General features: G+C 45.4%; 1 protein-coding gene across 2 annotated transcripts; it reads left to right on the forward strand.

Annotated features, from left to right (window-relative positions):
• Positions 1-7,454: 7,454 nt before the first annotated feature.
• Positions 7,455-55,523, forward strand: RNF220 (ring finger protein 220). 2 transcript variants are annotated; one of them, XM_009083092.1, is made up of 9 exons: positions 7,455-7,571; positions 8,560-8,692; positions 24,533-24,629; positions 25,635-25,721; positions 27,363-27,418; positions 29,124-29,202; positions 44,271-44,379; positions 45,485-45,559; positions 54,923-55,523. In XM_009083092.1, the coding sequence occupies exons 1-9, from the start codon at positions 7,464-7,466 to the stop codon at positions 54,992-54,994; spliced, it is 816 nt and encodes a 271-aa protein (XP_009081340.1). In that variant the 5' UTR covers positions 7,455-7,463; the 3' UTR covers positions 54,995-55,523. The 2 variants fall into 2 exon arrangements, with proteins under 2 accessions (XP_009081340.1, XP_009081341.1); XM_009083093.1 differs by having other exon boundaries at positions 7,455-7,493.
• Positions 55,524-58,795: the final 3,272 nt, after the last annotated feature.

Below are 58,795 nucleotides of genomic sequence, written 5' to 3' on the forward strand. Positions count from 1 at the left end.
CCGGGACCAGCCGCCAGCCTCGGCGGGGAGGTGTGGGTGAAGCCCTCCACGTTCTCCTCGGGGAAGCGATTCCCAGCGCCAGGATCCCACCAGCCGGGATAAAACAGGCCCCGAATCCCGTGTTTCCAGCCGGGGTCTCGGCTGCTGAGCTTTCACAGCTCACATGGCTGAATCTCGCAGTAAACTTTTAAACCAGCAGTCTGAGCATCACCTGACGTCATTGTTTGTTTTGTATGGGGTGGTTTTTTCTCTCAAACCCAGAGATGCTGCTGCATTGCTTTTATTCTTGTATCTCTGGGTGTTCTAACAGCAAGTAAACAAGCATTTCCAGTGGAAAGTGTCTTGGTATTTAAAGAAAAACAATCCAGAGGTCACTTTGTTTCAGAAAGAGGAATCCCATCTTTGTGCTTCTAAACTGGGAAAGAAAGCTGGAAGTAAACTTTTTTTTAAGAGCTGAAGAAGTTGAAACTTTCTCGAAGTTCAGAGACGTCAGAATTTTGCATTTAAACAGTAAAAATTTTCTGTCATCTGGTTTTGTATCACTTGTAGTTACTCCAGTATGTGCCGTTTGGTCAAAATTTGGTTGTTCAGGCTCTCAGGAGGTGTGTTCATCTTGAGCTTCCTGATTTGATGGTGAAAGGTAACACCAGCGATGTTGTGCTGATGGAGTTTATGTAGAAGATATGCTTCAACATTAAACTAGCAAAAGACATTAGAATGTACTGATAGCAAAAATTTGCTTGAATTTAAAGTCCTCCTTGTTTAGCTTAGTCTTAAACAAATAGAAGCTACTGACCCAAAGCTTTTATAAGTTGGATGTAACTGAGTTCAGAGCTGGCTTGGGGATTTTTAAATATCAAAGCAGAAGGCCAAAAAACTGTGAACTCTTGAAAGTCTGTTAAGTCATACAACAAAGAGGTGAGTTGCCTTGCATCAGTTACAAGGTGTACTCACATCTGCACTCTGGGGTGAGTGCAGTGAGCTGCCAGTGTTGGCAGGTAGGCACTTTCCTGACACAGAGACTTCAGATGGCTCAGATACACTGTGGTGCTGCTCTGTGGTGACTTGTTTTGTGTGACAGAGGTCTCTGGAGTCAAGGATGTCAAACTGTTCCTTTATCCTTTTTGGATAGCTGGGGCTAAGCTCCCACCTTCCACTTTTTTTCAGGTCAGCAATGTGTAGTTACCTTATTTTAAATATTTTTTAAGAGTCTGAGCCAGACTTGTGAAATTCTTGGTGTTGTGGAGTCCTTCAGTGTGAATGGAAGCTCTGGATAACAGTGTGCTCTGCTGAACTGGCTCAGTAGTGCTTTATGCTTTTGGCTCTGACCCGAAGCAGGGCTGCACTACAATCTGTGTAGGCTGTGATCTAGGAATTCCTCTTGGCCCCTGTTGTTGGATGTGTTACAAACCTGGGCTCATCTAAAGGGACACTGCTAGTTTTGTGCAGTGTTTGCATTGGTTTTGCTGGACCTTTTACTCTTTTTTTATGTACCTTTTCAAGTAGAGTGAACAGAACTAACAGCCATATTCCAAATGAGGACATTGGGTTGTCTTATTTAATGCCCCTATAATGCTGATATTTCTTGTCCATTCTCTTGTACACCCTGACAGTCCTAGGTCCAGATATGAGGGAGCTGGATGCAAAAATTTAGCTGAAGTGCTCTGAGTCCCCGAGAAGATCAGGCTAGACCAGATCTGGTTCCTCCTGGCCGTAGTTTTTTATGACTGTTGACTGCTGTTCCCAGAGCATAACTGCAGTGTTGTCTGGTTCAGTTCTGTGCTGTCAGATCAGTATCCAGTGGGGGTGGTTGAGTAGGTTATACTGCTCCTTTCTCTCCACTTTATATTTGTACCTCTGATCTTGCTTTCTTGTTTCCTCTGTTGCATTTGTTTGCATGAAGTAATGTTGTATTTGTAAGCTTTGGTGCATTATTTTTAAAGAGTTACTTAAGCAGTGTTGCTCCAGATGGAGAACACTTGAGAGCTTTAGGAAAAAAAATGCTTATTTCTCTGTATCTTGTGTTTTAATGAGCTTCTAAGCAATCACACAATTTTATCACTTACTCTGTGAGAGTGGTTTCCTTATCCTGTTAAGTTTATATGGACAGAAGTTTGTATGACTTGTCCAAAGGTAACAGGCTTTTTGTTTCATAGTCATTTTGACACACTGCAGAAACTTAGGAAGTAGCGAATACAATCTGTCTGTCAGAGAAAAATCTATTTGGTTTGGTTTTATTATGTTTTAGTGTACTTTTCAGTATTGTTGTAGCCAGTTTATCTTGGTATCTCTGTCAAGCTTTTGCCAGCTGAGTTCTAAAAGCACTTCTGGAAACTCCTCTCATAATAAGGGGCCCACAGTGTTTGCTCATCTCCTGCATAGTCCTTGATCTTGGCTGCCCAGGCCATTTGTGCCTGAGTGTTGTTCAGACCTTGATGTGTTCCATCCTGGTGTGGTCACTTGGGAATGCACAAAAGGAGCTAAGGGAAGAGAAGGTAGAGAGGGAGATGGCTTCTGTGAGCTGCTGTTGGCCTGGCTGCAGCATGATTAGGTCCTGATAGGTCCCTGGTTCACAGGTACCTGACTGGTCAGAGTTTTAATTTTGTGAATCAAAGCTGTGAGTTAATTTGAGCTGTGAGTAAGGCGAATGCATTTTCAAGTGTAGGAGCAGGAGATTAATGTTCTCTCTGTTAGGCTCTTGGTTGAGTGTTTGTATGTGAACTTCCCTGTCAGCCTCAGTGAGTTAATCCCACACCTCTCACCTGTGCTAAGCTCACTTTCCAGAGGTTGTGTCCTTGTGAACCCAGGAGTATGAGGTGCTGATTCTTGATGAACCCATGGGGTAAAGAAGGCATTTCTTTCATTGCCTTACTTCTGGTGTTTCCAAAATGGAAACTTTAAGCCACCCTGCAAATTGGTGCTTATGGAGTTCAGCAGTGCAGGGCAGGTTAGGTGGTCATTCAAAATTAGAGCCACAAAGTTATGGGTTAATATGTTAGAACATGGATTCAGCAGCTTAAGTATGTGCCATCCTCAGAGAATAGTGTTAGATGTGAAGGTTCTGAAAGTCTTCTCTGTGGAAGTTTGGCCTTACAACTCTGAAAGCCCCACCAAGACCCTTCTGTGCATCTGGCCCTTAATGTTCCCTCCCGGGCAGATGAGCAGCAAATTGTACACAAGGTCTGAAACAGATTCCTTCTTGTCCATCTGTTTCTTCAGATGGATTTTTGTGCTCTGCTATTGCTGCCTCTGTTACCTTGGATCAGGTGCTCTGGATAAGTTGATCATCCATGGAAGCCTTTTATGATAGGCCTGACAAAAATAGGTATAACCACTCTTCAGGACTTTTCTAGTGGATTTGCAGAGTGCAGGTGCTAGCTCTTGTGTTTGAATATCTTTGGTTCAAGTTTAGGGCTGTTTGTAAAGTTGTCATTCTCATGTGAGTTGTGAAATAGGTCTTTACAGAGTTCCTTTTGCACCTGCCTAAGAAGCTGATTCCCATTTTGGGGGTGACCCTAAGCCTGTCTCTGAACAGACCTCCATGGAGGGAGTCACTGTGCAGTTTGTTGTTGAACCACGTCGTGTGCTTTTGTAGCTGATGGGTGGGGGAGGAGTAAAGCTGGATGATTTTCACTGGAAAGGAGACAAAAATGTTTCCACTTAATTTGATTGGCCTGCCATTGCAGGAGCTGCTAATGATGTCTGCATGGGACTCGAGGGACCACTCAAACTGGTGGAGGGAATCATAAGAGATATTGCTAGTAACTTAATCATCTCCTTTGTTGGTGCAGTAGAGGTTGGTGCAGTGTCCACTGCTAGATGCTGTGTAGGAGCACTTCTAAGATAATTAGTGCCCTGTCCTGAAGGTGAATTTTTGCTTGGGGAGGGGAGTGAAAACTGAAATCCATTAGCTCTTCTCACAGGAGGTTTTGCTGGGCTAGACAGTAACATGATCTTTTAGGCATTATTACGGCTTAGCCTTGGTAGGGAGAACCCACTGTGAGAAAAGATGCTCAATCTCTTCTGCCTGTAAGGCAGCAGTGGTAGGCTGGCTCCACCTCTCTACACCTGTGGGAAGTCAGGGGCCAGTAGACTCTCAGCAGTAGAGGCTTTGTCAAGTGCAGTGTGGCTCCTCCTCTAGTGCACACAGCTTCTCACCTTGTATAGTCCCAAAAGATCCCATATTAGGAAAGGGAAGAGCAACTCCCTTAGCCAGCACAGCTCCTGAGTTAAGTCAGAGACCGTAACTGAGACCCCCAGCCCTTGCAGAGGGTCCCAGTTCTTGCTCACCTCTGTGTGCTACTTTTTCATTCATCTGCTGTCATGACTTAAACTCCCTGAGTGCCTGATGGTTTCGTGTAACCTGAAGGAGAACATGCACTTGCAGCAGGAGCAGTCTGTAGGGTAATATACATTGTTAAAAGTGAGGCCTCAGAGGTGCTGGAAGCCCTTTGATGGCCTAATAATAATTATTAATGCTAATAAAAATTAGTGAACTCCTCACCTTCTGGCAGAAGGTTGGAATAATAACTGTGGAGTCGTTGTTCAGTCAGAGATAAGAATGGGTCAGCCTTGCACAAAAACCTCCTTCCCTGAGTTCCATCATCTTCATGAATCCAGTCCTCCACTGGCTGCATTTTTATCTCCCTGAATTACGAGAGGGAACAGCTCTTTCTTTTTCTTCCTTTCTCCCATGCTCCTGCGACAGGAGCGAGGGGGAGAGGGATTAGTGAGCTAATTAGAAATGATCGCATCTATCAACACTAATTAACAATCCTATGGTCTCACTTGCGTGTTCTTTTGAGCCGCTCCCCTTCGGGACAGCACCACAATCAGCCCCTGCCTCTGGGGCCGCTCGGGCCCTGCTGCACTGATTGGAAGTGATGGCCAAGCTGCCTGTCGTGTCGGGCAGGGACAGCGCTGCTCCGATCTGCGTTCCAGGCTGCAGCATTCCCTTTCCAATCCCTCTGTCACCAGGAGCACCCTTGGCCTCCGTGGGCACAGTGCTGCCGCTGCTAATGACCACAGAATGAAAACGGCAGGGGGATTTGCTTTCAACACCTCTTTCTTCCACTGGCTTTTTCACTTGTGGCACTGGGACTTAAAGGGCTGCTGTGCTGTGGAGCTAAATGAGCCAAGATAGGGGCTGGGTCTTGTGCAGAGCTGGAGCAGAGTGAGGTTCTGTTCCCAGCTCTGCACTGACGTTTCAACAGCAGATCAGGTTCTTGTTCTGGCAAAATGGTCCCTGGAATTTATCAGTAGAAGACCTGAAACAAGTTGTCTTCCATTTGTCACTGCTACAGTGCATGGACTGGAGGATGGCAGTAAAAAAATGTGAAAAATAATAAAGAATTCGCCAAGCAGACTGACTTAGCTGAATTGTTTGGCCATGGAGAGTCTTACCAGAATGATTAAACTGCTCCCTCCCTAAGTTTGCCTGTTTAAAAACATGATATGAGAGATATTTGCATCTGTGATCAGGGTGGAGAAGGGTTTGTTCCTCTGTTTCTCTCTGGTCAGATGGGTGTTTGCTGGAGAATGCTCAAGTTGTGTCTGATTCCAGCCTCCTTCCCTATTTTGTGGTGGCTCTACAGAGCTAGTGAGGCAAGGAAAGAGCATCCTAAACTTACATGAAAGAGCCATGCACTACACTTACATGTGAGCATGCAGTAAACTAGAACTTCAGAAAGCTCTCATGTACATGGCTTAACTCTTGATTTCAAGAGAGGAATTTGTGGAGCTGTCATTGTGTGGTACCCAACACAGGAGAGGGTTGTGGAGCTTCAGCAAATAACATTTAGAGAAACGATGAAAGTGCTGTGTGTTAACTTGAGAGTCTTGTTCCGAGTGCCAGATATCAAAAACATTCCTGTTTTGATCTCAAATTGCTGTCTCTTATTCTAGGAATGTCATATTTTCAGAATCTTTTTCATGATGCCAAGAGTGAAGATTTATTTTTTTAGGGAGTATTCCCACCTGTCTGTCTCATTCAGTGAAGAAAAGCAATGCCCAGGGAATAATTTGACATTTTCTTGGTGCTGGAGCATCACAGAGTACAGGGAATGATAAATACTTCTGTTTCTGGATTGTGAGAAAATATATCCTAACCCAGAGAGTCCCGAGTCCAGGGAAGCCTACAAGAAAGCCTCGAAAGAGACCTTTCAGGCAGGTCTGTGTTGATGTGTTCAGCTGAAACTTTATAATTCACTTGGTCATGTGTGTGCTCTGAACTGATGCACTTTAGAAGATTGACAGAAACTTTCCTGTACACTGGTCCTTCTCATCCTGGCATTCCAACAGCTTTCTTTGAGTCATTGGCTGCAGGGAGCTGTTGATCCCACAATGTTCAGACATGAAGGCTTTCAGAGCATGCTGCAGTGCTCACAATGTCAGTAACGATTTCTGGCTAACGCAGCTTTCTGGTGGTGTCATCTCTCATTATCACATGGGCTTTCCTTGGGCTTTTCCTTGTCTCTCATTCAGAATTTTGACCTTCCTTAGTAATTAAACAGTGACTTTCCTTCAGCCAGTGATTGAGTTATTCAGTAATACCTGCCTAAAGCCATCATAATAAAAGACAGAAGTTCTTTTTAATGCAAATGATTTGGTTCCGGATGTTTTGATCACAGTAAATGATGGCTCAAATTAACCAGAGATTGGATTAAGCAACAGGCTACCTTGGCTGCTTCTTCTAATCATCGTGATTCCTAACATGTTTGTTTCCCAGAGCATGCCCTCAAGAAGGCAGTGTAGCCCCCAGTTTTCATGAAATAAAAGTACTAGAGAGCCAGGAGGTATCTAGCATGGGTGCTGTGTTTGTCACAGTAAATACCTTTCCTTTCCATAAATGTTACCTGCTACTAAGATGGTGCTCTTACTTGTTTGTGGTCTTTTGAGAAGGATTTTTTCAAGGTGTGCAGGAGGCTTAGTGGTTCTGGCGGTGACTGTTACGTACCTTGTGCAAGGCTTTCAGATGCTACATCATCCTTCTACGATCTAAGCAAGTTCTTGTCTAGGGAGTAGATGTACTAGTGGAAGGGCCTCAGTTTTCAAAGCCAAAATCCAAAACAAGGATTCAGTGGCTTAATCCCTCGATTTTGAAAGCAATTTGAGGCTTCCAACAGAAAGTGTTTAATTATTTGATAACTTAGTGGGGGATGTGCAGCAGATATTCCCTCTCCTAGTTGTTAACTTGGGGTTAGCTGCCTCTCTGAAACCAGGGAGCACTCAGCCATGGGTTACAGATTTGATCTGGAAAGTGCCAAGTAGCAGTCTCTGTACTGATTATAGAGTTCAGAACAGGGAGTTGCAACAGGATTTTCTGGTGTGAAATCTTACCATTTCTGCCAAGGGTTTGTTGTTTGGAGCTGAGCAAATAGTGGATCCACAAACTTGACATGTCTTCCTTTTTTTGTTTGTTTGTTTTCTTTCCCTGGTTTCTCCATGCAGCTCGGATTGGAAAAATGAAACGGAGGAAGCAAGACGAAGGGCAGGTATGTCCCCTCTGCAGCCGACCTCTGTCAGGATCCGAGGAGGAGATGAGTAGGCATGTGGAACAATGCCTTGCAAAGGTAGAGGCGCAGCAGGGTCACCAGCTGCCATTCCCTTCTCCCTACTTCCAGCTTTGTCTGCGGTTCACCTAATCTGGGGCAAAAACTAACATTACTGAGCTTGCAGGCAGTGCTGTCTCCCTAAGATCTGTAGTCACTTCTCTTTGTCTTGGAAGAGGGATTTTTCTGGATTTTTTCTGCTGTGTTGCATAAGTAACTTTTTTGCTTCGTTCAGCCTTTTGCTGTAAGTTGTAGATGGTAGAGGTGGAGCTATTGAAGTTTAAAGTCTTTTGTTGGACCTCAGGCTTCCTATGTAGCACAGCAGGAAGAGTTCTTTCTGATCTGTGCCTTTGACAACATTAGAATTATTATTTTTGGGTTCTTTTGTAACAGACTGGCATTTGTGAATGTTGCATGACCATCTTACTCCAGGAAGTGCATTTAAGCAGAACCGTTCTCATGCTGTTCATCCCAAAGACAGTGAGAAGCGATCCCTAGGAGAGAGTTCTGTCATGGAGCTTTCTGTGCTTATTTCTCAGGAAAAGCCCTCGGTAGAGATGATAGCAAGTTCATTCTTGTTGCCTCAAGAGGTGCATAATGTAAAGAGAGGTATCTTTTGATCAGTGTGCCCCAGAAACATACTATAGGAGAGCATTGCTGCTGCGGGTCAAAGGAATCTGTGGTTTACATGATAGAGGAATTGCACATGCAAGGCAGGGGAGTGCATGTTGAAATGAGTGGTAGGAGCCAGAAGTTAAATTTCCATGTGTAAAAATTATGCACTTTGCAACTTGTTTTGATCTTAGGGTTGTCAAGTTCTTCCAGCATGTATTCACTTCCAGATTTAGGTCACTGGGAATGGGGATGGGAGTAGATGCCGCTGTCCACTCTATATATACGTAGCTCTCCTGGGCACAGCCCAGCTTCTCCTCTCCATCCCACCATGAGTTATTAACCCCAAAGAGCTATTTCGTGCATCTCAACACTGCCTCTGCTTTACCCTGTGCAGAGAGAAGGTTCATGCATGACTGAGGATGACTCTGTGGACATTGAGAACGAGAATGGCAACCGCTTTGAAGAATACGAGTGGTGTGGGCAGAAGAGGATACGTGCTACTGCCCTCCTGGAAGGAGGATTTCGAGGTGCGACAGTGTTTTGGGGTCACTTGTAAATCATTCTGCTGTGGAAGTTGATCATTACCTATCTTTAAAGGGAGGGACGTGGGGATTTGCCTTTTCCAAAGGGCAGAACCATCAGCTTTTGCCAGAATGTAAAGTGCTTTCAGTTTTCTGTCTCTCTTGAATGATGAGAATCAAAATTTGTGCAGATCTTGAACAAAAGTGTGGTGTTATTTCTTGCTCAGGAAATGTGGCTGAAGAGGGAATGAGTCGGAATGGGTAGGTCATTTGGGGAAAATAGCTTTTTATATCTTGCACATAGTAAGAAATACATGGAAATATGTGAAGAGAGGGAAATAGAAATGAAATTGTAAAAATTCCCAGCCTGGAGTGACGAAAGCTGGTGTATCAGCCTCCAGTGATGTATTGGAGGTGACAGCTGAGTCGCTTTAGCACCTGCATAAAATATTAAAGGGCCAGTTGTGCATTTATCACTCCATCCCTTTTAAGGTTGATAAATGAGAATCCAGGAACCTGCTCTGCACCTGCAGCACTGCAAGCCCTTAAGGCTCCCAGACAAACACATTTTATTTTTCCTCCTTCTTTTGCTCCTTCCCCAGTGACGGGGAAATCAGTTACTGAGGAGAGAGTGAGTTATGGCAAAATTTGACCTCTCGTGAGCTTTATTGGTGAATGTAATTTTAGCTAGAAACCTAGCCCCTTTCTTACATTCAGCCCTTTGGCCTCGAAGAGGAGGATTTACTAAACTGTTCGTTGGCATGAACCTCTGGCACTAAGGAGAGTCTCTTGCAAGCAATCCATGTAGTGCATACCTAATGAGAGGAGGAATGCTGGCTCGTTCCCTTCGTTCAATAAAGAGGATGGGATGTGGTCTCTTCCTGTATCAGCTTGGATTTTAATTTAAAGTATCTCAGGGGGAAAGGCTACTGCATAAGGGAGTTGGACTTAGAAGCCATCCATGTGCTCAGCGGCAGCCAGGCACTCCTGATCTGCTCTTGCCTTCTTCTGAAATTGGATTGTAGCTGGGTTGTAGCAGAGCAGATGATCAGGAGCAGAGGTGGAGCAGCTTCTTCAGGTTTTAAAGGACACCCAGTGAAGCTCAAGCTGTTGTTTCCTGTGTCTGTAGCCTAACTTTTTTGGGACTGCTTGGCGAGTTGTGGCTGTACAAGATTCCAGGTAGAGGCCTGATGAGACCATGCAGGGTCTTACACGTTTATGTAGTATAGATGCTACAGTCCGTGGTGGGGAAGCATGGAATGTCTATCTGCCTCTTTTGTTGTCACTGCTACTCCTGATCAGTAAAAGTTCATCTCTGCCTTTTTTCATGCATGCATAGTTTCTTCCTTCACCCCCACTGAACACCTGAGTTTGAGGAGAGCATGATCTTCCACTTCCTTTGGTGTGGACATCATGCTGTCTTCACCTGGTTAACATTCCCCGTTGGTTTTGAGTTAACTTACTGAAGTGTGATCTGTACCATCCATACGCTTCAGTCATATAGGCACCCTCTTCCAGATGAGGCTTCAGATAGACAGATGTGGGTAAGCTGTCTAATTGTAAAGTACTTGCTCCTTGTTGCATTTTCTTCGTTATTTTAAGGAATTCTCAAATGCCTTAGTTTGTGTTACGTAGATCACCTGCTTTCCTCCACCAGAAGTTAGACAGGCTCTAGCATCGGTCAGTGCTGTAACCTCTGCCAGATGGCTACACATGCATGGACAGATACTTCTGTAGTTCATACTTAGGATGGCCTTACTTCCATCAGAAGATGTGGGGTCTGTCTCTTCTTTCCTTTTTGAGACCTTCAGGACACCTTCAAGAATAACACGAACAGATCTCAGCAAAAGATTGAAAGACCAGGAGAAAAGTGAAGCGCAACTACATGCAGTTCTAAAACCCTCCATAATTACCTTGATGAGAAGGCTTTTGGGCTATACTCCTTCCCTTGGTGTGGTGCTAGATGAAAGGTGTCTGTAGATCAGCTTGCAAGCACAGGAACCTTCCTGTCACATGTATGGTGAGGAACATCCTCCCTGTGCAGCGGCTTGTGGCAGAGCCACTGCTGAAAAAGTTGCTCCACCTGAGTGGCTGGCAGGTCCCTAGTACCTAGCCTTCCTTCTCTGGAGCACACCTCTGCTGGCAGCTGGGTTCAACAGCTGCCATGCTTCTCTAGAGAAATGTCCTCTTCCCTGGACAGTGGATCTTTTTGCCACCAACTTTTACCTAATGTTTTGGTATAACCATCTGCAGGGTGCCTACCTACCCTGCACAAGAAATTGCTGTAAAATTTGGAATGCCAAAGCAGAGCTGGAGCGATCCCATAGCTGGCTGATTGTATTTATTTTTAATCAAGTTACACTTTTTTCATGCTCTCTTTTGTGGCTCTCATATTGTGTGTGCTGGCATTCAGAGGTCTCCATCAGTCAGACCTTCTGTGTACACTCTCAGGTAGCCTTAATGTGACTGTCTTTCTTCTTTCTCTGCCAGTGTTGGCTCTTGCCTTATTTTAGGGACAGAATTCTTAATTTACAGCCCTGAAGCACAGCACAACGTTTTGTAGATGCTTTCTAATACTTAAAACTGCTTTGTCTGGAGTTGGCAAGGCCCTTGTTAACCCCCGTCACCCGAGGCTTTGCATTTGGCTGTGTTCCCTTTGCTGAGAAGTAGCAGTGATGTGGAAATCAAAGGTCTTTTATAATGCCAGACAGCCTTTGCCAGGCTACAGGGATGTCACCGTTGTCTAAAGAGATGACATGGGGAAATACATAAAACCGGAGGGGAAAATAGATGGCCATGTGTCTCATTAATTTTAGTTTTAATGGTGTGTTGCTTTGAGGAGATGTCACAGCTGGGCAAGGGGGAGCAGGACACGGTGGCCAGCGCGTATTGCACGAGTCAGTAGGTCCGTTGGGCAGCCTTACAGCAGCCACTCAAACTTAACACAGGTCCTGGCTTGTTCTTTTTATCATGATCAAAGTTCATATCACTCTCAACATGAGGAAGACTCTTTACCCATTATATGAAAGATCCTGACAGATTCCCAGCTGGAGTGAGATTGGGAGATCTTGGGATTTTTCTTCTTAAAAACAGAAAGGTCAGGGAAATGAACAGCGCTGGATTTTCTGGAAGATGGTCTAATACTTAAGAGCAGTCACAGGCTGAAACTCGCACTTGTGTGTTTCCTAGAGTGATGCTTTGCTGCTTCCAAAGCACTTGCAGGGAAGACTTGCTCCTCTAATGTAAGGGTCTGTCTTAGGAGAGAAAGAATTTCCAGTTTCTATGTTGGTGTTACAGCAGCAAACCCCCAGTCAGGTGTAGTGCAGCAGAGCCAAAGCACACCTCCTTGCCTGCCACAGCTTGGCATACCTGAGGCAGCTTGTGGAAAGAACAGACAGTGGTAGCGAGTAGGAATAGGTCATAACTGAGAAGTACAGGGGTCAGTATGTTGTCTCTGAGGGTGTTGGGTTTGGTTGAAGGTATTCAGTCAGGAAATACTTGGTACTTCTAGCTGTCCTCCTGGCTTCTTAAAGCATCATTTGCTGTCATTTAATTTGCTTACCAAACCTGGAAGAATGCAGGTTGTAAATTAAAATTATTGGCAATTATGTAGGGTTTGGAGCCACTTTGTTTCAGTAGAGGTCTTGCTTGAAGTAGGTGTTTGTAGGAGAGTTCTTGGTTCCGGTTGGGGTAGGTGCAGAACAATACCAGCATGAAATACCAAGCTCTGTTTAAATCAAGCTCATGCTTCAAAGTGAAAAACTGTATAGATATAATAATCAAACATTTCCCTGTCTCAGTACAGTGTCACAAGACAAATTTCTCCTGAAATACCTGAACATTCAGTAACTATCTCTCCCCACGTCTCTGAATCATCCCTCTCCGAAGCTCTTTGTTGCAGGGGATTATTTCATGCCATCTTTAATGAGTTTCTGTGTTTAGGAAGGCAACAAGGCTTCACAAGTGAAAGCATCAAGTGGCTTCCTCTCTGATGTTTTTTTTTTATGCTCAACATATTTGTAGCAATTCTTCTGTTCCTCTCCAGAATGGATGCACGTTACCCTCAGTGTTTACACTGTAAGGTTATCCCTTTAAAGAATTCCTAAGGGAAGTTCAAAAGGGGTTTTTTTTCTTTGAAAGATTCAGTGTCTCTTTTTGTGTGTATGTCTCTTACTTGAAAGAAGGGAAAGAAGGGGGGGAAGTGGAAAAAAAGTGCTTTATCTGAAAAGAATCACATCAGCTTCACACTGATAGAAGCTGCTGTCATCTCTTAAACGGCTTAGCACAGTCAAAAGGCAAGAGGACTTAAAACAGTGTCTTACACAGGGATCGATGGGTGGAACACATAACTCGTAACTGCAAAAAAAAAAGCAGCACGGGGGGAGAGATAACGGTAATGATTGCATTGAGGGAAGCTTGAGGGAGGCTTGTTCTTTGTAACACAGCTTCAAAGGTGTCTGGACTGGTGCCTAAGCAAACTGTCCTGTTAAGTCACTGCTTCTGTAGGTCTGGGGAGGGAGGGGTGATGCTTGCACCCTTCTGTTTCCTAACAGATGGGACAAAGATTAGTAAATGCCAAGTTCGAGGCTTCCTTCTGCCACCTCAGATTTGGGAAGAGGATTTTGTTCCTTGGACTCTGGCTGTCCATTCTGGGAAGGCAGCTTGTCCAGGAGAGGGGAAGGAGGGGAGCGGCGGCTGGGGAGATGGGCTGGGGGGTGGGATGTCAGTTTATCGATCGCACCTCAGTCAGGAGAGCTGCAGGCGCAGTGCTCTGAGCACGAGCGGCAGCGTGCTTAATGTGATTGAAAGGCAGTTAAAATGGCGGTGACCTTTTCAGGGGGAATTAGATTGCCTGCCAAGAGTGGTTAGAGGGAGTGATAACGCCAGCTTGAGGAAGCTGTCCAGTCTGCTTCAAAGGGAGAGAGACAGGGAAAGCAAGCTGGCAGCAAGTACCATTTAAAGCACGAACCGCGCGGTCTGATAGAACAGAGATTGCTGTCCTCTTTAGATATGAAAGAATTGAAGAATTGTAGCTAAGTTCTCTCTGCCCGCCCTGTCCTCCTCTTCTGCCCTCCAGCTCCCCCACCAAAAAGCCTTCCTCTAGGTGCAGTAGCAAACTAGTTACCACTGCTCTTCTGGGTTTCTTTTCCTTCAGCAGATCAAAAATCAAAAATAGCACAGAAGAGAGAAAGACTTTGAAAATGTTAAAATGGCAAGCAGGGCATTATCAGGGAAGGATACTTTCTGAGAAAGATCAACATGACAAGGATCTATCTGATAGATTGTGATACTCGTGAAGAAGGAGAAACACACAGCTATTACTTAACTCTGAAGTTTCTTTATTTCTCTGATGTTTCTCTTTATTTCGCCGTGCTGCCCTCCTCCCAAGCTAGCAAAGGGCTTGTATCTGTTTGTTAATGTCTTACCAAGGGACAAGAACAGCACGACTTCACATATGCATAGTGGGACTTGGTAAAGCTTTTTAAGCCATAACAAACTACAGTTATCCTTGGGCGCCCATTTGCATTGGATCTCATGTCATGTGCAATTAGGGCAGCTGCCAGGAAAGTGGGACTGTATTAAAATGTCTAAAAGTTCCCAGCAAATGGCTGCAGTCCTGTTGTCAGCCTTCTGTCAGCGCAGAATCAAGGTATGCTTCCATTTGAGCAGCAAATGTAGGCCAACCTTCATCCAGTGTTGGTTAGTTATCCAAGAAAGAGCACTGGGGCAATAGCTATGTGCTCCTCCAGTTTGTTCTCGTTCTGAATCCATGCAGCATTAGAAGCATGCTCTCAAGTGTGATGTCCTGGCCTCAAAATCTAAGTAGATACTTTTCAGATCTTCTGCCTCAGCAGTAGGTGTTTGTGAACACAGTGACTTCTTGAGTCTGGTAACTGCCTGGCAGAAAGCTCCTGATAGAGAAGGAAAACTTAGTTGTGCTTTTCAGCACAATTTCATGAATATTGACATCTGCAACAAAACCCCAAAATCTGTGTTTGGTACATATGTGGAAAGTGAAGCATGGAGAAGCATCTTCTCTGATGTTATAAAGGTGGTAGCAAAGCTGGTGACAGACCTTAAAAGTCTTGCTCTAGAATCTCTCCTGGTAGCCAGTCGTGCCCTCTTTTTCAGATAAAATATAATAAGACATGCAGGAAAGCTTTGGGAGGTGAGGAGACCTTTCTTTTTCCATGCCAGGAGGTTCATGCTATATTTAAGGTTATACTGGTAAGAGGGTATATACCGATCTACTCAAATTCAGACAAAGCATTTGAGCTGAACAGTAAAAGTGTGACTTCTCCTAAGAGGCTGTGTGGGAAACAGAAGATGTCACTGGTATATTTAGGCCTTTTGGATGAGCGGCCTAGTAACTAGAATCATCTTCACTGTTTCTGTGTAGATGAGTTAGAATTCATTCATTTCACCATGGCAGGCTAAAGCAAACTTCAACTGGGATGCAAAAGCAGTCTGTGGTAAGAGTATAGAGAATCTTTGGTGTAATTAAATTCTTGAACTTCTTCCCACTTAGCCAGAGCTCAGTTCAGTGCCTTTCTCTGCCATGTTTCCAGTGTCAGCATCCTGTGAATGCATCTATACATCTGAGCATCTGTCCTAGCCTCTTGGTATTTTAGCCTTCCTTTATTTGGTTTGCTACCTTCTGTTGGTCACTTCTGCCTGCTGTAAGCTTCCAAGTGGGCAAGATGTATAAATTTCATGTTTCTCAAGTGCTTATTCTGTGCCTTATCCCTCCCTTTAGAGGGCTGAGTCCCAGAGCACTTGTATGCCTTACCTCAGCCCTTGTATGAGACGGTGGTAATCCTGGTAATCCCCCGGTTGCTGAAGGATGGTACTTCGGACTGGTCTGATGGAGCAGCCCAACCACTCCTTAATGTTTGCATCTCTCTGCTTTGAGAGCACATACTTGTCCATAAGGTAACACTTGACCTAAAAATGCTAGCAGATCTGTTTACGTAGTGTTAGATACAGTAGTCAGATGGGCTGTACCTGATTCTTTCTCTGTAGTTTGTGTCCACACACAGAATTTAAAAGATTCTGTGACTAATAAGTATCTCTGTATATTAATATCTGAAGTTGACTCTAGTGAGCAGGCAAAACAGATTAGGATATGTGATATAAAAAGAAAAAAATCCTACCTTGCATACAAAAACCAGCATGACTCACCATGTAATTGATTCTCAATGTCATGTGTGTTTAAAGTTCATATAATGCTTCAAGGAACAGTGTTTTCTTCATTTTGGAATACAAAGTAATCAATGGGACTTGACAAAGGAAAAACAGTTTTAACTGGACAAAATTTGGTGCTTACAGCAGTTAAAATTTCTCATTGATTGTACATTTTTGTCACCTTTTATACATGCAGAAATGTAAGAACCTAATTTTTGTGCTCAAACTGCCAGAATGCATTAGCTGGAAGGAGCACAATCAACTAAACCTTGCTGGTTGATTTATGTAACACCAACAGCCACTCTAACCAGAAAAGACTTTCTGTGGGAAGAAGGGGAATTATCTTCATTTGACAGCATTATGTATCGTATTGGTGGGACAAAAAGGGATACCTGTCACCCCCTTCCTAGAGGAAGGAGGGGAAAAAACTTACTACAAAAAAAACAGAAAATGCAGTTGTAACACCATGAAAATTGGCAGGGGGAGTAAGGGAGTAGGGAGAACACCTGAAACTGCTCAGTTTTTTAAAAAATTGACTGGGCTTCAAGTTGACAGCATCCCTTTAAAGTTCAGTTTGCGTATATCTCAGACAGCAGCTGCTCTGCAATCCATTTTTCCAGTGGTCTCTCTGCTGTGGGTTAGAAAATCCCAGGCTTTAAGACAGTCATCTGATAATTTTTTAAATTTTGTTTTTCAAGTGTCTGCAGTTTTGGTAGAACTGCAGCCTACTTCTTGGACACTCAGGTCAAACTTCAGCCTTAAGCACACAATAGTTGATTGACGTGATTTTAATAGCATTTTAGAATACAGTTGTTAAGTCAGGGGCAGTGAGATGTTTCTAAAGGAGAAAGGGAGCACAGGTCTCAATGGCTCTAAACAGCTCCTGTCTCCGCGTGTCGTCTCTTACACGCAGCGGTGAAACACATTATCGAGTAGTACCCGGAAAGTGGCTAACTGCGTTTGACACACGCCAACTCCCTGCCTCCACACTGGATAATTGCATTGTCAACTGTTCAGCAAAGTGGCAGGTGACACTGCAGCTGGATTGATTGTCCTAGTATGGAGGCTCCCAAGACTGTCAGCCACCCAATCGATAGAGTTTACACAAGACACCGTGACTGCATCTGTAACTAATTTCAGTTTGAACCTCGCAAGATGCGGCTGTCCCTGTTTCCTGGCCTCTCTTCTTTGCTTGCATCTTCTCCCTGGACGAGGAAGTTGTTTTTCCACGGAAAGCCCAGCTTTATTTCTTGTTTTGGAGCTGGAAGTGAAGAAATCAATGGTGTGTTTTGTGGTTTCAGAGTTGAGGACATTACAGCACATGGCTAACTAGCAGCTCCAGTTTTGCAATCAATAGGCTGATCAATTGATTAAATTAGCACTGATTTTTCTTTCTTCTTTCCAACCTAGAAAAGAATTCGTTTGGGGGGAAGAGCACATGTGTTTGGCCCGTGAAATTTAGCCCTTGGTTTTTCCAGTCCTTGGCTGCCTTTCCCCCATGAATACAACCTCTGTGCTCATCATTATTTAAAGCAAACTGCGTGGAGCCCTGCCACTGGCAGCGGCCTGCTGTAAGCCAGGGTGTCACTTTCAGCTGTTCGCCAGCCTTGCTGCTTCATGCTCGGCTGCCTTAGAAAAGTCATCCTCCAAGCTCTGCTGTGCTGCTTTATTATTGGCAAAGTTGCGACATTCCTGTGATCCCTGTCAGTGGTGCTTATTGATCCAGTGATGTGAATCTGCTTAGTGATTCGAGATTACTTTAATTCTCCCTCTTCCTTTTTTTGTTTGTTTCTACCCTCTCCCCAGGGGAACAAAAGCTTTCAGATCCACCTTTCCCTGACTGTAGCTGTACAGACCATGGCTGTTCCTGCTGCTTTTGTACTTCGGCTCTGGGTTTTGAAGAGCAGCCCCTGAGACAGACATGAGGCTGTTCTCACCTTAGTACATCACACCAGTATGAGGCTCTAGGAGGCAGCCATGAGTGGCCACACCAGGTCAGACCCTTGGTCCAAGTGTGTTTTGCCCCCAGCAGCTATGATCTATACCTGATGGGTTACAAGAAGCATAAGACATCTCTGGAATACTCCTCAATGTTGCGAGGGGTGGGGAAGCCTCATTGCTGAGCCTCACAGCAGCTGGCTCTTACCCTGTGCAGCAGCACTTGCCTACCCTTTGTTCAGCCTGCTGCTGCAAAGTTATGTTAATGCTCGTAAAATTATATGGCCCCTTTCTTTAAAGGCAGCTGTTTCTGTGATCTGTTAGCAAAGATCTCTGTAAGCATCCACACCAGTAAGCAGTCAGGTCTCTGACAGCTCATTTGTACCTCTGTGGGAGCTAATAGATGGCATCAGATGGATGCATCTGCTGCTTCAGGTGTGCACGGTAATGACACAGTTGGGTGTCAGTTTTCCAGGTAAATCACTGTTTTGCTTTAAATGGATCTGGCTCCAGAGAAATGAAATCCTTTTCTTGCAAGCAGCTTTTCTTGGCCTCTGAATGTCATTTTTTCTGCAACAGGCTGGGAACATTACCAGAACTATTCTGTCCTTGTGTGCACTAGGAAAAAGTGAAGGAACAATTTTACTGTCCAAAAATCAGGCTGAGGAGGTACTACAGATCTGTAGAAAGACCTTTGTTCACCATGGCCTCATCTCTGCCTTCCTCTTGTTTTCAAGAATTTTTACTGGCTCTTTCTTCCCAAATGCCTTTTAAACTAAAATGGCATCCATGCCACCTTGTCCTCTTAGTACTAGTTTGGGATACTTCAGCAGATGATGAAATAAAGCCAGTTTAGAGCCATTCTCGGAAGTGTGTGAGGCCTGGCCGTGCGTCTGCATAAACTGCTTTTATTGCCTTCATTGCTTTTATTCTCCAAGAAGCCAACGAGTGACATTTCAGTAAGAAAATAGAGTGAACGTGCTGGAAAGGGAGGTTGAGCAGAAGGGGGTCACTGCAAGGAGTGTAATTAGCAAAGGCTACAGTTCTGGAGATTTACGGGAGGCTTTTTTCATTCTTTCCTGAACACGTGTAAATTACCTGCGAACAGAATAAATGCCTCTTCCCAGCCAAACAGGCCCCAGTAGAGCTGTATGCCCCTGAGATGGATTTGAATTTAGACCCATTTATGGAATTTACACAGAATTCTGGATTTCTGGAATATTTCCAGTATAGATCTGATACACACCCTATTCCTTGGGGGCAAACAAGAGAAACATTAGTTACTGAGATGAGTTTGATCCTCTGCGTGAGCAGCATCTAGCAGCTACATTCATAATGATGGTGAAAATAATAATAGTGACATCTTAGTTTTCTTCCTTAGCTTTGTTCAGGTTGATAATTAAATACAAACATGTACTTAGATATATACAGAACTGCTGGCCCCCAAAGCTGACTTATTTGCCCAGATAGGAGTTGAGGAACAGAGGTGGGGCACACCAGGTCTGTGCTTTCCTACCTGTGCTCATGAAATTTGGCTGCGTTTGGTTGGGTCTGCAGTGATCTGATTGTCTTGCCATTCTACCCCTAAGACTGCCAATCTTCATGTGAGCTTGTGCCTGTGCAGGACCCAGCAGTGCTGCCAGCACCTGAAGCAGCATATGTTGTCACTTTGACCATCTGCCGCTGAATGTGAGGGAGAAGAGGAGGGACTTGAATGTGAGGCCCTTTTATCTGCTCTGTGAATCTGCTTATATATCATGTTAATGACTCTCAATCTTAGCCTGGGCCACCATTCACTTGAGAGATGTTGAGGTGACGGGTCATCAGGGAAATTGCCTAAAGAAGTGGGATTTGACAAGCAGTGTCAGAGAGGATGCTAAGGCATAGGGGACGACTTAGGAGAAAGAAAAGTGCTATGACAACTTACAAAAAGAGGAAGGAAAAGATTTCTGGTGAGATTTATTGCCAGCCATTATCAACAGGCATATGGAAAAAGCAGGAAGTGTTTTCTCCTTCAAGCTCAGCTGATTCCTGTAGCCTGCCAGTGCTTGCAGCTGGTGGTGGTGAAGAGGCATGTGAATTTTTCTGCTTTTTTCATACCTCTCAGTCAGTATTTCAGAAACACTGTGGCTTGTGTAGAGTACCTAAATTTTTCAGAAACTGCCTTGAGTTGGTGTTTAGGCAGACTGCTCAGAGGCCAGCCCGAGCAAAGAAAGCTGTGTACACAGTGCTAGGTAAGTGATGTTGATAGGTACATTCTGATTGATGGGCGAGTTTGTCTCCCAAACTGTCACAGGGTTTATAGAGGTGCCACTCAATACCAGTGCTGGAATTGCTTGTCAGAGCACCTGGCTACAAGAGCAATGGGGATTGGAGACAGAGCTGTAACTTTGTTTTTTCTCTGCTTAATGGCCCTGGCGTCTGACCTGCCTGCTCACTCCTGTTTGTCTGGACCTTAAGGAGGCAGCTGGGATTAAGACTGTCAGAGAATTGTGCTGCTGCTTTAGCATCAGAAGGCTAATTGCATCGGGGCTGGCAGTGTATGACAAGTGGTTGCCTCCTACCAAATGCACAGCAAGAGCAAAAAATTCTTCAGCAAGGAACGGGAAAGGTATAAGAGAGTATGCACTGGGTTTGTCCTTTTTGCGTCTACAAGCAGTGTTTTCAAATTCACATGTGGAATTACGTTCTTCAGGCCTTGAGTGACTCCTACGAGTCACAGCTGCTTCTCCAAATAACAGATCATGTTTCTTATGAATTCCTAGGTCAAACTTACAACGTAACATTCAGTTGTCAGATTTCACGTTATTAACAGGTGGGGATAAAGTTCTGGTCCTGAGCATTGACCTCTGGATAGCAGCACTGGCTTTAGAAGTCTGCTCTAGGGTGTGTCGCTGATGGCTGTGAATTACTGCATGACCTTTAGGAGCTGAGCCTTGCTGGAGAAACCCTTCCCTGTTCCCAGTGCATGCTATTGAATTGCAAATCACCCAAGTGTAGTGGTAGGGGGTCTTCTGGAAGCTCCTGTTCTCCTCCCGTAGGTCCAAAACAATGCTGTTGCAAAGGCCATTTTGTTCTGCTCTGCAACACCCTCTGCACTCCATTTCACATTTTCCTTGCTCCTGGATGGGAACATACACCACCGCAGGAGCTGGAAGTTGTGAGCCCTCTTTACATTTGGGCTGAGTTAGTGAGAAGCAGGTGTGATTCCTTTTGGGCCTTCCTTGCTTTTAGTGGTCCTCTTAATCCATTTATAACAGCACTTGTCCAGAAATCTGGTTTGAATGAGCCTGAGATGAATGAATAATGTCAAGCAGTTCAGACGTCAAATATTTGAACAGCTGTGTGGGTGTTTTCACTGGCTTTGTGCATGGAAGCAACCCCAGGAAGTTAGACAAGGAGGGTCAGGTCGAAATTGTGGCACCAAACCCCATCCCACTGGAACTGGCCTCAAAATCCATCACCGCTGCAGATGAAAGGGCATTAGGATGCTGGTGGCAGGCTGTTCATTCCACAGGTGATGCTGGGCTGAGCTTTGCATCCTGTTCTTTGGTGTTCATTTACATGCAGGGGCAGTACTGGGGTTTATGGACCTTTTGATTTGCATCAGAAATGTATTTTGTGACTTTCGTTTTTCCTTTTTTTAAAGCACCTTCTGAAGTCCTAAAACTGATAGCACAGCTTATATTCAGAGTATTTTCTGGGTTCGCAGAAGTTACTTTGTTTAGCATGCAGTTTCTGAATCAGTTCTTTTTACCGAGTTGCAATGGACTGCATTCAGTCATGTTAAAAAGAAAAATATATCTGTATTTAGTGAAAAACTGAGAGTTGGATCACCTTACTGTGGCTTCATTTAGGCATCTGGGAGTCCTTGTTGGATCAGGAAAGAAAAATTACTCTTCTCCTGCCCCTGATCTTAACCTGTGAACTTCTCTGCTGTGCCCTCCTCTGACTAAAAGATCATCCCAGTGTATTTGCCATTGTAGCACATACTGTCCAAACCCTTCCCCTTGAACCTTCCCTGCATAAGGAGCATAGTACTCTGTTGGCAAGGCAGTGGTTCCTATTATAGAGCTAGATATAGCAAAAGCTCTGGAGTGTTTTTCTTTCAGACTTAAAAGGGATTTTCTTAAGTACAAAGGTTTTGAGAGCAAGGACACCAGGATTCTGAAGTTAAGGTGCCTTAATATTTGTAAACTGTATCACAGTAAGCAGATCTTCTTGTCTTAAGCTCTAGCCATAAAGCACTAGTTGGTTTGAGTCACTTGGAAACAAAATTGATGGAAAGGTGCGTGTTTGCTGTGTGCTTGGCATCCTTGCAGAGAGAGTGACATAGTGAGTGGTCCCACTTACGTTCACTCTTCTGGCCACCTTCCCCCCGACCAAGGCACTTGCTCCAAGCATTCATTGTCTGGCTAGCATTCAGATCACCCTCTGGGACTAGCCAAGTCACAGCTCCAGCTTTGCATGATTTGTGTTTCCCACAGCCACAAGAAAAATTAAGACCTATGTGTCCAAAGTTTATGGCCTTCGAGAAGTGATGGGCTAAAGTAATGCCAGGTGCAGGGGATGGTGTTACTGCAGGTTAAATGCCATGCCTATAAATTACTGTCCCATCACCCACTCTTGACTTTTAAAGCAGCTTTGAAAGACTATCCAGCTTCTTTGACAGGTCTCCCTTACTCCTCTAAATCTTCTCCCAAACATTGTGATGAACTGAATGAGTCAAGATTTACTAGATGAGCCATTGCAGCAAGAGGAGGCAGTTCACTGACACGTGTTGGCTGGCAGTGTGCAGCCCGTGTGTGAAACACTCTGTAACGGATCTGCTGGAACAGGGCCGCCCCAGTGGCACCAGGGCTGACCTACAAGCATGATACCTGGCACAGATATGGATGCTGTATTGTTGGTGCTAGTGCTGTTACCTTTGCTAAAAATTAAGGCTGGTAATTGCTTTGAAGTAAAAAAGGTAGTTTGTGCTTCTAGGGAAAGGTTAGTCTTAAAATCATTGTCATGCCACAGTTATCACTCGTTAAGGACCTTCTTGATATTCAGGGAAGAGAAATATCAAATCCATATCAACAAATTTTATTGAGGGCTTAATGAATCAGTGAGAGCATCCATTCCTGGAGAGGGACAGTAAAGAGCTGTGTCTGCACAATGTCCTTGGAAATGAGGCCTTCGCCTTGCCTGGCTCTCTGCACAATGCAGACTTAGAAATACGGTTCGCTCTTCTGAGCTTGTGTAAATGTGCTGGTGAGAGCCCAGTGGCATGAACAGACTCAGTCATATGTAGCACTAAAAAGTCTATCCTAATGCTTTGAAATGTCTTCATTCTTCAGATATGCTTATAGTACTCAGTGCTTCTACAATAATTTTAGCCAGTATTCTGCATTTAGAACCACATTCACAGTGCAGGAATTGTACCCTTTTTGGGACATTTGTGCAAGGCCAAGCCAACATTTACCTTATTCTTTTCAGTGTTTGAAGCTGGGATGTACTCCCTGGTCTATCACAGACTTAGGTCACCAGCCATCTGGATGTGCCAGATTCTTTGGGCTCCAGCAGATACCTCTGAGTTAGGTGTCCAGCTCTGCTGTCTGGACAGGGTTTGCTAAGTGAAGAAGTACTGAAGGCCGCTGTGTGAGCAACTTTCTGTGTGCATGGCTTATCACAGAATAATCAGAGCTGGAAGGGACCCTTGAGGATCATCTAGTACAGCTCCTTATCTCCTGAAACAGCTTAGTTCTGCAGCAGAACTGAACACACATGAGGACCTTGCAACACCCTGGAGTTCAGGAGATCTTTGCTTCATGTCCAGTCTCATGGGAGAGAACATATCCAGTGTTAGCTCTGATAAAGAGTAAATACATGTCTTCCTTAGTTTCCCTTCTGTTAATAAACCTTCATATCTGTAGGTGCTTGTGCAGATTCAATTAAAAGAAACCTGGTTAGAGTTTGCAGTAACAGAGTCAACAAAATGCTTGAGAACCAAAATAAATGTATAAATTGTTAGAAAATGGCAATTGTTGCACAGTCAGTCTCAGGTGGAACTGTAAATGCTTGCTTCCTGCTGGAGCTGGGTTTGGACATCTGACCCACCTGTGCTGGAAGAGCAGAACTCTTGATGAGTTGCATTGGAATTTGCTCTTACAAGAAATATTCGTAAAGGAGCTGTTAATGACTGTGAAGTCTGATACTTTTTCCCTCCCCTAGAAACAGCTTTGCTGTTTTAAATATTTTGGATTGTAAAAAACTAAGCCACAACTAAATGCATTTTTAAAAGAAAAAGATGTTTCTAATTGTATTAGATCCTCTGCCTACCCCCTGCATCTGAATTAAGGACTAATTCCTTCTCTTACCTGCTAGTGGTGTAGTTTTTGTTAACTACTTCTGCAAAAAATTAGTCTTCCCTGTTTAGCTTCATTTTTTTTCTGCCTTTGAGAGACGCTTCTAATGCCTTCAGTTTTAAAATAACTCATATGGAGAGCTAAAGGTCAGGAATGTTTCGGTTTTAGTGTTGGGGACATTTTACAGCATGAAGTTTAGAAGTTAGAGCATTTCTGTGAGTGTTCTTGTGCAGGCTTTGCAGATAGTACCTTTTATGAGGCTGCTAAGAGTAAAGGACAGCCTGCAGACTGACGCTGTAGCACCATTCTTGAGAGATCTCCTGCACTTCATCTCCAATTCTAATGCTTATCCGTGTGTTTTATTTTCTTTCAGGTTCTGGGTTTATCATGTGCAGCGGCAAGGAGAATCCAGACAGCGATGCTGACCTGGATGTGGATGGAGACGACACACTTGAATATGGGAAACCACAGTATCGTTTTTGAAAGGCTCTTATTGAGAGGGAACTCAGAGGGTGCATCTGCAGCTACCTTTTATACAACACTGCCCTGGGAAGCTGTGGATAACTGTGTGCAGTCCTGCTGGAAATGACACAGCCTTCTCCAGTTACCATGTTATTTGAACTAGGAGGGATTCCCAGTTACTTCCTTTGAGATCCTTCTGTTGAGGCAGTACTACAGGAGATATTGGAAGAGATCAGTTGGTGCTTCTCTATTCTATTTCATAAGCAATCTGTTGTCTTCATCCAGGTTTCTTCCATATGAATAGCTTTTCGTGCTTCATGGGTAGGAATTGAGTTTATTTTCATGAGACACCCCTTTGTTTTATGGGTTTTATGCATTAAGCACTATTCACATTCCACTCTGAGAAACTGATTATGATTTTTTTTTGTCCATTCATTAGACACCTCATGGGCAGAACTATCATTAAGGACAGTTTTTGGGAACTTCTCCACCTGTGAGCCAGGCTCTTCAGACACAGCTCTTGGAGAGCTGTGGGCAGACTTCTGCCCCACGGCAGCTGTAACATCAAGAAGAAATTTCTGCAAGAGTATTAGGCAGACACTGCCCTAGCTGTGATGAGGAGCAATGTATAGCTATAGAATTAGGTTTTATTGAAATCTGTACCAGCCTGTGAGATTGAAGGCCCAACCCTTCACTGGTAAAAGATCTCTGTAGCTCAAACAGAGTGGAATTGTTCAGATTAGGCTTGCAGGGGTTGAGAAATTGATTTTCCCCTTCTAAGAGGCTGTGGCATCATGTTGCTGTCAAAAGGCTTTTCCATTTCTTTCCACCTAAACCAAAACTTTAATCCAGAATTTAAAAGCAAGCCTCTTCATGGATCCCAGCCCCTCTTCTTTTGAGGCATTCCCAGTTGGAATGAATTTGTTCTATATCCCAGATAGTGTCCTAACCATCTCAAAAACCCTTGCACTGTCTGTAGCAAGGCTGTATGTTCCTTAACTCTTTGTGCTCAGGTACACAGAGGCAGACGTAATCCCTTGCACTGGAGAAGAGCCAGGTGAAGCCAAAGAGAGGGAGGCGCTGCGAGGTGCTGTTTTAAAGTAAGTGTCCTGCCTTTCTAAATTCCTTTGGGGGAATCTCAGTTTGTGGAAAACACCTGTTCATTTGAGTGCAAGGGTTGCAGTGAGAGACTTAGGAAGAAGCATAGTGTGATGGGTGGGTCTCCATTTCTACCTGTGCAACCTCAATAAACCCTCCATTTACACTGTCCCTCCCTGAGCCACCCCACTGCCCATCTTCACCCTGAACAGTGCTGGACAGAAGATGGTGATGGGGAAATATCATGCTTCATGATGTAATGCGGCCTCTTTGTAGTAGAGTGTGATGTCATCCTAATCTTGTTTGGCACAGTAGAGTCTGACATCCCAGGTGTGATTTCATTGCATCCCATTACATGGTGGGTGGGGAGTGCAAACTAATCCTTCTGTAGTCAGCTCTGGATTGGGGCAGGATGTGTGCTCTGCCCACACACATATGTGGAGAATGTAAGCAGCCAGCATTCAGGGCACTTGGGGAAGCATTCCAGGCAAATAAAATGAGTCTTAACAGGGAGCTAGGATTGCTTTCTGAGCCCTCTGCCCTGCATAAAACAGGACTTAAATTACCCCTCTATCTCTTTGACTGAGTGATCCTATAAGGTCAAGGTGGAAGTGATTGATAGAGCTGTGAAATGAAGTTTTCTTACTGCTTAGCCTGTCGCAAACACTAGTTCAAAATTAGGTTCCACTCCACAGAAATGTGGCATTCACCACACTGGATCCAAACCTCTGGTCCATTCAATACTTTGCTAACCATGCTAGTCCAAAGGCAGGGCCTCAAAGATACTGAAGCTCCTTCACAGCCAGGACTGTGGTATTGGAGCAGGAGGATACTGTGGGCTTTGGACACTTAGTGTTTGTTGAGACTACTTGAGGACCTGAGGCCAGGAGACACAATTCCTACATGTGGCTTCCACCTAAAGCGTTGTTTTGATGTTTGGGCAAGGTCCTCATGTGTTTCCTGGACTTGTTTGCCCATCTCTAAAACTGGAGAGGTGATGTTGCTTGCAAAAGCACATTGAAATTCTGGTGAGGTTCTGTACAAATGCAGTAGTGTAGCTGATGCCATGAAGCTTGAGCCTGTGTTACTTTTTGAATGCAACTGTCTTGGCACATAGAGCTAAAATGTCCTATAGTCACAAGTGTGCAGTCTGCTCAGAAGATTCCTTTCTCTTACAGTCTCTGTTACAAGCTTGCAAATGAGTGGACAGGTTTAGGAGTTGTCTGTACTTCAGTGTTGTTGTTTTTCAAATGGGAAGAGGGAAAAGATGGGGCTTACGAAGGTGTGAAGTTATTCTTAAAGGGAGAAGAAGCTTCATGGTGGGTTTCTATTTACAAGTAGGGCCTTCATCTTTGAAACTGTGTATTCAAAAATTAGCCTTATGTCACACATGCTGTTTGAATCCCAAGCCTTTAGTCAGCATCACAACCCCCATGGGATTCTGCAGAGGTCGCAGCTGGAAGTGCAGGTTGGGAGAACACTGGTAGAAATGTGGAGAACAAAAACATCCTGCAGCTGCTCACATTTTGGAAGTCTAGAGTGACAGAAGTATTGAGAGAAGTGGTGGGTGGAAGGACTAGCTTTTCCCAAGCAGTAAAATTTTCCATATTCTACCTTTAGCCTTCTGCCTTTTTTTCTTTTAGTGGTGGCACACCCAGTACTCGAATAACACCGGAGTTTTCTAAATGGGCCAGCGACGGTGAGTGTTGAACATGTAAATTATTAATTTGTGTGCTACAGGAGGGCAGGTAGATATTCCATATCTTCTGCTTGCCAGTACTTAGGCGAGGTAGTTAGTAACGCTCTTGCTGAGCGTCATCAGATATGTATGCACCTACAGTCACACTATCTCTTTGAAACTTTACAGCACAATTAATTGTAGTCAGCGGCAGCTGGGGAAGTTCCCAAAAGTGCCACCTTAACTGGTATGGTGATAAGAGATCGGGGTTGGATTGACTTTGCTGTTGTGTCACTGAAAGGCAAACTGCTGTATTACAGAGGGAACCAGCAGAGCCTAACTGTGTGATGGTGGTGTTCAGCTGCTGGGGTTTTAAACTACACAGGTGCACTAGTTCGGGTTTTTTTCAACTGCTTTCTTATCTTCCCTTCTTTGAAAGGGTATGCTAGAGACTTGTGTAGTGATCTTTTAGGTAGATCTTGTCCTTGCTGGCCTCTGTATGGCAGGTGAAGCCTGTGGCTCTGATGCCTGCACCTTTAGAGGGGAACTCTAGGATCTGTCCTACTTCGTAACATGTAGTTGAGACTCCAGAGCAAACAAGTTAATGTGAATATGTACCTTTGCATGCATTACTTGAAAGCTCATAGCATTAAGGAGAAAGAGGGAAGTGTTACACCCATTCAACTGCTGGGGTTTTTTATTTAATGCCCGCAGCACTGGAAGTGTAAGCAGCAACCTAGTGGAAATATGAGAATAATAAAACCTGGCGTTTTCCAGATGTAGATGCCAAATCCATTTCCAGAGCTGGGCAGTGCTGCTCCAGCTCCCTTAGGAAGGGAACTGAAGCTCAGCGACCTGAAGAGACTTGTCCCAATGATTTTGTTCCCTGTTCTGTTATTGTCATGCTCTGGGCATTTGATTCCCAGCCTTGAAAGTACCTACAAGACATAATGGCTTGCCAGTGGGAGAGGGTATGAGTAGAACCAGTTTTGCCAAGGGCATGACAGTTAAATGGAGAACATAGGATATCTATCGCAGGCATTTTCTTCTGTGGGATAGGCAATCACATTTATTTTCTGTGATGTAGGAGCACTCGCTTGTAGGTATGATCAGCTTCAATAGCTACAGCTGCAGAGATCATGAGGAGGCAGCCCTGATGACACATGCAATAAGCTGTTTTCTTCATACCTTTTACCTGAAGCCACAGTGCTGAACCTACAGCCCAGGGACTGGCCCCAGGACAGTTCTTCTGTCTCATCTCTAACTGATGTCTCACACCCTCTCCAGTGCTGGAAAGAGCCATGAAGCAGACTGTTCTGTCATACTAGTTACCTGGCATATTTTTTTCTGCTTGTGTCTGAGGGGTCTCAGTAAAAAGGAAAAGCTGAGGGCAGGGTCTAATCTGGGTGGATTTGCTCCAGATCCACATTTCTAGAAGTACACTTTCACATGACAGCCACATTAGACCTCTGGCTTAAACAGCTGGTACATCTGTGAGGGTCAGTTAGTATGAAGTGGACAGGGGGTAGGGGTTGTAGCATCAGCTCAGAATCATAGTAGCATGCTGTCCAGAGAGAGACCTCCCCTGCCAGACAGTAGCACGTAGCATCTGAGAATTGACATAAAAATGACTCATCGTAGTCTGCTGCTTCTGAAACTTGATAAGACTGTTTCATTGCAATGATCAAATGTTCTCTTACTAATTTTTCTGTTCTTTCCTCAACAGAAATGCCCTCAACGAGTAATGGTGAAAGCAGTAAACAGGAGACCATGCAGAAGACCTGTAAGAACAGTGACATTGAAAAGTGAGTGTGAAGTGGATAGCTTTTGGTTTTCTTGTTTTAAAAACCACAGTGTCCCATCTGGTTCTCCCAGGAGTAATGGTAATTGGAGGGTAGGCATATATAAAGATTTTACCACTGAGAAGGGAAACCATGCTCCAGCATGAAGCCTCATCTTGGATTACTTGCCACCACTGTGTTCACAGAGGGCCTGTGGGGAGTTCACCACGTATCTGTGTGGGCAGGTACCCAGTGACAAGGAATTGGGCACAGCTACTAAAGGGCTTCTCCACTGCGAGTTGTCTACTTTTAAAATATGTAAATAGATATATTGATGCTTTCAACCGTATTCTAGTTACATTTTGTGTCGCTTGACAGCCTGGACTAGAACTGGAAGTTTGGACGGGAGGTGAAAGTTCAAAACCTACTTTAACCTGACAAAAGCAATTGGCTTGTCAAGCTGTACTTTGATCTTTTCAATTCCCCCTGCAAGATTTCTGCTGTCAATGTGTCATGAGATCCTGCTTTTACTGGAGAAGTTACCTTATCATTGTTTCTTGAGTGCAGTCTTTCACATGGTCTGTATTCATTTTTCTCCATGGTATCTGCATGTTCCACCTCGGTCTCTCTAGCAAAAGGGAGGTCTCTCCAGCAGCATTTAACTTCCCAGAAGCCTCACTGAGAGAATTCCTTTTTCCTTAATATCCGTATTGCACCTTTGTATGGTGGCTAAAAGAAATAATGTCTCAGTTCCGGAGATGTTTTACCTGCAGACCTTGCAGTGACTCAGACGTTTAAGTCCCAGTGTTTGAACATGCAGTAGTGCAGGGGCTCCTGGGCATCTCCCTTGCTGCCCCTTGCTGTTCACTAGATACCTGCAGTCTAGTCTGAGATAGAAATAAACGGGTTTATCTGCATTGTTCATTTGAGTAGCAACCTCTATCCTCAGCTTCCTTCCACTGCTGCTAGGGTGACTTACTGCTTGGGCAGATTTGATGATCCAGTACTAAAACTACAGGCTCTTCTCCGCTGCCGTGAACTGCATTAGTTGGGATGGGGCAGTGTTTTTAGTTGGTTATTGCCTGACATAAAATGTTGCCTCAAGATCAAGTGAGAAACAAAATGGCTTGAATGAGGTGGAAGCAGTGAGGTAATGCTGGGTTTTAAACAGACAGCATTTACATTTTGGGAGTGAGGTCCATGGATAATTTGGGATGGAGAAAAATCTGGTGGTAGCATTAAGCTGACTTTACAGAAAGTTGGTTTTTTCTCCTTCTACCCCTGGTACTTACTTGAAAGGTTGTGTCCTTGGCACATTTCACAGTCTCTGACAGTTCAGGCAGCCTGGCAGAGCATATGTTCACGGTCAGGGGTTAACTGGGAAAACTCCCTGCTGCAGAGGAAACTTCAACTCTGCTCTGCTGTCTCGGCACTTTCCTTTTTACAAGCCTTTTTGTTAGCATGTCCCAAGTGTTGGCTGTCTGCCGTTCCATGCTTCTCAGTGAGCGGTCTTTGGCCAAGGACCACTGAGTTAGGGAGCTTGCAGGTCAGTGCAGAAACAGCTTTGTCCTTAGAGTAAGCCAACCATTGCATGCTGTTCTTGGTGGCGAGGACTTACCCCTTCTGCCCTAATCTGTCAGTCTCTGTCTCAGCTGGTGCTTGGCTTCCCTTTGGGCCTCCCTCCTGCCAGTCCAGCAGCCTTCCACCCTCCCAGATCCACTCCTATTGAAAATCTTTAAACTGCAAGAGCTGAAAGGATTTGACATTTTCCAGAACACTTGAGCTCAAGTGATAAAATTGACATAGCTTTAATAATCTGATCAAAGAGGCTTTAGCTAGCACCTTTTGAAGGATCCCAGAATCCTTTCCAAACAACACTTGTGCTAACACCACTGTGAAGTGGGGAGAGTGTGTATGTGTGTGCACATGTATGCACACTTTACTCTGCAATAACCTTGCCCCACTAAGGCTTCAGTTGTGCTACAAGTCAGCGAAACCCAATAGAAATTACAGCACATGCCTTAAATGTCTTGATCGATCTTTCCAATAATGATAATTTTTGAAAGTAGCAGGGAGATCTTTTTATTTAGGGTGCTTTATTTCACTGAGGTTCAGAAGACAAGATGGTGTTTCAGGTAGAGAATTCCTAGATGCCTTTTTTTTTTCTCTTTCCTTTCCTTTGAGATTCATGTGTGATAAATAGTTTCTGTCCTGCCATTTAAGGAGTCTGAATGCTCTGTGTGCTTGTCTGTGTAGAGGGGTTCTGCTAAATTAATTGATAACAGGGATCAGAGCTAGAAGCCTACAGAAAAGGAGGGGGAAGGGTTTTGCACTGTCTGGCTGCTTCCCACTCCACTGCTGAGCCATGATATATGGCGACCCAGCCCAACAGGCTAAATTGATTCATCTGTAGTTCCTGTTTCTTAATCTGGAGCTAAATTGGTTTCATTTTTCTTGTTTTGGGTGGTGCTTACAGGAAGTTTTTGGCAGCATCACTTTACTCCATTGTTTATAACTTCAATTTTTGCCTTTAAATCTGAGCATTATTGATTGGCATGTTAAACCTTGTGTAGCACCTGATTAGCATTTTTTAAATTGTCCAGAAGCACATGGCTTAGCACCTGTGTCAGCTGTGCTCTCCGTTTAGAGCAGTGGCTAATAGAGTTAGCAGAGATCTGCCTATTGATCCTTCTCTCAAAAGAATGATGTTCCTTCCTCCCCTCTTCCAAAAAATAAGTCCAGGCAAAGGGAGCAGTGTGGTTTTGTTTGGGTTTTAACCCATTAATACAGTACAGCAAGCAATCTTCCTTTTGGCACACAGCTGAAATTCTTTGCTTGAGCAAGTTAATTTAGTTTAAACTTGGATTTTTATTGGCTAGTCTCTTGCATGTAGAATGACTAGGGGGGGCTTGGGGTAAGTCTGTATTTGTTGCCACACTCCTTGTACCATGCCGGGTCATCAGTAGCTTGGGCAAGTTGGTCTCATCTGTCTTGAGCTTCAGATGGCAGCCACAGGTAACTAGAGACATGGTGCTGCTCCAGCTCTCCTTCCCAGCAGTATGGGGTGTCTCAGCCATGCTGAGCTGTTCTGGTCTCACCGATATGGCGTGTCTGAGAGACATCCTGGGGTGCTGAAGGCTCACGGGGAGAGGTGAGTGAGCTTCACACCAACTGAGCGGTGCCTGTCTGCTGAAGATCCCAGCCACTGCCAAAGCAAAGCTCACCTGGTGTGACACTCTTTTACCTCAACTTGAGATGCAGCTTTTCTCAGAGACAGCAGCTGGTCCCTAATTGCTCAGGCATCTTCCCCAATTCCTCTGCCAACATCATACTCAGTGGAAGCACTGTTGCATACGAGAGCTGCAAAAAGCACCCTCTCCACAAAAAGGGTTCCTCCCTTCTCCCTCCCAAGATATGCTGCCTGTGAGGGTCTGGTGCCATTTTGAAACCGAGGTTCCCCGGGGTTAAAAGCCAGCATCTTAATTCAGAGTGCCAATGTTCAATTTTGCTTTCTGCCACCAGACTAGATTGCAGGCCAGCGAGAGAGTCTGGGTTAGTGGCCCACTGGGTCACCTCCCATTTGTTTTCCTCAATTTTGTGTTGTCATAAATTCATTCCAGCCCGTTGTGGTTGATCAGTTTATCTCCGCCGGGGCAGGGAGCGCTGCGAGCATGATATATGGCACAGAGCATTGTAGCCAGCCTCTCCATGAATCACTCCAGCTGTTTGGTGTCAGCCCCAAAGCAAACAGGACCCGGCCGCTGAGCGTTGACTACGATGAGCTCAGTATGGGAAGAGACATGACGTATGAATGTTTATTTAATAATTCTCTAATATTTCCAGCGGAGTGTGGCTGTGCCTTCTGGGAGGGGTGAAAGGGGGGGAGGTTGAAGAGGGAAACTCTAATCTGTTGGGGTGGGTCATAAATCAGGCAGACAACATCATTAATCAGGGATGGGACAGAAGTGGAAGGAGGTGGGACTGGAGCTGCCATCCTCAGTGGGAAGGGGGCTGTGCTCTTGTTTTTTGTAAAACAAATCTTGTTTCTGATTCCGCTTGTCCCCGGCCGCACTGCCGGCATAATAGCAAACCCGGATACAAGGCTGTTGAAGTGAGTATGCTACCTCCACTCTGAACCTTGCACTGCGAGCCTGCCAAGCATTAAATCCCTTTATAATTATCTTCTTTATATAACACTTCATGCTTATCATGCTTCATTGGATGAGATGCTCGTTGGGTTAAAAAGAGGGTTTTAGAGACAAAAAGCAATTGTATTTATCTTTCCTGTCTCCTCTTTCCTACCCTTCCCCCTCACCTCACCTCTTTCCATCCAGCTGCTCCAAAAGCAGCAGCCCCAGAGGGGCTCTGGCACAGCAGCACAGGAAGGAGCATCGGTTAAAATTAAACCAAGTTTAGGCTGGGGTCCTTCTGCGGAGTCCAGTGTGTGAGAGCAGTCGGGGGAGGTAGCAGCGTCGGTTGTGGGGACTCTGCTCTTGGGCAGACAGGTCGAGCTGGGAGCAGAGTGAGTGTGAAGCCAGAGGATTAGCAGAGGCCTGTAAGGAAAGGAGCCACGCTTAAGCTGGTATGTCAGAGGGAAACAGAAGCTGTTATGAATTCACACCACAGGATAAGCGCTCCTCAGCCCTTCTCCATAGTGTCACACTGGTAATAGGCTTTGCTGGGAGACAAGAACATAGTAAAGAAAGAATTAAAAAATTAACTTTAATCATAAATGAACTAACCCTTTGTGCTCTCCTAAGAGAGAGCATGATGCTACTGGTCCAGTCAATTAGCCTGTGTGAAATTGAGACAGGATACAGAAAGCTGAACTGAAGCGTGAGATTGTCAAGCCAGACTGAGAAAGCACTGCTAGGCTGTGCTGCTTGTGTCCAGATTTTTACCTTCAATAGGTTTTAGTCATTTTCAGTGATTCAGTAGTATGTAATATGTGTTTGTAATGTATACTGGTGTTCAGTGTTGAAAGGGTGCAGAGGTAGATGCTCCATTTCTCATTCAAGTCAGACTTTGGCATTACTTCATCCTCTAGGTTGTGGTGGTGGAGAGCAGAGTGCTGAGCTGTGTTTCTTGATTCTACACCCTCTGTTAACTATTGGGTAGTGTTTCATGTGCCATTGGTGGTCTAAAACCAGTGTGCCAACTGAAACTGTATCAGTGTCATGGTCCCTCTGAGGCTGGTGGTTAATGAAGCTCAGTGAGGCAGGTTGGCTGTACAAGCTCAGACCTGGGGGAAGGTGGTGTCTGTGTTTAGTGCATCTGTGTCCAGAGGTTTGGTCTAATTCTCATGCCTTGGGGCAGTTTTCTGTAGATTTTTGACTCTCCATATAGGAAGGGACTCTTATGTCTGTTGAACCTGTGATGCTTTAGAGCTGAAGTACCTGCAGACCCAAGGCTTCAGGGGCGGTAGCATCCCTGTCCCATAACTAGCGAAAAACCCAGGAAGGAATTTTGCTCCTATGCTGGGGGTGTGGTTTAGGCATCTTGCCATTTATATCTCTTTGCCTGCCCCTTCTTTTCTTTTTTCTTGTTTTTTCCTTAGTTTCAGAAATGCTGTTAACTTTAATTTGTAGAGTTGCTTCCTGGGAATGAAAAATCGATGGGGGGCTATCGCAGTGTGAAATTCGACTGTCACTATTGAGCTATAGAGTTAGCAAGATGTCTTAGAAGGTAAAAAATAAATCGTGGCCCAGCAAGTGCTCAGCTGTGCTATTTCAAAGGGGATATGAGGCTGATGGTCTGTTAGAGGGTACTTCAGTTAGATGGATGATGATTCCCTGTGAAATATCGGAGTTATTCCATAGGTAAGAGAAACTTTAGCTTCTAAAACACAAATAGCTGCCTTCTAGCAGACAAATTCTGTCCTTAGATGTGTGAGCAGCTTGTCAGAGAGAGGACTCGTCCCTAAAATTAGCCTGTTGTGTTTAACAATGTCTCTGATGGAGCATTGTGGATCTTGCTATGTTCCTTCTGAAAATATTTTGAGGATGTGACTGTTTATTCACATCCCTTAGCTACGCTGCAAGAATTAAGAGGCAGGGACTGATTTTTATTTTTTTTTAGGAAATGTTTGTATGGTGCCCAAATACTCTCAAGAGAAAAGTAACAATTATTTTTAGGTAGGCTGTGTTCCCTGTTTGGATGGAAATGTTCCTTTGAAGAGCAGAAGAGGGATCATGTTGTGCCCCATCCGCTGCCAGTTTGCTGTCACTCTCCTGCATCTGCTGAGGGGCAGCCCTGGCTGCACAGGCTGGCTGTGTGCTGGTGCTAACAGGGCTACTGCTGTGTTTGGCACTCACTGACCATTGTGGCAGGACTCAGTAAGTGTTTGTGCTGTGCCAGCTGCTGTATGACAACAGGGTGATTGTAATTACAGCTCTTGGTAGTTTATGCATTTCTTAGGCTGCAGTTAGTAAATGTAAATATGAAATAATACTAAAAAACTCCACTGGTTTGTGTTACTTCTCACTAACCCATGTTTGGGACCACTGTAGAGTCAGTAATTATTTCTCTTACACTTGCATGCATAGTTGCCATACCACTGAGGGGAGCTTACTGCTGCAAGGAGGAGTGTTAAGCTGCATTTAGTTGGAGCTTGGAAAAGATTTCCCAAAGAATTTAATGACAGGAGAGTTCACTGTGCTTTAATATCCCCTCTGCCTTTGTAACACAGAACCCAGCACTACCTTTACAGAAGCAGTGCAATAGCAAATAATGTAATTAGAGTAGTTTAATATTAGTGTTGATTTTTTGCCCTCACTTCAGTTTCAGTGCTTGTCCTAACCTTATGGCCCACTCCATCCTATGTCTTCATTTTCTTCTTTCTTCCTTTTTGATGATTCCTTTTGGGTTTTGTCCTCAGAAAACTGTTATTTCCCACTTGGTTGCGTAAGTGTTCCTGCTTTTCCCTCAGATAGCTGGCTCATGACCTGTCCTTCCCCTACACTGCTGGTTTCCTCTTCCAGCTCTGGGACCACAGTTGGTTATACGATACTAATGTGCCGTGGCCTCCTTTAATAGCCTCATGTTTCTTTTTGAAGGCACAATTACCTTAAATGATGCTAATTCTGATCCTTTCTTTCCCCGCAAAGGAAACAGCAAGGGTGTAAAAGTTCTAGGGCGGCAGCAGCAGTTGTAGGAAACTGTCTGGAGGATGTGTTACCACACTGCCCTTGTGTACCTCCAATCAGCGCTCATGAATGGAGGTTCTGGAAAGCATATCACCTCCACAGTAAAGCCCTTAAAAGGCGATAGATGAGTCCAAGTGCTGCTGTAGTAGCATAGATATTTCCTGTTTATTTCGGCCATTTGGATGTGGGCCATGGGAGAGTAGAAGGCATTTCTTTAATTGCTCACAGAGGCTGGCTGCAAGGCTCAGCTGCATGTCCAACCTTCTGAGCACCTTTCAGCCCTAGGAGTTTGCTATTCCTCTTTCACTTCATGGATATTTTATAATTTTGTGCCCTGATCATCCAGCCAAAGCTACCGATAATCATAGACCAGCTCCAGGCCACAGTAAGATGACAGGTTACAGCTGCCGTAAGTCTTCCAGTAGAAAAATAGACCTGCCTAGCTATACATGGAGCTTGGTCATAATCCAAACATGTTTACTTGTGGATGGAGGCAAGTTTCAGTGGGCTGGAACCTCTAACCCATGTGCCACAGCAGAGAGAAGAGCTGCATTTTCCATTTCTACTGCGTCTTTTGTGGCCTTGGGTTGTATTAAAATGGAAACCATGATGCTCCTTCGCAGATCTGTTAGAAATACAGTTAGGGTCACCAGGATGTAGTAGACGTTTGAAAAGTGAGCTAAGATAATAACACATTAGATGAGTAATTATTTCTATTTAGGAACTTTGTTTAGAGAATCATTTTCTCACTCAGCCTATGCTGCCTCAACAAAACCTTACTGCAGCAAACCACTTTCCCGTAGCATGGCTTTTTCCTTTATGGCCAAAGCTGCTCCAGTAAAGCAATGGGATTGCATTTATTTTCTCTTTGGAACAGGGGACATAGTCTCTAAATCTAAATCAGAATGACCCATGCATTCTTTCTCCCAGCTTTCATGTAGAACCATAATTGCTCAAATGGCACATTTAAAATGTTGGCGCAAACTCAGACTTTCACTCGCCGCCTTTTTAAATCAGTCCCAGTGGCCAGCAGATACTGCGTAGCCCTACAAATGCATCTAAACATGCTGACTCCGAGGCTCCTTCTATTCTGAATGATCAGCAGTGCCATCTGTCTCTGTTTTGATTGGGGTTGGGCACATGTGTCCCAGCGAAACACGGGCCAAAAAAAAGAGAGAGAAAGAGCCAGCGCCTGAATTTACTTCCCGCTTCTGTAAAGACATTGTTGGGTTCTGTGTTACAGGGGCGGGGGAGATATGAAAGCAAAATGAATTCTTCTGTCATTAAATTCTTCAGGGAATCTCTACCCAAGTCCTTGCTAAATGCGGCTTAAAACGCCTTCTTGCAGCGGTAAGCTCCCCTCAGTGGTATTGCAACGGTGCATGCAAGTGTAAGAGAAATAATTCCTCTGTGGGGAAAAAAAAAGAGACAACATTTTTAGTTTGCATCAAGATGAAATTAGTCAGAAGCAAACTCTGAATTTGGCAAGCAGATGCTGGTATTAACAAGTTGTGCAAGCAAGTATAAAATAGAGACGCTCGTGACTGAGAGCGCCTCGGCGTCGTGTGTGTGTGCCCTTGCATGCACCCGCTCCAAATTCACAACTTAGAACACGGAAATTAGAACGGGGGACATTGCATTATTCATAACTTGGCAACCAGAAGCCAGGGCACTTTGCCAAAGTAAACTATTCTCTATAATTACAGGTGAAGCAACATTCTTTAATATCTTACAATACAAAAACATACATTAATCAAGGAAAGAGGGCTTTTTTTCCTAGAGGACAATAAATTAGCATCCTTGCCAATTTCCTCAATACATGTGACAGTGTTTTACAGGATTATAAGTCAGCCTCTTTAAAGGAGGTTAGTCTAAAAACAAATAAACCCAATAAATGAGATTTTTAGCTAAATGTAGGGGAAGCCAGTTCCTAAAACATTGATGTCTTGCCAGAAGATTTGCTTTCAGCACTGGCACTCTTGCAGACGGAGGGTCTAAACTTCACTTGGTATGATTTGACATGGCTCGACTGTAAACAGGTTTGCTGGGCAATTTTCTGCAGCAAGGGATCTGCCCCCTTCTGCTGTAACCAGCTCATCTAGTGAAATAAAATCACAGTACATCGTGCCAATCTGGTAGCCCACATGTTGTGGGGTGATTCACAGTCAGTCTGCCACCAGTGCCTGACACTGGGCTTCTTTCAGAGACTTAACATACTGAACATGCCTGAGCTGTGTCCGTTTCCTTTTACAGCCACTTGTCACTTTTCTTTTTAAAAGCTTACTTAGCAGTTTAAGTGTTATGCTTGTTAGTAACAAAAGAGGTTTTTTCCAGCTTTATGTTATGTTCTTGCACGCAAGTAAGTGTAAAAGGCCTTTGAGTCTGTGGATCTCCCACTGACTTCAGTAGTGCTCACCCACATCTGCCAAAATAAACTCCCTGTATCCTTAGCTCTAATACTTGCTGCAGGTGATGCTTGCTAAATTGAAACAGGGGGCAGATTCTTTTATCATCTTGAAAACGGAAGCAATTCTTGTCTCAGAAAACGTAGGGGTGTTTTTAGTTAGTGTTTGAAACTCAGACAGCAAGGGAGTTGTGATGAAGACAATGTATGAGCGAGAGCCGCGACATCATCGCTGTGCTCTGCCATCCGCAGTGTCACAGAGCTATGCACAGCATGTTACAGGCTGATAAAACAGGGTCTCTTCTCTGAAAAAGTTGCCCTCTCACCCAAATGTAAATTGGCTGGGAGAGACAGCTTGCAATTATGTGATTGTGCACTGATGTTGGGATCATTCTTTGGATCATTTTATCAAGTCTTGCAGATTCGTGCCCCACAAAGCGAGGACTGCAGTAGGCTTTCTCTCCTGCAGCTGAGTAGTGGTTATGATAGTTGTCATCTGTGGCCATGGTTGGATATGGCCAGGGGGAATTTCTCTGCTCCTGGAATCTTACTTTAGCTTGACTCTGCCTTTAAACTATCAACCAGTCTGTTTCTAATATTTATGATACGTAAGCTGCCAGTGACCTGACCTCTGCCCCTGGTGCAAGGAGGAGGCATGTGTGTTCTGCTGGGATCAGGTTCTCCACTTTGGACAAGGGAAGATAAAGGCTTTGTTTAAAAATAAATCCATCACTCTTGGGTTTGTCAGTTGGTACTGTACATTTTCCTCTCTGCCAGTCTGTGTTTACAGGCATAGAAAAGCAAAAATAAATGTATGAGGAAGAGAGAAAAAGGCCAGAATATCAAGTGTCAAAAGTAGCCCATGAAATTTTATTGGTGGTGCATTTAATCAGTGCTAAGCGTTTTTTACAAGGTACATACAAACAGTGGAATTGTAAAAATTTATGGAATGCTGTGTACAGTGTGGCTGTTTATGAAGAAAGGAAAATTTATATCCAGTTGAGGTAAACCAAAGGGGAATGTTTTACAGAGACTCCTTCACAGCAGGGTACATCAAGTGAGATCTGGATAAGGGGAGGATCGGATATTTGCAAGGGCTTACTGATCTTTGAGGTGTTTTTGTGCTTCTTCACCAGCTAACAGTTTGTGTCTTTCTGTGGCTCTCAAGAAAGCAGGATGCTGATGCAGTGATGGTGTGGTGTTTGTGTTTTGCTGTACAATGGAAAGGAAACACAAGTGAACAGCTGCTACTGGTATCTGTGGTACAAGGCTCTTGCTCTTGGGCTCGTTCCAGTACAACAGTTTCTTGAGCAGCCTTTAATATCCAGCTGGGAAGGGTTAACTGAAGCCAATCACTCTGACATCAGCATTTTTTTGTTTCCTTTTTGGTCCAGTATTTTGTTGATGATAAAGCACAGACTTAGTCAATTGAGAGATTCCAGAGCTGCAGAATCAGAGATAATTTAATTAACGGAATTGCTTGTGATTGCCCACTGGGACAGCGGGTAGGAATTGCTCGATTTAATTTGGAGAAACAAAGATCACATGCATGCTAATGTTTAACAAATAACCAGTGTTTGGGTTAAAGTTTTTTTGCAAAGAGGGGGGCAGCCGTTTCCCAGGGGAGATTTCCCAGGAGGATCATTGCTGCCTACTGGCTCAAAGCTATGGATAGGTCCTTTTTCCTTTTCCATGGTATTTTTGTGCACTTTTTCTTCTGGCCTTTTACCTGAACAAAGCAATGATTTGATCAGGCAAAGAAAGTTTGTTCTTATTTTCAGTGTTCAGGGGAAGATGCTATGAATATCAGAAAAATGTGCATTGGGCACAAAGGCTGAAAATTATCACATTCTGTCTGCTCAGTCTCACAGACTTGCTCCCTGGTACACAGCATCCACAGCTGTGACTGCCAAGTTGTGGAAGAGTTAACCACAATGTCCAGAGAAAATTACAGGATTCGGTCTCCTCCACGAAATGCTCTCCCTTCTTCTTCTTGGTTTTGTATAAACGTTCTCTCTCAGGGCCCCTTTTTGCAGTGGTATAGGTCCATAGTCTCTGTTCTAGCATGGATGTGTCCAGTTGATACATTTTCAGCCAGGGAGGACAGTTCAGGTATCAGTGAGGTGCTTGTACCTGCTGAAGGAGCATTGGTGCTGGATCTCAAGGTATTGCTCTTGGCAGCAGTTCTGCTCAGCAGGTCTCTCTGGAGGCTGATAAATGACGTTATCCAAACACATCAAATCAGAGCGCCAAGGCACAAAATTGTTAAGAGTCCTGCATCCAGCATGAGATCAAAGCAAAGCAGGGAGCCAATTTCTTCTCTATAATTCCCTCTGCCTCACTTGGCAGGGTAACTTGTACACAGCCTTACCCTGGGCATGAAGCTTGGCTTTCTGACCCTTGCTCCACCCCAGCATTACCCTGTAAAAATACTGCGCAGAGCTGCTCCCAGCTGCGTTCGGGCAGGCACACAGGAGGTGTGCACACAAGAGGGAAGCCTGAAGGAGTTCCCAAGATTGCTGCTGCAGGAAGAGTTGCTCCTAAGCGATGCTTATCTTTAGGATGCAAGCAGCAGGTTGACGGTAAAATGGCACTAAATGGAATGGCATGTGTCCCAAGTGTGCTGGCCACCACGGGAGCCAGACACATGGGAAGTGACTCTCGTCTTTATTCCATCCCTGGAGGTAGTTCCAGTTTCCTTTATTTACTACTGTTCTCCCTATTTCCCTTGACCTCATTTCCTCCAGCTTTTCGGAAGCAACCATGCAATTATCGCTCACTTTGGGTTGACCCTTGGCCACCACGTCCCTTGTTGCTGCTGCTCTGATAGGTTTTCCTGAAATCTCAAGTGCAAAATACTGACTTGTGGCCAAGACTCCTATCTCTGTTGTGAGATAAAAGCTGCGTCTTCAGCAGTGCGCTGTGAGCAGGATTTGTCCTGTGAGCAGGACTTGGCAGGGAGAACATGGAGTTTAAATTCTGTCATAGCTGAGCTTTGATCAGTTCTGGGAGATACTGCAGTGGCTAAAGCTCCCTCTCTTACCAATGCACCCCAGTCTTGTTAATAAATGTATATTTAACAATGTCTGGAGCGTATGAAGTGATAATAACTAAATCAATACCTCCCACATTGATTGTCCAGGATCCCTACAGCGTGACGCACACAGCGGTGCGGTAATTTTCCAGCTAACTAGCACCCTGATCTACAGCCCTCCTATTGATTGGCCATTGTATCAGGCAGCCTCTGAGCATTATTGCTTATACCTCTATTCAGCCTCCTTTTCTGATTCATTCGTTTATTACTGGACAGGTGCGATTATCTCAGAGACTTTCCGAAATTGGCCGATGGGGGTCAGCCATTTAGATTTCTATAAACAAGTCATTTTCTATCTCCTCTAGTTGTTGCAGTGGCAAATTTTTCCTTTTCAAGACTGGGGATGAATGGGTCTTTGCTTGGATCTGCTGAAGAAATGAACTTTTTCCTCTCCTTTCTGAGTCACCTGCCCTTCAGAGATGGAGATAGCTCCAGTGATAGTAAAAGGACAATTTAGCAAGGGTTGAGGTTCTGCTTACCACCTGCTTTGAGCAGCAGTCACACTTGCTGCCTTTACACCTCCAGTGCGCTTGTGCATGCAGGGAGGAGAAATGGATTCCAGGAAGGCAAATTCAACTGCAGCCTTCACCCAGCATCAGCTTTTTGATGGGCCAGACTGGAAGAGAAACAATTTTCTGAGCCAACAACAATCTTCCTTGGACAAAACTAACACCTTTCTAGACTTTTTTTAAAAATACTATCAACTCTTTATTGGGGGTGAGAACTCAAGCTGGGATATGGTAATAAGTTACACTGATGAGTAGGAGCAAGTGGGTGTTTCACAGCAGGAAGCAGTGTCTCCTACTGAAGTTCTTTCATCTTGCTCCAAAGAGTATTTATTGATTCCAAGACTTGAATCCACAGTGTCCCTGTCCCCAGGCAGTCCTCACCCACTAGGTTATCATGGGACAAGTGTATTTCTTTGCCGTTTTAAAATTGTTACCATTTCCTAGCAACTGTCACTTGCAATGAATCTCCTTCTGATGGAGGTCTCCTTGTTAGCTCGTGCAGAGTGTGTCTGATCTGTACAAAGGCAGGAGGGAAGTTGAAGGAGCTTTTTAGCACTGGTACTTAGCCATATGCACTCCTGCAGGTCCACCTTCTTCTGAAGTGTCATAATTAGAAAAATCACCCAAGATCTCTTTGACTAGCTGTTTCCAAAGCCATGGGAAAAGTCATCAGAATCACCTCGCAGGAGATACCTCAGGTCTCTCCCTGTGTGCCGGTGACAAGTGACTAATGAACAAAGGAGCAAGTGCATGCATGCAGTAGGAGTGCTGAGATTGCAGCTCACTTTACTGGTTGTTGTAATTCCACTAGACCTGTGCTTCAGCCACCTGTTGATGAACCATCCTCTCAAAAGGCAGAACACATACATGCCACTGTGGGTTATGTCCTGGTTGATGCTGGCAAGGTACTCTTTGGGTTCTTCTCAGCTGGAGTCTGCTTGGACAGGCCTGAGATTCACTGACAGACATGAAAATTGGTTTGTTTTTATTCACAAAAGTGAAAGCCTTAATGTCAATGCTCTAAACCTTTTCTGGGGAGTGTTTGAGGGCCCCTCCCTACACCTGCACTGTGTAGAAATCTGATTTTCCAGCATGCCATAGTGACTGTAGTGCTCCCTGCATCTCATTTGATAAGCATTGCTGTCTGCCCTTGCTTTTAGGTTGGCAAGTTTCTCTTTTCACCAGCCTTGCAGAACCATGAAAATACACTCGCCTGCCCTCAGCACAGCACCTCTGTGACAAAAGAGATAATGCTGCCCATCAAAAATGACCCTAGGAAATGGGAAAGCAGAGATTGTAAAGCTGACTTTATAGCCACCCTGTTGGCACAGTGTCCAGTGCTTTGGGCTTTTTTCTGTACTCTCTGGGTTTTTTCAGTATTAGAACCCAAAAAGCTAAGACTTTCTGTAATATAAAAGCATTGTGTTGATCCTGTGTAATGAGCTGGTTTTGTATTTCATGAGGTTGATGGCCAGCAAAGGCCTCTAGTCTCTAAAGGAAAGAGCAGCGCCTATTGCCCACAGAAAGTTAATCTCATCAGCTTTAAAACAACATACAGAACTTTGTCTCAAGCATGTGATCCTAAGTAATCTCTTAAGGGAGACAAGAAAAAAGGCAGGAAAAAAAAAGCCAGGAAAAAAAAAGCCAGACAAAAATACCTGCTATTTAAATGTCTGTGTATTGTGGAAACTTGCTGTGTATGAAGCTGGCAACCCCAACACCATTTGTGTTCTTTTGTGATGTGTTTGGAAGTGTTTAGTAGGACACTTTAAAGAATTCACACTGGGCTTTTCAGGAATTCTTCTTCTCTCCAGGCTGGATGTATTAGTTTGAATATGATGATGTTTCCTGTGCTGTACCTGTTGTGGGATCCGTTTTCCCCCCAAACTCTTAACAATCTTGTGTGCTCAGTGATGCTCACTCTCCATCTTCCTTTGCAGAATTACAGAAGACTCTGCAGTGACAACATTTGAAGCGTTAAAGGCTCGTGTCCGTGAGTTAGAAAGGCAGCTTTCCCGTGGGGACCGCTATAAATGTCTCATTTGCATGGTGAGTAGCACTCCACTCGTGGTAATGAATCAGAAATGTCTTGGTATCTTTGCTGAGGAGGGGAGAAGCTTTTCTTCTTCTTTCAGGCAGAGTGGGGGAACTCATCACCAGTTAGCCTTCCAAATGGCAGTGGTTCTTAACAGTCAAAATTTCTATATGCATTACTTTGTTCCACTGATATTTGTAGCTGTCCATCTATATCAGGGGCAAGAAAGCCCAAACTTCAGAAGACTTTCAGCCTTCCTGTAGAAAACTCGCAGATACCAGCATCCTCTTCCTGGATGTGCAGATTTACATAGCTAGGAGGGAGCAGAATCTGTGATCAGAGACCACCTTCTCTGATTTGGGAACAGGAATGTTGCCTGAACATGTAAAAGTTTTCGATGTCCTGCTTGCTCTGCAGTGATGCTGTGGCCTTACTAAAGAAGGGCAGCAGCTCCCTCTGATGGTCCAAGTCTGCAGGGCTCTGCATCTCCTGTTGGGTTTGTGTTCTGCTGAGAGCAGGAAAACATGCTGCTTGGTGGAGAGCTCCCTCTGCAACTTGAGCTTGATGCACAGGGTTCTCTCTCACAGCTGTAGGTGTGGGAGTGCAGTCCTTGCCACTCATCCCACAGAAGGGACAACAGCTTGCTGCTGATTCCCAGAGGTTTATTAGCAATGGCAGAAGGCATGTTCACTGAAATAGCAGCAGTATTCTTGGCATGTAGTTAAGCTGTTCCTGCAGAGCTATGAGTTGTGATAAGGGTTGATCTTACCCTCTCACTGGTTTTTGTATGATCTGGTGACCTTTCTGATGAGAATAGTGGCAGGTGGCCACAGCAACTTCAGATGCTTTTGCGATAACTATGCTGAGCCAGGTCACTACTTGAGTGGATTATGGCCTTCCAACAGGAGTTCTGGGAAGCCAAGAAAAGGGACTGCAGAAGACTTTCTGCCTCTTCCATGCAAACGTTGCAAAAATACAAACTTGTATTACACAAGCTTAGTTTTGTAATACAAAATACAAGGCAGTGTTGCCCACAAAGAAAGGCATTGTGATGGAATTGGGAGCAAAGAAACAGTAGATCCCTGCTGTGGAAATAACTTGTTTGCTTCTTCTCCTCAGGACTCCTACACAATGCCCCTGACTTCCATTCAGTGCTGGCATGTGCACTGTGAAGAATGCTGGCTGCGGACTCTGGTGAGGCTCTTGACTACTTTCTTGTTGACTTACAGCCTTTTTTCTCTCTTCTCAGATACTTTATTTTAGATCACCACAGGGAAAGGTGCTTTTGCTTTATTTTAAACAATCTGAGTGCTGTGCATGCAGACTTCCTAAGCCTTGCTGTTTAACATCCCACTGTAGCTTTCATGTGAGTGAGTTTCATTTGAGTCATCATGACTAAAGTGCTATCCTGCCCCTTGATTGTTGCTCCACTGCTGTAGGCACAGCCATTGTACATGGAAGAGCTCTGTGCTGGGGACTACCTTGCCTTACAGTAATTTCCTGTGGGGCATCCATGCAGAGAGGTAAAGCTATGAGAATGGAGGCCAAATCCACTGAGATTTCATGGAATGGGTAGCTACTGAGAAACTTAATATTCCTCTGAGGCAAAGGAAATCATCTTCAGGAGAGAGGATATGGAAGGGAATTTTTATGAATATGAATCTGTATTTTTTAGGTGATTTGAAATAGTACTGTGTAGTTTTCAAGCATATGGTGGTGTGTTTAGAAGACTGGGGACTATCTTGAACATTGAATAGGTGAACCAATAGAGCAGTAATTTATACATTTATTAAAGGACATCAGGTTAAAATTTAAGCTGTTATTAAATCAAGTGTTTTCTTTCCAAATGTTAAAATTGTGGGCTTTATAATCAGCCTTTAATGTCCCCTGTGCAGCTGATTTTCAGGCTTTCATTTGCCTCAGGTTGGAGAGTGGAAAGTAGTCAGTTGTGCTTTCTAGTTCTCCTGTTAGCAAGATAATACAGTGTTCAGTTGCAAAATATGTAAGGGAATGCCACTCCTAAAAACTGTTCCTGTAAGGCATTACTCTACTTTATAGAACAAGTTGTGTGCTTGGAATTACGATTAAGCTGATCGTGCTCCCTTAAATCCTGCCTTTTAAAAGTCTTGTCCAAGAAAAGTTACCTGGATGGTGAAGTGCCTGTGGGCTTGAGTACTAATAGCAACTCAATAACTTGGCTGTCCCGTGGGCTGTATTTTATAGCTCTTCAGCTACACCCCGTTACTATTTAGATTATACAAGCTTTTGTAAACATTTTAGCAGCATGTTATAAAAGACACATATGTGGGTACGTAGCTGTGAGGTGTTTGGATGAATGTGTGCTCTGCCACCTTTGCTCAGTGAAGAGTAATCTTGTCTTTCAGCAGTGCTACAAACACAGGAGAAAATGCTAATTTCCATTTCATTTTCTTTACTCTGAAGTCTTTGTCATCTCCCCACCAGCCTCAAGTCATCTTCTAAATCTGTGGCACCGATTTCAGGCTGTTCTTAGGCTCAGCAGCGACTTTATTCAACTTCAGTCAGGCCCCTTTGTGTCGTGTTCAGCAGTCACAGCTGCTTGTGAGAACAGGGAACCTCACCCCACGTGCTCAGGGGTTAGCATTTCCCTTGCAGAGGGGGAGCCATCTCCCCTTAGAATTCCCTGAGAAAGGTGAGGATGGAGCTGGCTGTGTGTGATCCACACGTGGCTCTTCTGCTGACCAGGCAGGCAGGATAGGAATAGTCCAACAAGACATCATGTTAGGACTTGGCACTTGCATAGGGGAAGCAATTAATAAGTGGCCACTCATGTGTTCCCCAGTCCTAGCCTCTCCCTGCAGCCCCCAATTTATTAAACCAGGCCTTTTCACAAGGCGTGCTTGCACTCCATCTCCCATCTCAAAAAAAAATCTCCCAGCCTGTGTTCGCATGTTTCTAATGTAACCATTAAAATGTAGCCTGAAGACAGCAATAAAAACCCTGGAACGCCTTGGTGCTTTTGTGTCTTGATCAAAGTCAATGTGTGTAATCTCGTTAAGACTGCCCTCCTTCCCCCCTCCTTTTTTATGAATTTAATGGCATACAGCAGCTGGGCTCAGTGTTTAATGCTCACCAACCTGCATTGTTCTAATTAAGGTATCTCCTTTTATTTCGGGCACAAAAGAGACTCTTGTTTTTTTTTAACAAGCGAGGAGCTGTGGGATAGTGTGTGTAATAATCGCTGCTGTTACCTTTCCCTGGGTATAAAGCTGGCTCCCCAGTGGGGCTGGGAGGAGGGAGCCTGCGCGTGCAGCACACATGGAAAGACTTGGCTGGGGGAGAGGGGCAGCATTTTTCTTCTGTTGTGCAATAAACAATTTGTTGGAGTTAATAGGAGTTGGGGCGGGTGGGTTGTGTCAGGCTTCCGGCCCCTTTTGAACATGCTGGAGATCTGCCATCCCTGCTGGTGAAAAGTCCTCTTTCTCCTGTGTGCCTGTGGTTTGTGTGCCCAGCCAAGATCTAATATTAAATTAGAGTGTGAGTTTGTCTGAGAGGACGAGGACTATGTACTGAACAAGGCCCTGGAACTGAAGGCTCAGAGTGCCTGGGAGCACTTCAAATACTCTACAGGGTATTGAAGACAGGGTGAAATTTGATGCTCACATCTGTCTATGGACTGTGGTTTGAGATTTAAACATTGTCTAGGATACGGTGCATCGTAATGATCTGAGCATCTCTAGTGTCCTCTGACTTCAGTGGTGTTTAGGGTACTCATGAGAATTGGGTCTTTAAAACATGTAGCCTTTTTGAAAGTAAAATTTTTAGACTTTTGGCTCTTGATGCTCAATTCCAAATTATAACTGACCTGTTGGTAAGGACAAGTGGGAGACATTTTTAACTACCGACTTTTCAAATGATTGCTGGACTCTCTAAGTAACAGGTACTGTTATACTAGGGCTCAGTGCATCAACTAGCTCCAAGTGCTGGGCTTGAAACATTGACCAGAGCAGACTCCACCTCTGTCTGCTGTTGCTGTGTTGGATTAATGTGATGAAGCACAGACTGGAGTCGCAAAAAGGGACTCTGGAGATGCCTTAAGAAAACTGAGGTCCTGGTGCTTCCTGAGTTGTCCATTGCCTCAGTGCTGCTTGATTAAGTAGGTGGTCATGGAGCAAGGGAGGAATTGTCCCTTCTCCTAGAGTCAGGGCATAATGAGTTGAGTGGGTTTTTTGTCTTTGACCTTGCTCTGTGAGACCTAGGGTTGTGGTCCAGGGCCACAAGCAAAAGACATACTGTACTCTGCATATGCTGTGGGCAGCTCTCTGGTTGTAGGCACAACAGGAATGGAGACCAGGAGAGGGATACAAGAACCTGTCATGTGATGCCATGGGATCACGCCTGGGTTCCCAGGAAATCATATTAGCTGTTTTGTCAGCTGGACTTGTCTGCTGGTTTTGTGTTGCTGCAACAAACCACAGCAATGAGCTTGCTACTACCTCCTTGCTGGTTGTCTGGGGCACTCAACACAGGGACATTTTTCATTCACCCACCCTGTGTGCCGAGACTTCGGTACACAGAAACTGGGACACAGGCCTGGAGTGCCTACTCTGTGATCCCTTTTGGAAACCCCTGAAAACACCTGCAGGCTTCTCAAATAGAGGAAAGGAAATGATGTTGCAGGAGTGAGGCTTAGCCTGGGAGCAGGAGGTGAGATTCATTTCCCTGAATGTCTGCTGTCCTCACAGCGGGTGTCCATCCTCAGCTGGTTGTTGGACTGCACACCCAAGTCACTGGGTGATGGGGAGGAATCTCCCTCTGGAAGAGATTTGTCTGCCCCTTCTCCATCCTTCACCAATAACTGAGAGGGATCCTACAGCTGGCTAGTGGGTGAGATTTGTATTTTCCTTCTCCTGGGAAGAGTGCTCTAACAGGAGAGATTGGCGTTCTGCTGCAGTGCCTTGCTGGGCAGGTTTGGTCTCCATCCTTGGAGGTTTGTGAGAACAGGTTTGATGCATGTCTGTCAGCAGTAATTCAGGGTGAGGTGGTCTTGCCAAGGAAGTGGGTCAGGGAGTTCTTCATGTCCCTCTGAGCTGTTGCTCTGTGGTCTCCCAAACCCTGGAATTCTTTACAAAGTAAAGGGAGTTAGAAGTCAGGCTGTTGTTTTTTAGTGATGGCTGTTGGTGGGAACAGGGGCCAAAAGAAGGCAGGTTTATTTGAGCAGATGCAGTTTGCTGAGTTTCCCCCATCACCTGTACAGCCAGACCCAGCATTTCCCACGTGTGTTTGCTGACCGCAGGCTTGTGCTTGCCTGTCTTGGGCTTATTTGAAAATGACAACTGCTGCAAGAGTAGGAAAAAAATCATTTCTAAAAAGTCTGCATCACAGCATGCTTCCAGGGAATCCATCAATAGATATGTATGCTTTGCAGTTGACACATTCATATCTTTGGTAGATTACTACATTCTTAGCCACTTTTCTGAGGCTCTGATACCATATATCCCATGTGGGCTGGAGTAGTTTTGTATGAAACAGCACAGATACAGAGCAATCCTTCTGGGTGATTCCTTGGCACTACCAGCAACACAGAGACCTCCTGAGCCAGCAGCTGCACAGAGGATGCTGCACATAATCTTTTACCATGTTGCTATCTGCTATGAGGTTGTCTGGTTATCTATTAACATGTTTAGTTTTGGCCTCCAGCAACCTGTGGAGGCGAGCTCCACCCTTTGAGGAGGCTATGTGAAAAAGAGTTGTCCTCCTGGTGGTTTAACTTCTTTACCTGACAGCTGGAGGGAACCCCACAATGGCAGTGGGGAACAGCTTCGTCTCTGGGAATTCACATTTGCAGAGAAGAAGCTGCCACTTCATGTGGAGGCATGGATGGGAGAGGGGGCTTTCACCTTGGTTGGAAATTGGGTCTTGGCATTCGATTCCTCTCCTGGCAAGAGCTGGCTCTTGGTTTGGGTCCTTCCTGTCATGTCTCTACTTTGATTTTGCTTCCTCTACTTGCTCTCTGTGCGTCTCTTTATTTTCTGTGCCTGGTAGCGTATTCAGCTTGGAAATTGCCCATTTTTAGACCCACAGGACAGCAGGAAGTGCCTAAATCTTTCCTTTTGCGTTTTCTTACTTTGGCCAATTTATAGCAGACGTCACACCATTTTTTTTTTAAGAGGCAACTTTAAGACAAACTACTCCAATCCTTCCTGGCACCATGTGAGCCCTAACGACTTTTCAACATCTTAGCTCTAGTTAATGTATTTTTCAAACTACTACCCCAAGTGATTAGCCTGTATTGTGGATCAATCACTTGCCAAATTTTAATTAAGAAAGGAGGAGAAAAAATAAACTCCATCCTGGTTCCAGCCCCATTTCTTTGCTTTGTAACAGCCCTGGAGCAAACTTCTTGCAGCAGAGTTTTATAAACCCCTCAAAACTGGGGTTTATAATGGAAAAGCTGAGGTGGCCTTTACTCTAGCACACACAGCTATAACACATCAAGGCTTTTCCATGTAGTTATGATGAAAGGAGCAGAAGGACCTGGAAAAAAAGAAAGAAAGAAATGGCCGACAGGTGGGACTTATTATTCCACAGCATTTTTATTTCAAGGGAAAAGTTTAGTAACCCCAGCTGGCAGGTGAGCAGTGGGGGAGCAAACGCTTTTTCATTGTGCCTGTGCCAGCATGTGTGTGTGTACAAGCTTATGTGCCTCTCCACAAGAGAGGAGAGCTTAAATGCTGGTGCCAGTAAATGCTGTACACCTACACCAAAAAGTCAGATGTAAGGAACAAGGTTCTGAGCAATTTCAATCTAGAAAGAAAAAATCAGGACTTAGTTCTGAATTTAACACACATGCTTATGTGTGCAGAGGAGGACAGTTTTATTTAATAAAAAAAAGCATCCCCAAGGGTCCAAAGTCATTATTTCATTATTTTTGCCTGAACTGTTAATACCAAGCATAAGTACTAGAGAGACCCAGAGCCCTGGGCCCAGCATGCCACGTGCAGTCTGCACAGCATTCAGGCCAGGCTGCTGAAGGTCTCCAGGATGCTGTTATTCCCTCCAGCATTCCCAGGCTTCAGAGCTCAAGGATGAGCTGTGTTTCCCATGTGCAGGTGTAGCAGCGTCCACCACTGCCCTTAATCAACCTGTGATTATGTAGCTTTTGCAGAAAGTAGGCCAGATTCCATGTGGTAGGGTTCTGCTTTGTGGCGTGGTTGAAAATTTGGCACTGGCTGCCTAAGTGTAGCTCTTGGCCTTGGATGCAAGAGTGGATCATCCAAAGCCATCCGCATGTGGTACAGAAAGCAGATCTCTGGGACAGAGATCACAGGGTCTGGCAAGATAATCCACCTCTCTTCCCTTTCTCTGTGGTGTGAAGGAATTGTGTACACAGCCTTGTTTTGCGCAGGAAGAGAGTGGCAAATCTACAGTCAGTTTAATCAGGCTACTTCTGCCATCCTGTGGGTTGAGTTTGGTGAACTGGTGCTTATACAGAGTACCTGCACAGCCTTTGGAGAGACCTAGGCAGAGTGGCCTTCCAGGAACATGAATTTGTAAAATTTCCCACATTGATCTATCTGGTCTGTGTTAGTGAGAGTGCCTTTGCTAAGGGCCATATACATCTGCCAGCAGTAGTCTTAGTCCACTTCCACATCCCAGAATGGAGCACAAGATGCAAGAGAGTGAGGTGGCAGCAGCTGAGGTTTGTTCTTAGCAGAAACAAACTCAAGGGGGTTCAGTGCTCCTCTCCACTCACCTACAGCCAGACATCTCTGACTTCAGTGGAGCTAGAAGAAAACAACATCTGAAGTGCTGTTCAGCATTGCGCAGGGGGACTGAGGAACAGAGGCATGGTCTCATGTGGCAGCAAGCACTGTCCATCCTTTGCCCCAGACTGAAGTCAGGCTGAGGCATTTGCTGGTTCAGAGCACTGGTCCTGCAGAAGGTGCATTGTGTCCTAGTGTGTTGTCTAGGGAGCTGGAAGCTCCAGTTGCTTGGTCGAATGCTTTGCTGCCTCTTGCCTGTAAGCTGTGCCTGTCTTGGAAAGGAGAGCATGGACACAGATGTGGGCAGTAGTCACATCTGAACTGCTTGAAGGCCCCATGCACACTTACTTCTGCTTGTCAGGGCACACAGGAAAGCTCGAACAGGCAGCTGCCAACTGCTGCCCCTTGGACAGCATGCTGTGAGTTAATTCCTCAGCACATCCCTGCAACTTCCCCTGGGACCCTTCAGCTACAAAGATGATGCCAAGAGGGCAACCAGATGCAACAGGCACCTCTAAGGACCAGGGAACTGAGCAGGGGACTCAACCGAAACAGGCTGTTTGCATCCAGATCAGTGAGCTTTGGGCATGCTGCTGTGTAGTCTGGCCCACAGTGGCAGAAGGGGCAGATGTTTAGATTTTTCTCTCCTTGTTATCACCACTGTGGGAAGTTTTTCTGGTACATGCAGGTTTAGAGTTTGCCCTTTCTAATGCTGGAGAGCCAAAGCTGTGGTGGTGAGCATGAGCAAAGGGGCATGTTAAATAAACAGGCTCTGTTAAAGTTCAGTGCAGTTAGTCTTCAGTTTCATCAGGGTTTAAGCCTTTTCTTCCAGCGGTGGTTTGTGCTTGCTCTTCCCAAAAACCAGCTTGCCAAGTCCAGTTGGTGAAGACCATTGTATGGGCCTGCATTATGCAGGCACAGTAGGATGGTTCCTGCCCTGGAGCACTGAAAGCCTAGACACAGTAGTTAGAAGGGAGATAAGATAGGTCCCAAACAACTAGAAGGATGTGCCCACAGACATTAGCACCAGAATTAGGTGTGACATCCAGACTGCCAGTGTGACAAATTATCCCCAGACTGTCCCTCAGTCTGTCCCTGAGTGATAGTGCCAGTCTGTCACTCACCCCAAGAGTGTCCCTCACAGTGATGCCCAAGGTGTTTTGGATGTCTGTTACATGTTTCATTCAACTCTAGCTCAACAAGACTGTGTGTGGCTGGTTTACATCTCAGGTGCAAGTGCCTGTGGTCCATGCCTGTGTTCCCCACCTGTGTCGTGTCAGCAGCTGAGCCGGCAGCAGGCAAGGGCTGTCCAGTGGGAGCCTGATTGCTCAGAAGGACAAAGCCGAGGGAATAGCAAATGTACGGAGTCCGTATCTGCCAGGGATAGGGTGTACTGGGAGCAGGGAGGAGGCTGGTTCAAGGCTGTTCTGTGGTAGTATTCAGTACTGCAGAGCAAGCATGACTTGCACCTCTTTGGAGCTGCACCCATGTGGATTGCTTGCACCTGTGTAAATTTTTTGTACCTGGGACTCTCTTATCCTTCTCCTTGGACTTCCAGGGGAGAAGAACCCTCTCCTGCCTCTGCAGGTGTTGTCACAGAGCAGAGAGGACCTGTTTTCAGAATGTTTGCCTTTTGTAAGCAGCAGTGCCAGCTCCTCTGCCAGGGATGTACCCAAGTGCAGGTAGCAGTACCAAAGCAGCGTGGCAGGTCACAGTCCTACCGTGCTGCCATGCTCACTGCTGCAGCTCCTGGAAGAGCAGCAGCATCACTGAACTGAACAGCTCAGTTCTGCCAGCAGGCCCCACACAAGCCATCAGGCTCTCACAGTATTGCATCCCTGTCAGCTCACTTGTCACACTGAGTGCTAGGTGGTAGCTGCTGGAAGGGCCTGTCTGACAGCAGTGAGCAAAACTCAGGGTGTTTGGGCAGAGCCTACTCAGTTCGGTGCATCAGGAGGTTGTGTTGAGGCTGTGGGTCAGTGTTGAAAGCCAGGGCATCCCCATTTCCTGGTGCTGGTGCTGTAGACAGGAGGCTGCCTTGCAGCAGAGCCATCTTTCTGTCATTTTTTCCATCAATTGTCTGTCACATCTGCCAATCTAATGATGACCGGCTTAGGTTGACTCCGATTCTGAGGCTTATTAACACCCTCTTGTGTCAGGCTCAGTGATAGATGGCATATCAGTCCCTGTTTTATTTCATGTAGTGTTCATGCTGGCCGCCCATTACCCCACCCCAGTTCACATCACAGTTTGCTGATTTAAACTCATCATGGCAGAACAAACACATCTCTGCAGCATCTCTGTGAGCTTGCGGGAGGACAAGACGAGGGTTTCCTTCATGCCCGTAGCTCGTGGGCTTTTGCAGAATGGCCAAGGCAGTCCACCTGTCATGGATGGTCCAAGCCCACCATGAACCAGCTCAGTCATCCCTGCTGAAAACTTCCCTTGTTCCAGTTGGGTTGATTTTTCTGCCTGTTCAGTCACCTGACCTGGCTCATTGAGCAAGGGAAACAGAAAGGAGCAGATCTCCCTGGCAGCCAGCAGTGACAGTGGTGCTGTTTGACAACACACCTTGGCTCTGGGTTTCAGCCCCCTGCAGAGCTCCTGCTTGTCCAACTACCTTATGCCAGGGACTGGAGCAGGATGAGGGGCTTGTAGGGCAGGCCAGAAAGGCATTGGGGCTCCCCCTGCCAGGAGGGGAAGGAGGTGGCCTTGCTGCTCCTGTGCTGCTCCCTGAGATTGCAGGCCAAGGGCAGGCTGTGCGGGTTGTCCTTCGCGCTCTCACGCAGTGTATCTCCTCTGTCGGTTGCAGGGTGCCAAGAAGCTCTGTCCCCAGTGTAACACCATCACGTCTCCCGGAGACCTTCGGCGCATCTACTTATGAAGGACCCAGCGGGAGGATGGGACCCAGCTACTCGGGTCAGCTCATCACACCCAGGGGGAGAAGAACGACCACAACACAAAAAAAGACGTTTTAAAATGTAAAGAAAAAACAAACCAGAGACTCCAGACATGGACTCATGGATACAGGAGCAGTGGGGAGCCTCGGCTGCCAGGTCCCACATGTTGAGACCTCCTTCAGCATCTGCAGCGGGCAAAACCAACTCCCTTGTTGTGAAGCCCCCTTTTATAAAACCAGTGTTCCCATCACCCGTTCCCTGGAGCTGGCTTTGCATTGCGGATGGCTCGTGAGCCCTCCTTTGGACTGTGTTGTTGACCACTCTGCCCCCAGGAGACTGGGGAAGGGACCCTTGGCAGAAAGATGTTAAATAACCTGTAACTTGTGTTCTTTGTTCAGTTTGTTTTGTTTTGTTTTGTTTTTATTTGTTTTGGTTTGGTTTTTGGTTTGGTTCTGTTTTGGTTTTTTGTGGTGTTCTAGTGATAACAAAAAGGTTTAAAGAAGAAAAAAAAAACACACCCAGGCAGAAATGAAGCACATGTAATATAGATTATATATGTTTACAATGTTGTGTATAAATGGGATAGACTCAAACATTACATACTAATAAGTTTCCCTTTCTTTTCTTTGGGTTGTATTTTTTTTAAAGAAGAAAAAAAATGAGCAGAGAACATTAAACCCATATTTTTCTTGGTTCAGCAAAGTTTTGGCATTAAAGTCATTAGTTTAAAAAAGTATATATATACATATATATAATATAAATGGTTTAATGTTCTGTGGTGTATATTTCCTCATTCAGATATGAAGTTAACAGCTTTTAGTAATGGCTGTAGCATTGCCCATAACTTACAGAACTTATGGGGAGTAGAGGAGGTGGATTTTTGTCATTAGTTGTAGCTAATGGGGCTATTTATAATAGAATCGTTATCCCCGGAAAGACACGGCTTTTAACTCCTCACCGGGGGCCGAGCAGGGCAGGGGGATCTGGCTCAGCCCCCTTCACCTTGCCCAGCTGGGGAGGGGGCAGACGGTGCAGAGCTGGAGGGAAGGAGTCTGCCAAAGTGCTGCTCTCTTCCCTGGCCAGGAGTGCCTGCTCGAGGGTCCAACTGAATCCCTGTGCCTCCCCCAAGGCCGTAGCCCCTGCCCTGCCTGGCTTTGTTTTCCTCTCCTCCAGGCCGTGTTTGCTGGCTGAATATGCCTGGGCTGCTCCTGGTGCCGAGGCAGGACAGTGGGGAAGTGGAGATGGCAGGGAACGGGATGGTCCTGCTGGTGGCTTTGCCCAGAGGGGCTCCGCCCGGTCCCTTGTGGGACTGGCTGCAGCACACCCCGGCAGTGCCCAGCAGAGCCAGCCCTGCCTTGTGCCTGCTTCCCCCAGCTCCCAGTGTTTTGCCGAAGAGGTTTTGGCACTGGGGCAGAGCCAAGCCAGCCCTGTCTCATCCCCACCACCACCCCCGGAGTCCAGCAGAGTTGCTTCCAGTTGGACCCAGAGGTCTCCCACAGCCCCAGCTTGTCCTGCACAGTCCCTCTTGCTTGTCCCTGTCTCCCATATCCTCAGCCTTAACCAAAGCTGCCATCTGGCCTGGTGTTTTTTGTTATTTCTTTTATTGTCAGAACCTAAGAAATAGATACTGATCTGTTTCCCAAGGCGAACACATGCCTCATGCTGATTTCTCCCAGCTCCCGGAGCAGTCATGGGGTGCTATCTTTCCAAAGCCAGAAGACATGGGGAAGCTCATCTCCCCCACTCCTATAGAGTCTTTCTGAGCAGATTCCACCTGGCAGCACAGTGTGGCTGGGGTTTTTTTAAGACAGTGTGGAAACAGCAGTGGATGAGCGATTTGGAGCTGGGACCCCAGTGCTGCTGGGCTGCCAGGGTGTTTCCAGAGACGGAAGGGGTGGGAAGGCAGGATGCCTGGGGGATGATGGTCCCATCACTGCTTCCCTGCCCTGAGCACGGAGCTGTTTTGCAGAGAACAGACGCTGGCCTTGGCTGTTTCTGAGTGAGTTCAGAAGGATCCCACTGCACCCAAAAAAACCCCAAACCAAATTGAAGGAGCTGTAATGTCATAAACATCATAAGGTGACAATTCCTTAATTGGGAGTTTCCCAGGTCTCCAAGTTCATGGCAGCATGGTGGTCTCTGAGACCAGAGAGCTGCAGCCTCCCCTCCTCAGGGAGGTGTGCCTGCAGAGCTCCCAGGGACCAGAGGAAGCCAAGGTGCTCTGGAGGGTCCTGCCTTCTGGGGCAGCTGCAGGCAGGGGCAGGACAGTCACTGCTGGGTAACCTGCAGCACCTGGGCAAGGGAAGGGCAGGCACTGCTTGGGCTGGGTTTGTAAAGGGAGAAAAACTTGGGGGGGGATATGGCTGAGCTGCAAATGTGCTGGTGCTGCTGAGGTCTGAGATGGATTTGGAGACGGTGCAGTAGGTGGGTGTGGGAGGCAGCCAGAAGGGGGGAGAGGGCATGACACCCCAACCCAGCCCTTCCTTGGAAATAGGCCCTGGGAGGGAGCCAGGCTTTGTGGCAGGTGTTGTGGACCAGCCGTGTGCTCTATGTACGTATGTGTAAAACCGTATGTAACTAGTCATTGGTTCTTTGTTTTGGGGGTTAATTTTGTTTGGTTTTTTCTTTTTTGTTTAAATTGTAAAGCCATCCCCTGTTTTCAAGGGGGGAGCTGCAGGGGGAAGGCTGGGGAGAGAGGCATCCCAGTTTGTAACAGGCACCTGCCACTTCCCCTCTTCTGCAATGAGTTTAAATGATTTTTAAAAGAAAAAATACTGAAATATCAGAGTTACTTATCTTTGCCCAAAGAATCCCAGTTGCACAAAGCGATATTCCGGTGTGTCGATGATTGTGTGTCAGTGTATATTATACAAAGAGGTACTTGTCACTCCCGTTTGTAAACTACATTTGACATTAATTAAACAAGTATAAATCTTCTCGGGTGCTTTGCGCCTCTCTGTTTCCCTTTGCAGGCGAGAGGCAGCGGAGGAGACATCCCCCCACATGCCGCAGCCCCTGGATGGGGGTTATGTCCCAAGGGGGAGTCCTGGTCCTGTTTGGGATGCAGGGACAGATGCAGGGGGATGCTGGGGCAGGACACTCACCATGGATGGGTTCCCCCAACTGGTCCCCCGCTGCAGAGCCAGGAGGGCAGGGCGAAGGGCATACCTCAGGGGACACTCCCATAATGAAGTCTCACCACCTGCATTAGTTCGGGGCAGGAGGCGACCAGGCTCAACAGATCTATACGTCCTGCATTAGGGGCCCTCCCTGCAGTGTAGGGTTACCCCGGCACAGGGACTGGGAGGCTGCCGGGGCAGGGGGGCAGAGGTCGGGTTCCCCCCGGCGTGCGGCTGGCGCCGACGCTTTTGGTTTACAAACATTTTGCAGACGGGTTGATGGGGTGTTTTCAAACCCCTCCCCGTGGCTATGTCCCTGGGGATGGGGTGCTGGGTGCCTCCAGGCTGGTGGGAGGTGGCAGCAGGGTTGTCAGGGTCCTCTTTCCATCTGCTGTGGCAAGGATGGGGGAAGGGGTGGATTTGGCCACATTTTTGGCTGATGAGAAGCAGCAGAGCATCTCAGCCACTCTCCAGTCTGCATTCACCCCAAAGGAGGCCTGAGGCCAGGGCGAGGGGCAGCAACCCTCCCTCCCTCTCCACCCACCCCGCAGCAGGCTGCTGATATTTTATTTAAAATATCTTTAGGAAGCGGAGGACCGTGATGTATCGGATATATTGAGAAAATGCTAATGTGTAATAGCGTGTGTCAGGGGCCTCGTTCATCAC

The sequence above is a fragment of the Acanthisitta chloris genome, unplaced genomic scaffold (genome assembly GCF_000695815.1).
Source record: "Acanthisitta chloris isolate BGI_N310 unplaced genomic scaffold, ASM69581v1 scaffold26919, whole genome shotgun sequence".
NCBI classification, from domain to species: Eukaryota; Metazoa; Chordata; class Aves; order Passeriformes; family Acanthisittidae; genus Acanthisitta; species Acanthisitta chloris.

What these genes read in the sequence shown, in the direction of transcription:
- RNF220 (XM_009083092.1), top strand. Translation starts at nt 7,464, where the DNA reads ATGAAACGGAGGAAGCAAGACGAAGGGCAGGTATGTCCCCTCTGCAGC. An exon ending in TGGAACAATGCCTTGCAAAG is followed by an intron (nt 7,572 to 8,559) that starts GTAGAGGCGCAG and finishes TACCCTGTGCAG; the next exon opens with AGAGAAGGTTCATGCATGAC. An exon ending in CTTGAATATGGGAAACCACA is followed by an intron (nt 24,630 to 25,634) that starts GTATCGTTTTTG and finishes CTTTGTGCTCAG; the next exon opens with GTACACAGAGGCAGACGTAA.